We start from the raw sequence: 52,738 nt of genomic DNA on the forward strand, positions 1-52,738 counted from the left end.
CTCTACACTTTGATCCATGATGTCATCGATAGGAATTGCCATCGGCCATCCTTCCTTAGAGCAGTTGACTCCATCATGTATTTCAGAGGGTCTAACTTTGAGATTAACCAAGTCGTATGGTACAACATGTATTGTCTCAATCTCCGAGTAGTCCAAACCAATGCGCAACATAATTTTCAATTGGCGAATATCTCGTTTCGCATTCAGTGAACTTCTTACTGAGATAATAGATCGCTCTTCTTTCGTCCTGACTCATCATGTTGCCGAGCACGCTCCCCATGGAATTCTCAAATACTGCCAAGTATAGTATCAGTGGTTGTCAGGGCAAGGTGGCATCAGTACTGGGGCGTTGGACAAGTAATGTTTAACTCTTTCGAAAGTTTCCTGCACTCCTCATCCCATACACCTGGATTGTGTTTCCTAAGAAGGCGGAATATGGGGTCACATTTCTCAGTTAATTGTGAAATGAATCGAGCGATGTAATTCATCTTCCTAGGAACCCCGAACTTCTTTTTGAGTACTTGGCGGAGGTAATTCTTGTATGGCCTTAACTTTGTCTGGGTCAATTTCAATTCCCTTTTCGCTGACTAAGAATCCTAGCAGTTTTCCTGATCTAGCCCGAAAGTACACTTGGCTGGGTTAAGTTTTAGCTGGAACTTCCTTAACCTCAGAAACAGTTTTCTCAGAACTTGCACGTGTTCCCTTTCTGTTCTGGATTTTGCGATCATGTCATCAACATAAACTTCTATCTCTTTATGCATCATATCATGGAATAATGCTACCATGGCTCTCTGATACGTTGCTCCCGCATTTTTCAATCCAAAAGCATCACTTTATAACAAAACGTCCCCCACATCGTTATGAATGTGGTCTTTTCCTTGTCTTCAGAAAGCATCTTAATTTGGTTGTACCCGGAGAAACCATCCATGAAAGAGAACAGTGAGTATCCGGCGTGTTGTCTACCAAGTATCGATATGAGGCAGTGGGAAATTATCTTTTGGGCTGGCTTTGTTCAAGTCTCTGTAGTCCACACACATTCGCACCTTCCCATCTTTCTTAGGAACAGGGACTATATTGGCTACCCATTCTGAGTATTGACCACCTGTAAGAAACCAGCATCGAATTGCTTCTTGACTTCTTCCTTTATTTTTAGCAAGACATCAGGCCTCATCCTTCGAAGCTTTTGTTGGACTGGTTTGCATTCTTCCTTTATAGGCAATCGGTGCACCACAATATCAGTACTAAACCTGGCATATCTTGGTAGGACCATGCGAAGACATCTTTAACTCTTGAAGCAACTCAACAAGGTCTCGCCTTGTTCCTTGGCAATGCAAGCGCCAACTTTTACCTCTCTGCCCTCTTCTAAGATCACGACTTCTACTGATTCCTTATAGGGTAGAATTTGTTTTTCTTCTTCTTCCATCATTCTTAACAAATCCGGAGATAAAACGCTGTCTTGGTCACCTTCAAAATCTTGAGGATTATCTATACTCATGTCTTGCTCAAATAGAGACTCTGAATTAGTAACAGAGTCGCTCATCTCGTTGATATCTGAAGACCTGTTATTGGAACAAATGGAGGCCCAAATAAAAGAATCTAAGAATACTTGTATGCATACTATGATTATAAAGGGAATGAAAAGAATGAAAGAATATTTGCTCAAGATGAAACTGAATGATAAGTTTTCACTGAAATTAGATTTTGGACATGTGCCTTTTACAAAAGATTCTTATCCCCCCAGGCTTAGGGCACAAGTGTTCTGAATATTACTCTGAATTAGTTCTAAATGTTACAGGGATCTCTTCTGCAGTCCAGTTATTCAAAACACTTCCAGGTTCGAAGGACGAATGCCGATAAATTCCTTTCCACCCTTTCTTCCGCGGATATGGCATTATGTCCAACCTCTCAATCCTTCCTCTGTAACCTCATCCTTCTCTTCAGGGTAGACAATTCCCTTGAAACAAAAGTCTTAGATATATGGGAAAGGTCATCGGTCCCCACTTGACTTCTATCCCGCCAAATGTGCTCTTCTCTTTTCTGCTTTTCTCCATCTCTTTCCTCCTTTCCCTCGCATTAGGCTTATATCCCAAACCATAACGGTCCTGCTTGTTAATAGGATCGGCACTCCGACCCTTCCCTGGAGGTATTTTCCCAATCCTCTTCCAGGCAATGCTCCTTTCCCATCGTTAGCTGTAAGCTCATTACGTAGCTTTGGATATCTTAGGCTCTGGGATTTTGCTTATCTCGATGACAAATGTGGCATTTACGAATTCCAATGATCGGAATGAACATTCTATCGCTTCACTATCGGCCTCTATGTATGGCATATCATCGGTGACTGATGCAATGATGTCTTCTTCTGCATCTATAGTCACCAATCGACCCTCCATCACCAATTTTAACTTTTGGTGAAGTGAGGATGGTACAGCTCCTGCAGAATGGATCCAAGGCCTCCCCAATAGGCAATTGTAAGATGGTTTAATATCCATTACCAAAAAATCCACCTCGTATGTATTTGGACCAATCAATAGAGGTATCTCGATTCTTCCCATCACTTTCCTCTGAGTGCCATCAAATGCTCTCACTATATTTTGGCATGATTTCATGTGAGAACTGTCCACAGGTAACCTGTTTAATGTGGACAGGGGTAAAACATTCAGGGCCGATCCATTGTCCACGAGTACTGCCGGTAGTATACACCCCTTGCAACGGGCAGTGATGTGCAAGGCCTTGGTAGATCCCATACCACCTGGCGGGATCTCATCATCGTTGAAGAAGATGAAATTATCGGCATTTATATTGTTAACCAGGCGATCCAATTTGTTCACTGAGATATCTTTAGCGACATAGGTCTCATTTAGCACTTTTACCAACGCATTACGATGTATCTCTGAACTTAGAAGTAACTCGAGCACTGAGATGCGAGCGGGTTGCTTATGCAATTGTTCCACCACGCTATACTCGCTATGCTTCAAGAATTTTAGGAATTCTCTAGCCTCATTTTCGGTCACCGGTGTGTTAATTTGCGGTTCAATTCCGGTCGTCTTCGTTTTATTTTGTTCAACCGCCAAGGCTTTTCCTTTTATAGGTTCCCTTTTTGTATTTCCCAGGTCGTAACGTTTTCCACTACGCGTATAGAAACCTGCGTCATTACCCTCTTCTGAAGCATTTATCGGGTTCTCCTCTCCCGTGATCATCACATTGCAGTCGTAATTCCAAGGAACCTTTTTGCTATCCTTGTAAGGAAAGGCTACAGGTTTTTGGATTATGACCCTTGGCGCCAGTTGTATTCCAGATCCTGTACTCGTTGGCCTTGAAATAATCACCACTGGGTGATTTGGGGCCTTTCCCTTAGCCCCTCCTCCGAGGCATAAACTTCTCCATTTTCAATCCTTTGATCTCTTCATAAAATTCTAGCTCTTTGTTGTCCATCAGATTTTGCACCAAGGCCTTGAATTCAGTGCAGTTTCGAATGTCATGGTCTTCTTCAGCATGAAACTCGCAGTACGTCTTCGTTCCTTCGGGCCTTTCTTTTGAATCTTGTTTGATGAGACCTCCTTCTATCATTTGTCTCCAGACCCAACTCAATGGGGTTTTTATCTCTGCAATGTCGGTTTTGATTCTCTTTTTCTCACCTTCGATTATTGCGTTTACCCCTTTATCAGCATGATTGGGTAACGGATTCGCTGCTACGTTGGGTCCTAATGGGTCGTCAAACTTCACAATCCCCATCTTAATGAACCTTTCCACCGCCTTTTTAAACCCAGTACAGTTCTCAATTGAGTGTCCTGGTATCCCTGCATGGTATTCACATTGGGCGTTCGTGTCATACCATTTGGGATATGGAGGTTGCATGGGCTCGAGATAAAATGGAGATACTATGTGTGCATCAAATAATTTCTGATACAGTTCCCCGTATGTTATTGGAATGGGCGTGAACTGAAGTCTCTCTGTGTTAGTCCTTGTGTTGGGCCTTGTGTTGGGTTCCTGCCTCGAGGGGGCTTGGTGACTAGTGGTTATCATTTTTGGAGGGCCAACGGTAATCGGTTTTGAATGGCTCTTGCTATATGTGCTTACGTTGTTTACTTCGCCCTCCTTTTTCCTTGGGGCTGGTCTTTTGAAGCTTTCTCCCGTGTCGATTTTACCGCTCCTTACCGCGTTCTCAATCATTTCACCGGACATTACCATATCCGAGAAGCTCTTGGTAGCACTCCCCAACATGTGGTTGATGAACGGGGCTTTCAAAGTGTTGATAAACAACATGGTGACCTCTTTTTCCAAAAGGGGTGGCTGGACTTGTGTTGCCACTTCTCTCCATCGTTGGGCGTACTGCCTGAAATTCTCGCTAGGCTTTTTCTCCATGTTTTGTAACGTAATTCGATCGGGTGTTATATCCGTTACATGACTGTATTGCTTCATAAAAGCTTGCGCCAAGTCTCTCCATGAACTAACTTTAGCACGACTCAGTTGATTGTACCATTTGGCTGCAGATCCGATCAAACTGTCCTGGAAGCAGTGGATTAACAGCTGATCGTTATTGACGTATCCTGTCATTCTTCGACAGAACATAGTTATATGAGCTTCAGGACAACTAGTCCCATTATATTTTTCGAATTCCGGCATTTTGAACTTAGGTGGGAGTACTAAATCAGGGACCAGACTCAGATCCTTGGCGTCAACCCCGCGATGATAGTCGATGTTCTCCATGACTCTAAATTTTTCCTCTAACCATCTACATCGGTCCTCCAGCTGTTTTGGCAGGTTCATTCTTGTTTTTTCTGTTTCTACCACATCATCGAGGTCCGGGACCACAGGATTAGTGGGATTATCCCCGGGATTAGAACCCGAGCCCATTTGAAAATGCACTGGTACCGAGGCACTAGCCAGATATTGAGGTCTAATGGTAACCGGTACCCTCTGTGGGTACACCTCTGGTTGTGCTTGGATGTTAGTTGGGGTAAAACCTGGAGGATAAACAGGGTCATCGTGATCCTCCCCAGCATCAACTACGGGGTCTTTTCCTTTGTTATTCCCTCCAGCCAATAACTGCTTTAATTGGTTCATCACAGTGTTCTGGGATTCTAACATGTCCTGCTGGATTTTTTCCAGTCGTTCATGCATCTGATCTTGCATCTCTCGTTGCAACTGTTCCAATCTTTCCATCCTTTGATCCATTACTTTTGTTTGGCGACGAGTACCGTAGTGATATTTGATTAGATTTTTGTTGGTTTCCAGGGTAACTGTCATAATTTAATTTTATTAGGGTCATTTTATGAAACTCACTGCATATGATGTAATGCAAATGTATGAAATGAATGCAAAAAGAGGCATTGATTCGAATTCAATTTCATTAGAAAACTCAACTAGAAAGCAAATTTCTTTACATAAAATAAATTACATATACGACTTCGCCTTTATACCCAAGGCCTTAACCTTCCTAAGAAGCCAAGCTAAATCTCGACCTCGGCTTGATTCTGACTCATATTTTAAACTCAATACATCGGCCTGAACTGCTAATGTTTGCAGATGATCAGCCACTTCCCGCACTTGAGTCACAGCTTCGCCCATAACGTAATCTCTGTCTCTAATCTGCCTTTGAGAATGATGGAATTGCTCTTGCCATTGATCATTACTCCTCTCAAGAAGCTCCATTCGTAGCTCAGAATTGTGTAATGCGTCCTCAAGCTCCTCTACCTTTTCCTTCAGTTCTTCGATCTTATTTAAGCTTGCTCTTAATTCGACCATGGAGTTGCGACTACGGTACGAGTGAAGTGACTTTTCTAGCTCTGTCACCTTGGCTTTAATCCTGCCTTCTCATTTGGCACTCTAACAAACTCTTTCCAAAGCGTTTTCTCGAGCTCGAGCATCTTGAAATTTCTTTTCCCACTGATCGGCCCTATTCTTTTCCTCATTGATCTCTTGTCGCCACTGCTCTGACGTTTTGCCCAGACCGACAGTTCTCATCGACAATCGCAGCTTCTTGTAATCTGTTTTTAGACTATCCAAATCCTCTTCAGCTTTGTTCTTTCCCTTCCTTAATTTCTCGGCTTCTAGCTTGTGGATATCGATGTCTAATCCCAAATGCACTCTTTCTTCTTCTAACTGTTCTATCCTCTTTCCCAACTCAGAATTCTTTTCTCAAAGTCTCGTTTGATGATCTCTAATTCTGACGGAACTACTTGTAGATGCTCCTCTATAGACTGAACGCAATCTTCCCTCGGCTTAGGGATGTTGTCATTGACTCTTTTACTCCACCACCCATAATATTCTGAAGTTGCCATCGCTCCTATGGTAAATATTTTCATTCGGTGAACCTGTTTCCAAGCGTTAGATATTTCTCGAGTTTTTCTCTTGTAGTTTTCATCCTTATAAGAAAACTCACATTGAGCCAACCCTTGTGTTGCTGGTATGAACTGTCTCGATCTATATTGTCTTAATACGAGTAAAGGGGCATAACCGACAGCTCCCCAAATTCCGAGTAAAGGGACCCAGTCGAAATCACCACATCGATACAGGATCTCGTCGGGTACCATCCAAGGAGCTTTCCATTCAACGTCATCCTCCTGAAGATTTTGGAGAATCGTCATCCACCTCTCTTCCGTGATGTCGTCTCGTCTTGGTGTAGCAACTTGTTCCTTCAACGGGGAATAACCTTCTGAGAAGACTCGATAAGAGACATTCTCCATCTTCCAAAAGTGACTATGGAACCACACCAATAGTAGCTGTGCGCATCCGATGAACCTTCCCTCCCCTGCTCTTCGACATGCGCTTAGAGATCTGAAGGTTTCTGCTAAGATTGCCGGGATGGGCGTGACTCCTTTACTAAGCCGATCGAACAAATCAGAGACGGCCTCATCTACGTGCCCTAAAGCTCTAGGGAAAATTACCAAACCATAGATACCTAGAGCGAAGACATCCACTCTTTTCTTCACATCGGGGTGTGCTAATACTAAATCTCGCAAGCTTTTCCAAGGAACGCATTTACTGTCTCCCTTCTGTTGGATCCGGGCAGCGACCCACTGTTCGCTCATCCCTGTAATGCTCATCAATTTTTTTAATAATGTTGGGACACTAGCAGCTCTAGAATAGGCTTTGTCAATTTGAATCTTTGGACACCGAAGCAAGGTCGTATATTCTTCCACGGTGGGCACCAAGTCCACTTTTCCAAAAGTGAAACAACTGTAAGCAGGATTCCAAAACTGGGCTAGGGCTCGGAATAAATGCTTGTCCACTTTGACACCAAGTAGGTGAGGCAAGTCCCCGTAATCACAGTAAAACATCTGCTTGGTCCCGTCGTCCCATTGATCCCATATTTCCTTCATTTCTCGCAGATCATTTTGGACTACGCTGATACGGGTGAAGTCCCATAACTCTGATACGTACCCTTCTGCAAGACTATCGCCCTTCTCTCTCCACATCGTCTCAGCCCATAATCGTATAGCTGCATTGTCTTCTACTTTATCAAGAAACCTCTTTTCCATGATAAGCTTTCTATCTATACTGAACGTGAATCGACACCTCTTTTGAAATGAAAATGCCATGCAATCACAAACAAAGCAAATTAGATCTAGGATTTAAAATAAACGATAATAAATAAAGCATCTATTCGGTAAGCACTAGGGTCTAGAATAGCTCTATCTCGGTGGGTTCTTATGGCTCGCTATGTGTGGTTTGGTTCTAAAGTGAGGGTACCTGAACCAGCAGATTCCTCGATCCTCACCCATTATAGGCTCATATGGACCGAGTTCAGTTCAGGGGAATACATTTCCCTATGGCCATGCGGAGATGAAAATCTCACGAAGACATAGGTACGGATGTATCCCGGAAGCGATTCACTATCCCATGCGGAGGTGAAAACCTCACGAAGGCGTAGTTTCTCACTCCCACTTAAAAGGTGTGACCAACGGTCATGCAATGGAATGTGCGGAAGTATAAAATAAAATACAGAACACGATAAAAATGTAACTCAAAACAAAAGATGAGAGGATCGTAAATTTAAATCGAATTTTAACTTTCGACAAAAGACAAGAAATAATCAACACGTGGCTTGACTCTCTTATTTCCCCAGCGGAGTCGCCAAGCTGTTGACACCATTTTTTTGAATGAAAACGGGGTCGACTTGGATTTAAAAAAACGAAAACGGGAGTCGCCACCAATCCTTTTTTGATGAGGTGTGATCGGGTCACCTTGAAAAGTGGTTGTTTTTAATAAACGATTTAATTTTTATTAAAACAAAGACTTTGGTCTATGAAATTAAAAAAAAACGGGTTCGGGAGTCGGTTACGCACGAGGAAGGATTAGCACCCTCGATACGCCCAAAATTGGTACCTAGTTGATTAATTAGTGTCTTAGTGTCGAAAATTGAAAATTTGAAGAGTTTTAAAAATACGATCCTTAAAGGAAAACTCTGATAACGTGAATTGAAATATAAGATTCTCTTGTTCCGAAGGAATATCACATCCAGCACGTTAGGACACGATACTCTAAACCATCGAAACCAAGATCGCCTTATAGTTTAATGAAACCATATTTTGAAGCTTTAAGAGGATATTTGGCTATTTAGTCGAACGAGAAATCGAAACCCAGCACGTTAGGGCACGTTTTCTCGATTTTCCAAACGCGAAACATTGCCTTATTTAGAAAAATTTCCTTTTGATGTTTGGTGTTAATGCCTGACGAAACAATAACGAATATGACAAGGTAAGCAAAGTAAAGTGAGTAACAACAATACAATAGGCAAAATGAAATGACGAGGCGATTACATAAACAAAGCATACAAATAAATAAATAGAACTAACGTTTTAGAAAAAGCACAAGTGTACATGGATAAATAAACAAACTCCAAATAACAATGATGACAATGAATACAATTATGTAAAATATATATGTGCATGTATAATTTAAAACCATAAAATAAGAAATATGTATAAATTACAGAACATGAAAACATAGATAAGCATGTACATATATATAAAATCGGTAAATATTATAAGAAAATGTAAATGTGTATTTATATATTTACAAATCGTGATAATATAAAATATATGTATATAAATTATAAAATATGTGAAATATACAAAAAAACATTTTTAAGAGTATAAAATATATAAGTATGTATATGATGTAAAATATGCATAAATACATGTAAATATATAAGAATTATGAAATGTGAAAAATATATTTAAGTAGGTATAAGTACGTATATCTACATATATAAGTAAAAATATAATAATAAAAAGAAGGGTATATATATATGCGTAATATATATAAATACATATATAATGTAATGTTAAAATATTCACATAATATATATAATAATAATGTTGAAAACATCTATTAATAATAAATATATACTTATATGTATTAAAGATATATTCATAAATACGAAAATATAGGTAAATATATACATAAGATGGTATAGAAATATGTACATGGAAATGTATAAGAACTATATCTAACTACTATATGTAAAATATATTAAAATAGAAACATAATATACGTAGATAAATATATATAAAACAAATATGTGTAATATAATTTTAGGATATACGCGTAAATGTATATATATTTAAAGAATGCATTGGTGATATACAAATATACTAACAAAATAATGATATTAAACCCTTAATAATACTACATAACATATACAGGTTAGTATTAAGTAGAATAACAATAATAAAATACTAAAAATATAATAATAGTAACGTTAATAGGATATATTAGTATGAATAATATTGAAATTAAAATAAATAATGATGAGAAGTAAAAGGGATGAAAATCGAAATAAAAAGAAGGTTAGGGGGAATTTTAAAAGAAATATATATAAGAAAAGGACCAATTGGAACACGCTAAAACACGGGAAGGATTAAGAGTGCAAATATCCTGTCCTCTCGAAACGCAGCGTTTAGTGGGGATCGAAATAAAAAATGCGCTTGAATTTTATGCCAATTTAAAAAGAATGAAAACCTGATCGCAAAAGTTTAGAAAAGCGGAAGGGTCATTCGCGCAATTAGACCCTTCCGCAAAAACACGCGGATCCTCCTCGTGGGTCAGGTCGGGTCCGTCCGACCCAGGGCAAAACGACGTCGTTTTATCCCCTGGGTCAATTTCGCAAAACGTCGCCGTTTCATTAACAGTATAAAAGTTAGATTTCCTTTCTTATTTTCATTTCAGCTGAGTCTTAGAAAAAAAAAAGGGAGAAAGGGATTTTTCTCTCTGGAGAAGCCCAGAAACCGGCCAGGAAAGCCGCCGCACGCCGTCACAGCTCCACCGCGCCGGCCACCGCACACGGTGGCCGGAAATCGCCTTAGGTAAAAAAATCCTCTCTTTTTTTGTATTTTATTATATGCATATACAAATGAGTGTAAATCTGAAGATAAAAAGAAACGGGAAAATATCAGAGACCTTGACTTGTCTTGCCGTTGTTCTCTTCCTCTTTCTCTTGTTTGCTAGTAGCGTTTCCGATTTTAGGGCGTTTAAATTTCCCCTTTTTGATGTTTGATCTATGCTACTTATGAGGTTTTAACTTTGGTATATTGGTTGTTGAAATCTTTTTGAGATTTTTCGAATTTTTTACACTGCTCAGTCCAGAGAAAAGAAAAAAAAGAGCCCCCCTCCTCTACATTCGGATCTGGCCTTTATAGCCATTTCTATACAACACATTTTTTTTAAAATTCTGGCCATTGCTCCTTGTCGCCTGCTCTGTCTTGGTGCCTGTTTCATTTGCAGGGTATGGAGGGCCAGACGCGTGCGTGGAGAGCATGGGCTAGTGCGCCGCTATAGTGGAGCAGGGTATGGGCAACGGCGTGGCAGAGGAAAAGGCATGCGGCGGCTGAGGCTGAAGGAGGCTAGGGTTGCTGAAAAATCTTAAGCAAATGGGCTTATTATTTGGGCTAGGGTTTGATGTAAATTGGGTTTGGGTAATTTAGTTTGGGCCAGGCATAATTGGGCTTGTACAATTATGTTCTTTCGAATTAATGAAATTGAGATTATTCATTAACGTTAAGATTGTTTATGTTGCCATTACATTGCTTGGGGACTAAAGAGTTTATAAATATTTGGTTTTCTTCTTAATTTAACTCGAACAAATATATTTTATTCAATTCGAGAAAATTTCAAATCCATTGATAAAATAAGATTCAAAAATTTGATTAACTTAAAATTTTTTTATTCGATTCAATCCGATCATACACTAACCTCTAATTAAATATACAATATTTTCAATATTTTCAAAAATCCACCAATTTTGAGTAATCAATCATTATCATAAATTTTTTTTATAATTTTTCTAAGTAGCTTTTGGAATACGGCAAATTGAGTAGCTTTAAGAAAATTACTATTCCATTTTTAAATATATGCTAATAAATAAGATAAAAAATATACATTTTACAATGACAGTTATAACGACAAACATGAAATCCAAAATAATTTCAACCATTGGATTAGATTAAATTATATTAAAACATAAATTTATAGATATCTTTTTTTTCTTCAAAAGCAAATTTTGAATAATATTTTATAAAAAAATAAATAAAAGTAAAAATAAAAATTATTAATAATTATTAATAATTAACAAACTTACTAATAACTCTGTCTAGTCATAAAGGAGACTTACGAAAGACGCATAGGGAGGCTTACGGAAGGCAATAAGTATGGCCTTGCTCCCAAACGCATTGGGAGAGGTTCACGGAGTGTAACTAAAAAATAAAAATTAAATAATTAATGAATATTTTATAATTTTTTATTATTTACATTGCACATAAAAGGATAATTATTATGGATTTTAAACATACGATAATTTAAAATAATATTTAAATATGATATAATATAGGATTTACTTTCCTAGATTAAGTCACAATCTTAAGGTATGAAACAATGAAAATGGGAATTTTTTAAAAACAACCTCTAGTATAATCCATTTATATTTTATACAACAAAATAGAGTTCAATGGTATAATTCATGAAAATGACCTTTCTCATTAAAACATGAAAAGGAAATTTAACCAAATCACTCCCCCAATCTTTTTCAATGCCTTACTTTAAGTAGCTTGGTTGAAAATTTTGAGATTTAGTTGGTAAAAATAAACTGATAGATTTTATCTTCAGATGCCGTCGAATCTAATAAAAATACATCTCAACCCAGAAATGTCAGTATTCCATCTAAAAAGTCGTCGCAAGTCTGCTAATTTCTTAAGCTTGAAAATTGGTAGCTTCGGTGAATGGAATTTAATAAATTTTACCACATCCATGCATGTATCATTCTCCCTTTCCTCGAATCTTGCATTGGATTGAATCTTGATTTGATTGCTTAGCCTTTTGACATTATTGTTGGGCCTTGAGGTAGTGTGAGCCCATCACATTCATGGGTCTGAAATTAGGCTTTGAGACTCGCATTAAGTTTTTGTATTATCTGTGTAACTTTGGGATTTAGTGTATATACTTCTATTTTTAAGAATTTAGTTTCTCTATTTTTTATATTTAAAAAATTCAAATTCAATTGTTAACATTATTAAAATTTTTCTATTAAAATTAATGATGTGACGTTATAAAATAAAAAAAAATACTCAATTGATAGCCACGTGGCTAAAAAAATAATGTTGCAATAAACCAGAATTTGATCGGAAAATTTTAATAATATTAACAATGCATCCTACCCCATAGCATGCTTTAAAAAAATGCATTTGCAAGTCTTCATTGATTTTGATTTCCATATGGAAAATTAAATAATTGCTAATTATTATAAAATTAGGATTAACATTATAAAAAATTTTATCCAAATATTTAGTCAAAATAAGATATTTTTTATTTTAAATTTAATTATTAACTGTATATTTGTATTAGGTATGGTTTGCTAGTAAGTTTCATGGGATAATGACAATTTTATTTTATTTTATTGATAAAGAAAACTTTACTTTTTTTATCATTAATATATACTTATATTAGGTTTTGTTACTATCTTTTTTTATATAATAAAAGCATAGTGTTAGGTATAATCATTTATGGATTTTAATATAATAATTAATTATTTAAAATTAAACATATAAAAATTCTATAATAATATTTTAAATGCAAGCATAAAAAGTTTAGTTTGTTCAACCCGTGTGTTGGCTTGATGATTAGGGTGTTCACCGCCCTAAGTGTGACATAGGTTCAAGTCGCGCTAATCGCATTGCAGTTAGAGATTCGCTTTCCTATTCTAATTCACAAAAAAAAATTAGTTTGTTAGGTATAAGGGATAAATCTCAAATCTATATATGAACTTTAGTCTAATGTGTAATTTTATACATGTTCTTTGATTTTTTACAATTTTATACATGAAATTTTGATCTGATCAATTTTTTATAAATTATTAACAAAATTATTGATATAATATCATTTTATGCTTATATATTACATACATATAATTATATTTATCTAATATAAAAATAAATGGATGTATTTATTTCTTTAAATGTGCATGATTGAATCAAAATTAAAATTTCATGTATACATTTAAACCACAATCAAAGTTTCATATGTATAATTGCATCAAATTAAAGTTTATGTATCAAATTACAAATTAAATCAAAGTTCATATATAATTTTGAGATTTATCCCTTAGGTACAATTATTATGGATTTCGCTTCCCAAGGTGATAATTTATTATTTTTTTGATACAATGCTTAAAACTACCCATAACTCCATCCCAACTCATTAATAAGAGGATAATACACTTCAGTACACTTAAACTCACGTCCTCCTATATTGACAATAGTGCACATATCAATCTAGTTAAAACTAAATCGAAATTGAAAATTATATTTAAATATGGATAAGTTTGAAACAATGAATAAATAAAATAAAATGGTAATTTTTTTAAAACAACGTTTTTTATAAATCATTTTTATTTTATACAAAGTCAAAATAATTAAAAGTACACGTTTTCTTTTCTCCAAAATCTATCAAAATCATTAACGAAAATGACCTTTATAACTATATTAAACTATGAAAAGGGAATTTTACCAAACCAAGCTTTTTGCTACCCGTTGATCTTAGGCTTCCTTTGATTTAGCATTTAATGCCAAAACTGCTATCAACTTCACTGATGGTCTGTCTGGATCAGTATCAACAGTACGCTCAAATTTATTTTAATTACACTGATAGCCTTAAAATTGACTGGAGGTTTTAGCACCAGTTCAACCCCGCTCAAATTTATTTTAATCACACTGATAGCCTTAAAATTGACAGGAGGTTTTAGCACCAGTTCAACCCAAAAAGCAGTAGGTATTTTTAATAGATAAAAGTACCCATACTTTTATTTATTTTTTTATTATTTTATACTTGAAAGTTAAATTAATTTGTTTCCTAACCTTATTTGTTTTCAGATTTGGGAACAAAATAGTTACTTGTTTTTCAGATTTGAGAACTAAAATAGTAATTATTGCTGGTTTCTCCTCACTTTTTTGCTTTGTTCTTTGTTGTGGCGGCTACTTTTTTCTTTGCCTAAAGTTTAGTTTTTATATATTTGTGTTGAGTGTCATCATGTTCATGTTATGTTCTCGTCTCGTTTCTAAATTTTTCGAGTTTAGATCGGATTATTGATCAGTTGGGGGTATCTGCAAATATGAGTTGTAGTTTCTACTTCTACAATGAATGCAAAAATTTAACTTGTAGTTGGAAATTTTTTAAGAACTTTTTAGTGCAGTGTAGTGCTCAGTTGTAGTTTTTCTTCTTAATACAAGATTGAAATGATGAAACAAACGATAAAATCGAGAAAAATTCTTGAAGAACAAAAAATTAGTAGGCTGAGAACAAAGGGTTTGTTTAAAAACTAATTTATTCCATTTGAATAGGCAATTGAGTTTTGCTCTAATGATATTAGAGATGTAGTCTTTCCATATAGGTACATACGTTCTTATGCTTCTTCAGTTTTCTTTTCAAATGATATAAGCTTTTGAGATCAACAAATCTTAAGAAACACAGCTTTGAAATATCCCCTTTTTGAAATAATTTTAGCCTACTCAATTCCCTACGGATCTTTGTGTTTGAGAGGCTAAATTGTTATACGTCTTTAGAAAATCTAGATATATGAAACTTAGGTGATGTGGAAAACCTAACATGGTTATACAATTATCCAAGAAGTAATGAAATGTTGTATGATTTGGTGTGAATGTTAGACTATGCCACATTGACTCTTCATTTTTTTTTAAGTATTCATATTGGACACCCTTAGTTTTTTCATTTATATTTGGAAATTGGTGTGAAAACACGATATACATGTGTAAATGTCCCATATGAGTGAAAATTAAATATCATAACCAAAATGACCTTTATAACTATGAAAAGGGAAATTTTACCAAACCAAGCTTTTTGCTTCCCATTGATCTTAGTAACATAGTAAGCTAAATCGGAAAATTAAAAGAAAATTAGTCAATATATATATATTAAAACCAAAAATAAAAAAATTCGATTAAAAACTAGAGGTGATCATGGGCCAAGTTGGGCCTTAATAGAATCTAAGCTCGTTTTATAGGCTCGAGCTCAGGCCAAAAAATGAGCTTAAAATTTTGCCCAAGTTTAACCCGGATAAAAATGTTAAAACTCGAGTCCAGCTCCGTCCGCCTGTACTAAAAATTTTTTATTTTATTATTTTTATATACAAAAAATTTAAAAAATACAATACATCAAACACACTAAAAACATTAAAATAAATATTTCCCAACAAATTGAAAATAAATTTTTAAAAATTTATAACGGTGTAATCAAATGAACCTAAATTTTTAAATTTAAAAAGTAAATAAATTAAATTACATATATACGAAAAGTTTAAAAACTTTGAGTTTATTGTAACATTGATATTTTTATTCTATAATTTAACTAAAAAAAATCCAACACAAAACGTGGGTAAAAACTATTCTAATTAAAAAATAACTAAAATCTATAAAAATATGAACAACATTAACATGTTATTAAATTAATGTGTGAGTTTAAATTGATTTGATTTAGGTTTGACTGAATAAATTGGTTCTAATTTCTTTATGGGTCGAATTAGGGTTTAAGATTTCATTTTAATGAATGGGCTTCACACAATAGGTGTGGGCCAAAAAAAATAACACAATAGGGGGGTGTTTCAATGGTCGAGGGTTTTCATATATAAGTCAATATTTTTTTAATAAAAAATTATTACTATTATTTATTGAATAATATTTTTAAGTTCTTTCTAAATTTATTTATTTTGATTTAAGTCCCGATATATTTAAGTTGTGTTTAAATTTATTTTGTTTTATGCTTTTGTAATGGTTGATTCTAATTATAGTTATTCATATCTATTAATCGTGTGTTGATATGCAATACAATCACTAAATTCTTTGGTAATGCATATTAAGAGGCTTCATTGATCGGTTGGACTACCTTAAGAGGCTTTCATACTCTTCCTTGAGCTTTGTACATCACCAATCGAGACACTTTCGACTGTATGAATCAAGCTTACTAGGCAACCTTTTAAGGTATATTGGCTTTCAGCAATGAGAGATAAAACCCTCCCATAAGGGGACAATGCCTTTGGTTGTTGAGGGACTAGTCAACTGTCCAAAAAACAATACTTTAAAAATTTCTCTCGAAAGAGTCAGTTCCTCTCAACAAATAATCACATCATTTTTCTTAAATTCATTAAATAAATATTAAACGTAAATTTTTTAAATATTTATATTTAATACACTGACAATTATATCTGTTCTTTTTAAGACAATGCCTTGAACTACCAATAATCCTTCCCTAACCCATAAATAAGAGAATAATACGCTTCGACGCATTTAAACCCACGTCTTTCTATATTGACAATAATAACCATACTAATTAAACTATGACTCAATCCGCAACCCATAACTAAAAAGTTAACCCATAATTATTCTCTAATCTAGACTTGAATAGGTAACCAAAATAATTGAAATAGAAAAGAAAAAAGCAAACACATTTGGTTGCCCATTCATGCATATTAATTAAGAAACTCAATTATTATCCCTAACAACTTGCCATCAATACTATCTCCCAAATCATTCTTCATGTTCATGCATCATTATTTGCCATCATTAGCTCTCTAATTTTATTTTATTTTCCTACCTTAACCACCACTCTATCTATCCAATCAAAGAAAGCAAGAATATAAGTTGAAGAAGTTGAGGTTTTGAAAATTTTAAAATTTTAAGTGTATGAATTTTTAATCCAAATTTTATTATAGTCTATATTTAGATATATTTTAATAATAATTCGAATATGCTTTGTAATGATTAGTTTCGATAATAATTATTCGAATGTATATTATTTGTAAAAAAAAAAAAAGAAAACCCAAAAATCGTAGTGAAATTGTTAATTGACAGATCAAATTGATTTATGGTCGGATCAATTTAGATTTCAAAAAATTTGAATCATTTCGATCTTGAATTAATCGAGTACTAGTTCAGTTGGGAAAAGATTAATTTACCCTTTCTATTAAATGATTACTATAATTATTTTGATGACGTTTTTTCATACTTCCATATAATTTTTAGATTAAAAAAAACTAAAATTAATGTATCCAATAATTAAACACATGTTCAAGTTCTTTACCGCCACACCAATAATAATTATTGAATAAATATATACATAAAATATTTTCTCCCACCCACATCGTGTACCTATGCTTACTATCAATTAAGTAAAATTTTTGACTTGCTGTAGAAAAATGATAATACTATAATAAACAATTAGGGTGCATTTATTATTATTAGTTTAACGTATTTACCTATTTAATTTCTTTTTACTCGCAATTTAAACTATTTTTTCCTTTTTAATTTTGTACATATTGCATATGAGTTATTATTATTAGTTTGAAACGGTACATTTTATTATTTGTTGCATTTATTTTTAAATACATACCTATATTCTAAATACGTGACTTTTACATGCATGCGAGTGTGATATAAATTTTAATTAAATTATTGATGACTAAAATAAAATCAGATCTTGAATAAATTATTAAAAGAAATCAACCTTATAATTAAGTTATTTAAAGTATTACTTTGTCTAACGTGCACCATATTTTTAATTTAGAATTTTTAAAAAAATCATGAAATCACAAGAAAAATATGAAAGTAAATTTAAATCATTTTAGAGTTATATTTAAATACTCTCAAGAACTAATTTATTAAATACTATTATAATTTTATTTAGAATTAATTAACAAAATTATTTGAAATTTTTAATGTAAATAAAATTAAAAATTTAAGCTAATTTTAAAGGTTAAATTTTTTTTTATATTCTTTTCATTATGAAAGTTTTAAGGTTTCTCATATGACATTTTAATAATTTGCAATGAATTCAGATTCTTTTTTATATTATGAGTTACTTTACTCTTTAAATTTTAATTTTAATTTTAAAATATTTTAATTATATTTCTAAATTATCGTAATTATATTAATAGGTCTTTATATTATTAAAATTACTAATTTAATCATTAATGACATATCAAATTTTATACGACATAATTTAAAATGAAACTTAAAAAAAATAAAATGAAAAATTAAATAAAAAATTGCCGCGTAAATTTAAAAGCTAAAATTTTTAAAAACAAAGTAAATAATAAAATGAATAATAATTTTTTTTATAAAAGTTTCGAGAATCTCAAAACTAAATATTTTTAGAACATCCATATTTATAATATCCAGAATATTTTTACTTTCTTGATATAAGATTTTTACCATATATATATATATAATAATTTCACATACTTTTATAATTTTTTGTACAATTTTTATTATGATTCATTCATGTAAATTTTTGAATTAATCTTATATTTTTATCATGTCAATATTGAATGGTTGAAAATTTTTTGTGTAATAAATAGTTAAATACTTTTAATTTTTATTAAATTTATCACGTATGATTTATATGAATGAAATATAAAATATAATGATTAAATTATTAAAATATTGAACCTTATGTGATGTCCTGATGGTTAAGAGTCTTAATCATCTCAAGTGTAACTTAGATTCGAGTCGTATTAATTATAATAATTATTCGGATTTTGTCAGTGGGGTATATGAAAGATATATCATAACTAATGTGCTTAACTTATTTGCTAAGCTATCAAATCTAGTCAATCATTTTACTCTTTTTTTTCCAATTGTTTATTTGCTCCATAGCCCATGCTTAGACTTTTTTCTCAAGTTGCGTCATTTTTGCATTGGATTAAATAGGTTAAATGTGTAGATTTTTTCAATTGGTTAAATAGATTTTTTTTTCAAGATTTTGGAGAGAGTGTGTAAAAATATATCTATCTGAACAAACTTTCTGTTGACATGTCAGGGAAAGCACACTTAGTTGGAAACATTTTCTAAAAATTCCAAAGAAACGTGTTTAGTTGGGCATGCTTTTCTTAACATGTCAGTAGAAAGCGCGCCCAACTGGATACACTTTCATACTTTCTCTGCAAAATTGGCATATTTCCCTAAATCTTGAAAAAAACAGCCTATTTGACCAATTATATTTTTTTAACAAAAATTTGGGTCACACAACTTCTAACTGAGATTATTGAAACAAATAAGCACACACACACATATAATTTTCTTTTAAAAACAATAGCATATTATCGATTGAGTTTTAACTCGATTGATATTGGCATTATTTACAGGAGGAAGCGGATTTAAATGTGCTTATACGCATTATCTTCCTATTTATGGGTTGAGAATGTGCTATAAATAATTATAAATATTATGTAAAAAAACAAATATAATCAAATCCTGTAAAAAAAATACAATAGCAACTTCTTGTAATACATGTTTCAAAAGGGAATTTTTTTTTCCTCAAATACACAAAATAAAAGACAGGGAAAAGTCATAATCAAGATATACAAGGATGAAGAAAAATAACAAACATTAATCTCTTTGATGTGTGCATCACTCTCTTACTTAAATAACAAAGTTACATTTTTTTTTCATTTTTCAAACCGAAATAAAAATTCAACAATTTAGACTTAATTCATAATTTAACTTCTGAATTATACTCATTTTTTTATTTTGATATTAAAATTTTTTTTCCACCTTCATAATTAAACTATTATTTTCGTCCCAGTTCACTCAAAAATAAAAGTGGCTGAGAAAAAAAGTTTATGTATCGAAACGAGAAAACGAGTATAATTTAAAGCAAAATCATGAATAATGTCAAAACTTTAGGTACCAAAATAAGAAAATGAGTATATTTCAGGGACTAAATCATGAATAAACCCCCCCAAAAAAAATAAAAATGGAGGAGCTAACAAGCAAATTTAACAAAAATCAGGCCTCGGTTTCTTACGAACCGAAATGCAACCCCTTTGATGATCTCTGAAAATCCTAATCTCAGAACAATCCCTGAGATCTTCAAGGCTAATGTACTGCTGCTTAACCATCCTCGAACTATCACCCGCCGTGTCGTTCACCCAAATGTATGGGTGACATGTTTGGTCGTAGTAATAAAGCAAGCTCTTCATCCCTCCACCACCATTGCCATCGCTCATTCCGGGCATGTACGCCTTGTATATGCTCTTACATTTCAGCCTCTTGGAGCACCCTGGTTTCAAGGTGTGAACCTTTTTGAGGATCGATCCTACCCGCACTTGAAGCTCCACAGCTCGGTCGCTGTGGTTCCAGACCCTGGTGCCGAGTCCCGAAGGTTGAGTGTGGTCTCGGCACCCGTCGAAGCAGCCGCCGAAAGGGAAAATGCTTAAGGTTGGCATTTTTCTTTTGAATGAATGTAAGCGTTTGGTCTTTTGGGATTTGGAAACTACGTTCATTTCTGGTGCGGAATGACTGTGTTGGACAAACTTTTTTGTGTGTGGTGAAATATTATATATAAAGAAGACTCCATGGATGAACTTTTTTTGTTCTCTTTCATCAATGGCTGTGATTATTGGTTTGTGACCCTACGGATTGTGATTTTCCAAGTCATACATTATTCTTTGCCCTTGTTTTAAGCTATCTTATCTGATTTTTATCTTTTCGAGAATTTTAAGTAGCTTTTCAATTGGTATAGGTATTATTGCTAACATAGGATGGTATAGATTTGAGTATGCTGAAACATATTATCTTTTTATTTATGAGTTGGAAGAGAGATTATGAGAAGTTTTAGACATTACCTTAAAAAAAATAAATATATCAAAATCTATAATAAGATTATTCAAAAAAAAAACTCCCATATGAAACTTCACTAAATTAATTAAATTTGAATTCAAATTCGATTATTATTTTAAAATAATGCTAAATTTTAAATCATTTTAATTACAATTTAAAATTATTGAAGTTATATTAATTAGATTTTTTATTATTAAAATAATTAATTTAATTATTAAGTGATATGTAATTTTTTTTAAATGAATATTGTAAAAATGAATATTTTAGAGGTTTATTATTCATTTCTTTTTTCAACTTTACTTAATTTTAGTTTTTACTATTAAAAGTTACGACAAACGGTAGTTACATAAGATTTATTGTGTTATTTAATAGTTAAATTAATAAAATGAATTGATTGATATAATATTAATAGTTTGAGGATGTAAGTATAATATTTTTAAATTTGAGAGCTAATTTAGACTAGAGATATTTGATGTAATTAACTCTTATAGATTAAAAATCTAACAATTTTGAATTGTCTAACTTAAACCCGAATCGACCCAATCTCAAAATCATTTGAACCCAAAAGGACCTAAAGAAGTAACCCGAAATGACCTGGACACACAAAGTTACCAAAATTCTAAAATGACTTGGACTCATAATACTTGAACCAAAATGTACAACCCAAAATGACCCTAACCCAAAGTTACCCTAAACTTGAAATGATTCGAACTCATAGTACTCTAATAAAAAAAATACAAACCCGTAATAGCTCTAACTTAAAATGACTTAAATATGAACTTACTCAAATTTAAATTGATCTAACCCAAATTGACTCGACACAAAACCAATTTGGCTTGCTCAATTAAAAAGTCTAACTATATTAGACATATATTTGTATGTATGTATAATAATACAATCTTCTAAATATAAGTTAAAGTACTTAAAAGAGGTTTTTGTATTGTAAGGACTGGATTAAATTAATCTCTCTATTATTAAATGTATCAATTTAGTCCCTATACTATTAAAAAGAACTAAATATATCTAAACTGTGATTGTAACTAAATTGACCCATTTAATAATAAAAGAAATAATTTAATGTAATCTCTATAATACAGCAATCTCTTAAATACTTTCACCTCTAAATATACGACAAATACATATTCGAATTTAACACATTTCCTCAATCCATCTAAAAAATAAATTTTATGCCTTTTTGACTAAAACAACTAATCTGATTATTGGAGGGGTCCCTTAGCACCCCCAAAATTCAACAAAAGTAAGACAATGGGGGAAAGATATATGGTAAGATAGTAAAAAAGAATCACAACTGAAAAGACCTTATGGCATTCCAACAAATACCCTTTTTTTTTTCTCCCTTTGTTTGTTGGGAAGGTGAAACAAAAGAAATTTAATGACACCCAATATGATGATGAAGGTAGATATGATGTTGCTTCATCTTTTATTATGGGTTTTCTTTTTTTCCTGAAAATCAGTTCAACCCCCCAACCAAAGTTCAGTAAAGTGTAGGGAACTGTACAATAGAGAAAAGAAAAAGTGGTAAACTTTGGACCATATAGATTTGGATAAATATGGATAATGTCTCCAAAGTGAGGGTTTGAGCATTCTTGGGGATATCTTTAACATTCTTCCTTTCAATCATGAAACGCGGTAATCACTCACCAATCTGAACATGTTGATGGGGGCATGTCATGCTAGTTTCGAGTCGGGTTCGATTTCGATTTAAGATATTTTAGTTTGTTTCGAGTTTACGTAGATTTTTTTTTTGAATAATATAGGATTTTATGTTATTTTTAGTTTGAATTATTTTTGAGTTTAAATTAGGTGAATTTAAATGATTAATTTTTTATGATTAAATCGAATTTAATTGTGTTTAGATTCAAGTTAATCGAGTCTATTTTTAAGTTGAATGTCTATACCCACTACTATTTAATCAAATTATTAGGTGTTATGTTTAATTAATATATGAATTTAATGCACCATTAATAAAAAAATACCTCATCATCGAATAAAAAATAAATAAACTTATAAATAAATATTAATAATTTAATTTAAATATAATTAAATAATTATAAATAAATAAATATTAAAACCCCTCAAAATTTATATACTTATAATAGTTCAAATAAAATTATTAGTATTTATTTATAAAATCAACATATTTTATGTTTTATTTAATAATTAATGTGTATAAGGAAAAAGCTTGCTTTATAAAAATTGTTTTATCATATACCCTTCAACTTTTGACATTTCTGTGGTAAGAAGCTTGATGCCTCTTGATTTCGGATTCACTCGAATGCAACTATTGGATAACAAAAACTCTCAGGATAAAAAAAAAAATTCTCCATCAACGAAAGATTCAAATCTTAGGACAATTCAGATGGTCCACAAGCAAAATGTGACCCACATCATCATTCATTCATTGCCTACTTTAATGTCATGATAAGATTCTACGAATTCAGTTTATCTCAAACCATAACGTGCCCCGCAAGAAAGGGTGTAAAAAAAACAATAATTTCATTAATTTTCAATCACTTCGTTTATCTGTAAATCAGCTATTTCTATGGGAGATCTAACCTTGTCAATAAGGCTCTATCTATACACAAAACACATATGCAACAAAGCACCAAATGACATGCTAGCACTGATTATGTCATATATTTACAGCTGATTTCAGTTTTCACTATTCATGAGTGCTGTTGTCACCAGATTCTACCTTTATTATAAGAGGCTGCTGAAGATCCACTGGTGCTTCACTATCAACCGGCAATTCCGGCGATGATCCTACGGTGCTATCTACGTCCTCGCTTTCAGCCAATGCTTTGTCCAGTGCCGTTTTCGCGACTTTAGTCACACAAATCATTAGAACCACTGCATATGTAAAATCAACAATACAAATGTCAAAATGTTGTCAAATCATAAAACAAGGATTATAATTCAATAATGAAGTGTTTCCTTCAACTACCATATAATATAATCACATAAGATACCAATCTAGTCCCTTTAATTGTTTGCCCCATTTGATTACGCCGATGACATGACATTATATTTTAATCCCTAAATTATTAGGTTAAACCCAACTCTACTCAAAAGTCAAAAACATTATATCTATCTAATAAAATAGAAAAGACAAAGCAATTAGCAATGTAGCTCTTGTGTTCAAGGTGATATTATGAGTTTTATTGCATGAATGGCCTCACTGTCAAGGTTGTAATAATTGAACTTTGTTTGCACCCCAATAGGCAAGTAAACATATTGAGTGGAGTCTGTAAGTGTTATGTTCGGGAATACTAAATAGTAGACCTATCCAAAAGTCGGTATACCTACCTGGCCCAATAGGCACGACCTGCCCAACCCGAGCTGTGGACAAGGTCATTCCCATCAGGCCAGGTCAAAAACAACTATTTTGATAAAAGAAAAACAATATTTTTATTTATACTTAATTATAAAATTGGAAAAGCACCATGAAGGCCCTTGTACTAAGAGTTGGATTGCATTTTACCTCATCTACTAAAAAAAAGTGTAAAATACGTTAAATCAATGAATAAACTAGTCCTTTTGTTAAAAGTTTCATCCATTTTTACTGTTAAAAACTGGTCCTTGTACATCAACATAAGGTACATGTGACACATCATGTGTAATTGTCTCATTATTTTATCAGCCATGCCAGTTTTAATAGTATAAATAGATGAAATTTTTAATAAAAAAGACCAGTTTGCTCTTTGATCTAACGTGTAAAGACTAATATGCCCATTTTTTGAGTAAAGAGGGCAAAATGCAATCTAACTCCTATTACAGGGGCCTCCTTGGTACTTTTACCTTATGAAATCATATATAAACATTAACATAAAATATTTTTAATATTTTATTGTCTAGATTAGTTTGTATGGGCTATTCAGGCCGGTTTGAGCCCCACCGAAATAGGCTTGGACAAAGGATTACCAAAAGTTCGGCTGGCTCAACCTGGCCCATGGATTTCAAAATAATCATGAATGTTACATGACTCGTGTTTTATCACACAACTTGCATCCTCTAATGCATGCATTCACAAATGTCAGCAACTTACCAGACACAACAAGGCCCAATATGAGAAATGCCTGCATTCAGAAAGTAAAACATGGATAAGAATTCAAGACATAAATGACATGAAGCAAGTGAAGTGTATCTTTCTTGTCCTAATTGGGACTGCCGAATATAAACACAAAATGTACTGAGGTTCATTTTGGCGCCTGTCACAGGAAAGAGTCCTACATAGAAGTAACTCGAAATACATTTTCCAGGCCTAAAACATATCTCAGTCATTATCATTCTAAATAAAATGACAGTATAGAAAGAATAATATGACTTACCCAACGAGCAGTTGAAAACTCATTCCATCCATGCGTCACATCAGAAAGATCCTTAAGTGTTGTTCCGACATAAACTAAAGCAAGGGTTATTGGCTGTAAGAAACACAAATCTCGAAGTTAAATCCCAAGTATAACGAAACCACCATAAACAGAAACTATTGGGAAGAATGTTAGGAAGGTTATAGTTCAATACCACCATCCCTAACCAGGAGGCCAGCAAGTATTCTCCTAATGAGACAGGAGTCACCGACAACAGATAATTCAACATGCTGAAAGGGAGCAAGGGTGCAAGTCGAAGCAGCAAAATAATCTGTCCACTAAGAGAAGTGAGTTAAGAAGTCCATGAAAGAGATTTTTGAGCAGCAAATAAAACAGTCAATCCAAATAGCTGCACTGCCTAGTTAGGGAATTGTAATGTTAATCATTTGTCTTCTCAATAAAACTTAATAAAAAAGTGTTGTCACAGAAATCATCTGCAAAAATATAAATGTCACCAGATTAGAGGAACTTCGAATTAGGATTACCAAACATACATAGGACATTATCCATAATTCAAATCATATAGAAAGGATTGAATGAACAAAAACACTTGAATGTAGCAAGTGATAGATGCCAATGCTTTATAAGAGAACTATTTTTCCTCCAGGGACACATTAAACATTACATTTCAACAATGTCAAATTAGGATTAGCAAATATGCATAAGATCTTATCAAAACTCAGAGCCATATAGAAAAGAAAAAGCATGCAGAAACTTTTCAAAATAACAATGTGATATGTATCACTAAACAAAATTTGGTTATTCCACCATGTGGCTAATAGCATTTTTCAGTAAGTAATGATACCTTCACATTAATGCTCCGTTTGGTTACTAGTGTAACAACATGAGGAAACAAGCTTATTTATTACATATGTATTACAATAGTTAGACATAAAATAAGAATAGTTAGTACAAATTTAAACTTGGAATTAGAAAGATGAGTAAAAACTCTTATAAAATATACGACCTCTTCAAAATAAGTGAAATTTTTCCTTCCCTTTGCTAAAAGTCATAGGAGTGGCTAAATATTACTAATTGAATTATTTGGTTGCTAACTCATATACTAAAACATGTGGAAAAAATAATACTCCTACCAAACATAGCATAAGTGTTATTTACACCAAATAACATCAAATGATAAGACTTTAGGAAAATTTAGGAAATGTTATATGGTGTTTTAAAACACAGGCCTCATAGATATACAGCTTAAGAACCAATAATCATCCTTTAAAAATTAATACGAAGCATGCAAACCTTAAAGCCAGATCTCTGTATTGCAATTGCTACTAACCGGAACTGAGGATAATCTTTCAACCTAGTTACAACCAATGATCTCCCAAGCTGTACAAGAACATCATAATTCTAATAAGATGAAAATTGAATGAGACACGCCAAAACTAATTAAAAAGGAAAGTAATATAAAGCAAGATATGAAAATTAGTGAAAAATAATATATAACACATCAATACGTTGTTTTTTTGAATGAAAGATAAAGCGGTAAGACATTAAACCAAAAGTTTCATAAGAAATCAATAAGCATACTGTTCTGCCCAGAAGGAATGCTGCTCCCGCACCAACAGTTGCACCAACAGAATCTGAAATGAAGCCCAGAAGTAATCCAAAAAGATAACCGCCACCAAGCTGAAGGATAAAACACAATAACTTGTAATGTTAAAACCTTATTTCTTTCTGATTTAATGTATGTAAGGATATTTCAATATCAACTATTGAACAAGTTTTAGGAAGAAGAATGATTCTCTCTTGTTACTTCTAATCTGAATACAGCCTTTTAAAGAATAGCAGGAAAAATAAAAAAGGAAATAATCTCTAGAAATTAGCCTATCCCTAAAAATTAGTAATTTGATTATGGCTAATAGTACAAGGAAATTCCTAGCACTAACGTAGAAAATCTGCTTAATTTAAGGAATTCCAACACTCCCCCTCAAGCTGGAGTGTAGATGTGAATCAAACCCAGCTTGCCCATAATTTCTTCGAACATTTTTCTTGAAATGCAACCCCTTACCAGGAGTCCCTTTTAAGTATCTCAATATCCTGTAGGCAGCTTCCAAATGTTTCTCCCGTTGATATCTCCCCCTATCTACTTCTTCTCCATCCTTATCAATTCCTAATTTAAGGTTGGATTCCATAGGAGTCTTGTCTATGTTCTTTGGAGTTTCTACAGAGTCAACATTAGAAACAAAGGCATTGTAGGATTTAGACAAGTTTCCATAGGATACAAACCGAGAAATGGGATGTTGAGTGCAGCTCCTAGTGCCCTTTCTTACTGCAATTGGAAGATGGATGGAAGATGAAGGAGGTGAAACTTCTTCCTCAGGACAGTCCTCGGGTAAAGATGGCATAGGCACTGCTGTTTCGGTCTCAGGCAGCTGATGTCTCCAAGAGTATACACGAAGTCCCTGAGTTTTTCCTTGTTGTTTTTCAGAATGAGTGGGCTGTTTTTCTTCATTAGTATGATTAATCACCCTTGTTTCTTGTTGCTGAACAGTGGAGATAGGAAAAACAGGTTCCAAAACAGGAATAACAGTGGCTGTAGGATTTTCAGCAGGTTTTGTAGTTGTGGTAGGGCTGACAGGTTCCAAAACAGGAATAACAGTGGCTGTAGGATTTTCAGCAGGTTTTGTAGTGGTGGTAGGGTTGATAGAGTCTTGAGGTATAATGAGAAGATTGCTCAAGGTCTCATCTTCACTAAGTATCTCCCCCTGAAGATGAGAGGCTGAAAAATATGGCTCGTTTTCGAAGAAAGTAACATCAAGGGACACAAACATCCGGTGTAAGGTTGGAGAGTAGCACTTGTACCCTTTTTGTGCAGGTGAGTAACCAATAAAGACACAAGTGTGAGCTCTAGGATCAAGTTTAGATCGGTTAGGTTAATGTTTGTGGACAAATGCTTTGCAACCAAATGTTTTGGTTGGGAGATTAGGAACATGAAACAAGGGAAAATTTTTTTGAAAAGTATGTAAAGGTGTTTGAAAGTTTAATACCTTTGATGGGAGTCAGTTTATAAGATAACAAGCAGTGAGGACAGCTTCTCCCCATAAATACTTTGGTACACCCATAGTAAACATAAAGGCACGAGCCACGGCTACAAGGTGTCTGTTTTTCCTCTCGGAAACCCCGTTTTGTTGAGGGGTGTCAGGACAAGAACTTTGATATATGATCCCTTGCTCAGAAAGATAAGGACTTAGGATAGAATTAAAGTACTCTCTCCCATTATCAGTTCTAAGGGTGTGAATATTTGAATTGAACTGAGTTCGAATCATTGAATGAAAATTTTTGAAGACTCTAGAGACTTCGGATTTTTCTTTAAGGAGATAGACCCAACAAACTCTAGTGTGGTCATCAATGAAAGTTATGAACCACCTAGCCCCTGTGATGTTTTTTACTCGACTGGCTCCCCATAGATCGCTGTGAATTAAAGAGAAAGGTTGAGATTGAACATAAGGTTTCAAAGGATAAGGGACACAAGTGTGTTTAGACAGTTGGCAAACTTCACAGTTCAATGAACTAATTTTCTTATTTAGAAATAGTAGAGGAAACAGTTTCTTCAAGTACGTGAAATTCGGGTGTCCTAGTCTACGATGCCATAGCATGATAGAATCGTCTTTTGATGTAGATAAGGCCATCCCTTCTTTTGAACTGTTTTTGTTCCAAACATATAAACCATCATTAACTTTAGCAGTGCCAATCATCTTCCCCGATTCCTGTTCCTGAACCACACAACCGAAAGCAGAAAATTCAGCAAGTACTTTTTCATCCTTGGTAAGCTTGCTAATTGAGAGTAAATTACAGAAAAGATTTGGAACATGTAAAACTTTATCAAGGGAAAAATTTTCAGTAAGTCTCACTGTCCCCATTCCAGCCACCGGCGAGTAAGATCCATCAGCTATGCGAATCCGAGAGTGATCATGACAAGGTAAATAGGTGTGAAACAAACTTAGATTACCTGTCATGTGGTCGGATGCACCCGAGTCTAGTATCCAGGAAGTTGTGATAGGTTCGAGTCTAGTATCCAGGAAGTTGTGATAGGTTCGAGTGTAGTATTTAAAGCAGTACCTTGAATAGCTAGTGACCCACTGGCTGTAGGAGTCCCGAGTAGTTTATGAAGAGCCTCAAGTTGAGTTTTGGTTAGCCTAACGTTCTGAGCAACTTCTTCAGTAGTAGATATCATTGCTGCCTTGTTTTCTTTCTGTTTTTTTCTTCAGGATAGCCATGGAGTTTGAAGCATTTCTCCTTGGTATGCCCAACCCGATTACAGTGGCTACACCATGGCCTTTTTGAACCAGAATCAATTCCATCTTTGAACCTTTGAGATTGAGGGCCTCTTGAAATAAGAGCAGAGTTCTCGGAAGGATGATGACCAGCTACGGTCAATGGTTTTAAGTCTCTTGCGTCTCCCAACATAATAAGACGCCGTTTCTCTTCCCTCCTTACTTCAGCAAATGCTTCTCCTATGGTTGGCAGTGTGGTTTTGCCTAGTATTTGTCCTCGGACCTCATCAAGATCACGATTTAGTCCTGCTAGGAACTCATAGAGACGTTCTTTGTTAAGATGATCCATGAACTTGGTGTGTTCCAAGCCCTCGCCCCAATCAACTTCATAATACATGTCTAACTCCTGCCATAAGATCTTTAGGTTGTTGTAATATTGAGTGACTTCAAGTGTTCCTTGTCGAATATCTTTCAACTTTAATTTGATCTCGAATACTTGGGAAGTATTTCCAAGATCCGAGTAATTCTCCTTGATTGCATCCCACATTTCTTTGGCAGTTTTGAAAAAAAGATACGTTCGGCTTATATGACCTTCCATCGAATTTATAAGCCAAGCCATAACCATTGAGTTGTTAAGCTCCCAAGTTGCATAACCAGAGTCTGTTGATGCTGGTCGAGGAATTTGTCCATTAATGTACCCAATTTTTCCTCGGCCACGAAGAACCATAAGGACAAATTGTGACCATTGCAGGAAATTTTTTCCATCTAATCAATGATTTGTGATTATAAGAGAAGAGTTAAGGTCACCTTGTGGGATTCCTTGACTGTGATTTTGAGTTATTTGTGAGATCTCTAGATCAGAGAAATTTTCGGTGTCACCCATGGGAGTAGGGTTTCTAACAGAGAAAAACAGAACAAGAGAAGAGAAGAAAGAGCAGGATCAAATGGATTCCTGAAGCTCTTGATACCATGAACAAGTTTTAGGAAGAAGAATGATTCTCTCTTGTTACTTCTAATCTGAATACAGCCTTTTAAAGAATAGCAGGAAAAATAAAAAAGGAAATAATCTCTAGAAATTAGCCTATCCCTAAAAATTAGTAATTTGATTATGGCTAATAGTACAAGGAAATTCCTAGCACTAATGTAGAAAATCTGCTTAATTTAAGGAATTCCAACAACTATACATTGCAGAGTAACAATACAAGTCAATCATAGATGAATAACTGAGAAACAAAAGTATACAGTAAAAAGTGGTGCTCTCGTAATTTTCCAATAGTTAGAATAGGTTTCAACAAGTGTCAAGGATAGCTTATCAAATTCAGATACTTAGAGATGGCTACGCTCATCACTAAAATCAGGTTTATTAACAAGTAACTACTAATGTGTTTGAAAGAGCCATGCACAATAAGTTGCATGAAGAATGTGTTCTGCATCCAAAATCAGTACAAAAGATAATTTACACTGCTTGGAGCCCTGGACATCATGTCTACTGCACATAAGATCACCACTACGAAGGATTACAAGAATCAGGATCATTGCTCCATATACCACAAAGAGGGAAAAGTCAATCATAAAATTAAAAGGGAAAATGAACAAGAAAATTGCAAGATGTTACAAAACAGTAATAAATTTGGCTATGTTAAAGCATCAGCACAGGAGTCTAAGCTTACAGTAAGCACTGAAGCTGGAACAGCCAAGACTGTCAGAGGAATATAAGCAACAGCCCTGCAAATCAAGTAGGAGAAATGAGTTGGAATGTAAAAAATTTCTAATACTTTGGAGTCAAGTCATTTAGAGCTACTCGATTCGCCATCAAAGTGGCAATTATCCATCCCAAAGCTTCAAATTCAGAGCTAGAACATAACAACAGGCTAAGATTGACATTATTGAGGGGCATTCTATTCATTCAATGCTGAGAACATATACAGTTACACTGTTCTTATGTTTTGCATAAACAAGACAATCCGGTTCCATTTTAGACGTACACAAACATATTACTAGAGAGCGCTAGATTAAACCAAATGACAAACTTTCAACTCAGACCAGGTTTGGCAAAGTCTCAAAGACAATTTAAATTAGACTTCATAGATTGAAATATAACAACAATTAGTACAAAAGAAATTTGCATTGCATAGTAAAGAACTAAGCAAACAAAATATCATATGCTAATTGAAAACCCAAAGATAGGTAGGTAGGGTTCAAGTGACTTACAGCACAAGTGGACCCCAAGGTCCAAGATCCTTTTCAACCCATAACAAGAAATCCTTCAGAATCTGCAAGGAAAAACTTGGTTTTCAACAATGTACAGGTAGTAGCAAAATAACAACCAAGCTTATTTATAACTAACATTTAAATTGTGGAATGTGGGGGGAGGATGGATATGCAATTGCTATGAATTCACAACCCCAGTTAATTTCAGATTCCTCATCAAAACTCTCACCTTTAATTACACCAACTTAGCATTTATAGTAATTTCAGCAATGGAATATAAAATTAGGTACAAATTTTCACTTTTAATCTCATATCCTAAAAGTTAATATATAGGAAGTCATACACAAACAGTTCCCAAAATGCGCCAAGATAATCCATTGAACTGGGGAAAAAGAAACCCATATTTCTAATCTTCAATCATTATAATTAACACCCAAATTCCACAATTAGTCACAAAATAACAACAAAAGACCCGGATTAACAACGCCAAAATAACCATAGAAAAAAGAAACACCATCAATCAACAATAATTTAACAGCTACAAAAAGAAGCAAACCGCTTCAATGGGGAGGGTAAAACAAGCATAAATGATAGCAGCGAGAAGAACAAGAAGAAGAGCGATCCTTAGAACAGAACCCTTGGTGAAAGCCATTAACAACCTACGACGCCAAAGCCTGCACTCTTCGTCGTTGTTGTTAGTATAGAACACCGCTTTGTTTCAACGATGAAAGTTCCCTCAAACCTTCTATAGTTGCCAAATTTTTGAGAAAATGGAAAAAAGAGTTCCAGGAAACAACAAAAAATGCACGACCCTTTTTGCCTTGTATTTGGTCTGTTTCTTCCGTGGTTTTTAGCCTTAAAAAATACAGAAAAGTTCTGGGTTTTTTGTCGGATTGCTTATATATTTCAATTCTTTTTCTGGGTTTTGGGGTATTAACGATTTAAACAGATGAAAATGATATCAATGGATAAGGATTTGCAAGTATGTAGGAAGCATCGTTTTTTAATCTCTGTTTTGTCTGATTGTGAGGAAATTAAATTATTTTTCTTTCTACAAAATTAGGATTTCCACCGCGATTTCGTCTTTGCGGTGCTACTTTTTTTGGGGGTTTATTTTATGTTTTAAATTTGAAAGAAGAACAAAAATTCTTTACAGCAATTTAGGGATCCTTGTAATCTTAATTATTAAATATCTTCTTTTTTAATTAGCGGTTAAGTATACTATTTTTCCAATAATCCAGATTAATTAAAGAAAGAAAAAGCTAGCTTTGGGCCTTATTAGAGCCCAAATACAATAAGTCTACTGAAAGTTTAGGCATAGCTGGTTAAGGAGAAATGATTTTATGGACTTTTTCCACCACATCATCTACAATCTCTTTCTAATTATTTAATGATATTTTAGTAATTTTTTTTGTGTTATTGGTAAATAATTTTAGTATTCTTTTTTACTCTAAACCCCAGATCTGAACTTGGGGTTTAAGTTTAAGGTTTGAGATTTGAGATTCAAAGTTTAAGGTTTAGGATTATAGGTCAAGGTTTAAGGTTTAGTGTTTTCAATTGGGGTCGAGGTTCTGGGTTCTGAGTAAAAAAAATACTAAAATTATGTGTCAATGACATAGAAAATATTATTGAAAAGTCATTAAATAATTAGAAAGAGACTATAGATGATGTGCTAAGAAAGATCTATAAAATAATTTCTCATGATCAAAGGAGCCCAAACAAGAGCCTCCATAGAAAAAGACAAGAAAAAAGTGTAAACTACATGATTAGTCACTAAATTATCGATAAATTTTCGATTTGGTCACTTAACTAAAAAAAATTATAATTTAATCATTAAACTATTCAAAAAATTTCATTTAAGTCAATTAACTATCCAAAATTGTAAGAAACTTGTATGTACGAAACTCTCTCCAACAAACAATAGTTTTAAGCATTGTATAAAAAAAATAGATATGATCAGAACTTATAATAAAATTGTTAAAAAAATAAGAAAATAAGTTGGGGTTTCAATAAACAAAATGTTTATACGAGCATTCATTAAATCATTGTTAAATCATTTTGGCCCAAAAAAATATTTTTGTCCGAAAAACTCTTTTGAAAAGTTGAAAAGCATCTTGCTTAGCAATGCTTTTATCACAAAAATATTTCTGAAAAACAATACTAAACTGACCCTTAGAGCTAGTTTTTCATTAAGGTTGAAAAGTGTTATGAAAAAGTGCATTTGAAAACTTCAATAGTGTTTTCCATTGTTGTCAAGAAGTGCTTACGAGAAGATAAAATGTTTATTTTAGATATTATGGTATAAGATAGAATCTGTAACGAGGGGATAAAAAAGTAATTTTATTTAAAAACATTTTTCCATAAGTTAAAAAAATTTTGACTTTTTTACTTAGACTTAAAATTTCAATTTAAAATCAAAGTTTTGGTTGAAAAGTACTTTTCAACTTAAATAGTAAATAAAGCCTTAAGCATTGAAGAATGTTTTAAAATCATAACTCTAACGACTTTAAACTCATTCTTATTTTACAGATTCATCCGTTATAAAACAAATCTAAATTAAGAATTCACACATAATAATTACGCATGAATTGGTAGTTTGAGATCTCAATGTTCTCCGAACCTCAATATTGCCACTAAACTAAGTCCCTATAAGCATGTATTTATTAATAATTTTAATTAGAGTGAACATCTAATTTAACATAAATATTGTGATTTTGTATTAATCATAAAAAATATAGGTTAAATAAATAAATATTAGAGACAATTATTAAAGGTCAAATTATATATAAAGGCCTTGTGATGTGTGTTTTGAAAATCCACTATAATTTGCTCCATTTGTTACTTTATATTTAATTTACCAAATAATTTCAAATTGTTTTAAACGTGTGATGACATGAACTACAAAAAAGAAAGAGAATAAATTTAACATTTCCACATGTTTTAAAAAATAAGTCACGTCAAATTATTTGAAGCAGTTTACGTAAAAATTTAACATCAATATTAAAAATACATATTTAAGAAAGTACAAAAAAAAAATTTAAAAATGATCAAACTATAGTAAAGAGACTAAATCTGCAAAAAATACATACAACAGAAACATAGCATACAATTTTACCATTATTTTATAATTCCATTATTTCTAAAGGGATTAAATAAAAATATTCATATTTTGAGAGGCAAAGTGCAATTATTATAGGCTAACCTGTACTTCTATTATTTCTAAAGGGACTAATTGAAAATATTCACTAGTGTCGCCTCTAGGAGCCATAAATTTCACATTGGATGTGCATTAGAGTTGTTATTGGAATATAAGCGTTCACACCATTTTTTAACCAATAAAGTATTTTTTATGAACAAACCTGTGAAACCCGATGGGCTGAAGTAGACAATACTTCATAAATTGGTATGGACCATAACATTTGGCATCAGAGTCGATTCTAAAATACTAGAAGACACTAAGCTCTTATTGGAATAGGGTATATGTCATGGTCCTAAAAAGGAGTCACGCATCCTACATTGGTTGTGTACTAGATTTTAACTCATTAGGTATCTTTTTTTGGACAAAATTATCCAAAACAAGCAATACATTGTAAATTGGTGTGGATTGCGACACATTGCATATGAAGTTACGAGCTAATTATCTTATATCTAATTTTATATATTCGTTTCAATACCATTAGTCATATAACATATAATATCACTAATAAGTTGTATTTTATAAATTATTTTACTCTTCAATATTTGGTTGTTCATAATGGTTTGCTAGATCTCGCTTAAAATTCATAAACATAAGTTTTTTAAAGCTAAATTTACTTATATGTATAATCAATATGTTGAGAATTTAAGTCATACACGATAAGATATAATTGTCGAATTAAAGTTAAGATCCGATAATGCAAAGACTTAAAAAAAACATAGGTAAAATTTCAAAGTCCTATTTTAAAAACTTTGAAATAAAATTTGATAAGATCTAAGTATATCTTAAATTGGATACGTGAGCTTAGGTTTTTTGGATAAAATAATGTTTTTAGTTGATATTTGCGAGATGATTAAGACATTAATAAGATAACATCTTAATTAAAAATATGTATAACTAAGATGATTTGATAAAGAAATTAAATGATTAAATTGAAATTTTTTTCATGCTTTTACTAATAATAAAGCATTCTTGGTATTTGGTAACCATAATTCTTCCCTAAAATATGCCCCAACATCGCATTTGTCCTCGCCTCTAGCACCAATGGCCGAAGCCTCGTCCTTAGCATCGACAGGAGCACCACCCTTGATCTCGTGGTCAAGTTCATGTGCCTCATTCAGCACCAATGCTAAAAGCACTTTCACCACCATCACCTCCATATGCAACACCTTTAGACGCACCCACAATTTATTGAGCGAAGGTCGCTTCATCAAGTACATCACAACTCATGTGGAGGTGTTCTAAAGCCTTTAAACTGATGTTGTTTGAATTGAATTAGATCAATTGGTGGGATTGATTGGATCGAAAATCGATCGAGATATTAATCTGGAAAAAGATATTAGACCGACTAATTCAAGATCTGATACGGACCAATTGAACTAACTTTTTTATTTTTAATAGTTTTTAATAATTTATTTAATTAACCCAAACGGACTAATTGAACCAATAACCTGACTAGTTTAACTACCAATCCAATTCTAAAAACTTTGCTACAAATAGGCATGGGCACAATGTCTAAACACACTTCTCCAAACCCCTAAGCCCATTACAACCACATAGAGGTCCAAATAGGCACATAAAATTCATGTCACTCATTGAACAATCGGAGCATTGTCTACTCACATGGCTTAAAATTGTATAAATAGCTTTTTCCTCCAAACTTCAAGTATGCAAAACCGTTCTACTCCCTCGTTCGGAGCATGCTGTGAAGAGCCACCATCACCTCTATATGCAACACCCTTAGACGCACCCACAATCTATTGGGTGAAGATTGCTTTGTCAAGTACATCACAGCCCATGTGGAGGTTTCTTAAAGCCTACAAACCAATATTATTTGAACTGAATTGGATTTATTGATTAGACTGGTTGGATCGAAAATTGATCAATATATCGATCTAGAGAAAGACACTAAATCAATTGATTCAAGATCCAGTACAAACTGATTGAACTAATTTTTTTTATTTTAATATTTTTTAACAATTTATTTAATCAAACCAAACAAATTGAATCAAAACTAACAGTTGAACTACTGATCCGATTCTAAAAAGTTTGCTCCAAACGGACATGAGCACAATGTCTAAGGATGCTTCCTCAAATCCCCAACCACATCACAACCACATAAAGGTCCACATAGGCACATCAAATTCATGTCAATTGACTTGTGACTTAAAAATGTATGAATGGCCTTCTCCAAATTTCAAGTATGCAAAACCATTCTACTCCCTCGTACGGAGCACGCTGTGAAGAACCACCTCCGGCATCTCTCTAACCCACTTTCTTCCCAATGGAAGCCCAAAACCCGATCAACAGTGTCTTCCATCTTGAAAACATCAAATCAAATAGCACTTTTGATGAGGAACATCTGCAACTCTATACTAAACGACAACATTGTAGACAATATGGAATAGCAGAAATGGTGAGCTATACGTAGAGGCTAGAAGAAACCTTTATGAAACCAAGTACTCTATAAGAAGCTTTGTTGTAGCATAACAATGATGGACGGGCAGAGGCTACGGCTTACAAGACTGATATGGGGTTGAAGAAAGCACCGGTGCAATCTCTAGTGTTGTTGAGACCGAATGTAATCATGTTTAATCAATGAATATCCCTATTTTTCATTAAAATATAATAATTATAAAATTAAATTACTATTTGTGGCCTGAACTCTTATTTCCACGTCGGTTTCCATGATCCACTTATTCCCACATTGGAAACATGAACTTTATCATGATCCAAGTAAAGCATTAAATTTGATAATTATTTTTTCGTTAAGACTTAAATTTTTCTTTAGTCCAAGTCTAACTTTATCTCTAAACTTAATAATTGTTATTATATTAGAGCATAAGCTTAACAATTATTCTCACATTGAAGCTTAAACTTTAAGAATTTCAAGAAAATATCAAAAATTAAATTAGATTAAAAATTTTTAAACCCCAATATATGAACAATTATCATGTTCAAGGCCTAACTTAGATAAACATAATTCAAGCCCGAAGGTCACAACATTTGCCGAGTTCAAAGTCTAACTTAGATAAAAAAAAATTCAAGCCATAATTTGAGAACAATTACCAAATTCAGTGCCTACCTTGAAAAAAAAATTTAACCCTAATATGAGAATAGTTGTCATACATAAACCCTAAAATATGATTTAACCCTAATTATAATACTAATAATATCTTAAAGCAAATGTAATGATCTCAAAACAAATGAAAATGTCCTGCAGGGTTGAAGAAATAGTTAAATAGTCAGCAAAGCTGTCGTTGCATGAATGCAAGGAAATTATGAATGAAGTTGAAGGCAGATAGTTTTTCTTGCATTCATCCAAATTTTACAGTCACAATGGGTGAAAAAAAGCCCGAAACAATTATAACTAAAACATGTATCTTCTGTTTGTCTATGGTTTTTTTTTTTTCAATTTTTTCTTTTATATATATACAAGCTTCTTATAGTGGATAGCTTTAATGGTAATTCATGAAGGAGAATTCACTTCTAATTCAATAACGCTACTTGTAAATAAGAAAGACGAAAAAGGATGATGAGTGCTTTCGTCGAATTACGAATCTGAATGTGTTGAATCAGGTAATATTTCCGCAAGTGACTTATCCTGTTGCTTTTTCAGATACCTCTGAGCAGTCGCATTAACAATCTTGACAAAGAAGTTCATAAGCATAAGCCACACAATGGTATTCCAAATCGAAGCAAATGAAAAGTCCCACTTGTCCTGCAGCAGCATTTTGTAGAACGGATTTGTAAAGTTTTCTAGTCAATCAAAAACTCGGGCAAATATAGATAGATTTCTTGTACAGGCTTATGGAAAATACCTTGATATTCGAAGGCACCGGAGGTGTGGCAGCCAAGTACTTCTCTTTGACTGAATGAAGTTTTGCCGTGAGTGTGGGCAAGTAAGAATCAAATCTGGGTATGAAGCTGAGAATCCAGATCAATTCATTCTCTATCCAGTCAAGGAGTTGATTATTACAGACAGAGATGATAAATACCGTCTGCAAAGAAGGAACCAATAGATTCTTCTAAGAATACAAGAAAATCTAGCTTCATTTTGGACAATGCCATTACCAGTGAGGTCAATTGAGGCTCTGCTTGTATGTAAAACATAAAGAGAACATCACTATTTGCAAACCTGTATGTGAGTTTTAATGATTGCCTTCCCAATCAATGTAGCGAGAAAGAACTTCCAGAATGGTATCCCAAATTGTCCACACATGATGCCAGCAAGGTCAAATAGAGGATTTGGGACCTGAAACATGATTCAGTCCATCAGCAGGAGGTTATAAATCAATAAAAAAACGGCACAAATAAATAGCGTTTATAATCCGCTGTCAACTTATATTATCTTCAAAAGAATATAATTAACAAGGGCTAGCGCTCAAACACCATTCAAGTTTCTCTACCTTGCTCTAACAACATAATACAACACTTCATAAATGAAGTAGAAATTTGCACATTAAATTTATCTTAGCAACGCATGTTTCTAGCTTGAAATTTTTACAGGATTGATATAGTTTAAGTCCTAAACAAGGATTTCCTCTGGAGAAAATGCATCAGAACATGCATTTGTTCATGCACATACAAAACAGGGATAACAGTCAGCCAACCAAATGTTTGCTAAAAATAAATCATCTTATGACACATAAATATTTTGCATTATTCAAAATGATAAATAACAGAATGAGAAAAAAAAGAGCATATAACTGACCGAGGCGAGCAGTAAAATGGTGAAGAAGTTCATGTGTTGAGAGTGAGACAACAGCCAGTGCTCGATCTGCTTCAGGTGAGTAGCTATGAATCCATTATCCTCGCTTGAGGAATGATCCAATTCTTCCATTGGTTCAATTTTTCTTCCTGATACACTTGCTGGATACAGCATGAAGATCAACATAAGCTGGTTATTCTAACAGTATGGAGTGCTAGTAGAAAATCTAAATGGAAATAACAGTCTTTAGTAGACAACCAACATTAGGACAAAGAACAACCTAGCGCCTCAACTTCATGGAGAAAATTCAATCATCCACCAAAGCAGAGTCAAAAGTTAAATTAGAAAAAAAGGCAACTACAATGCAACCAAAGCAAATTTGATTAAGACACAAAATTGAAAACCTAGAAGTTATTAATCAAAGAAAAATATGAAACATGAAAACCCCATTTTCACAGAGCACTATAGAAGGGGAAAAAAAGATGGGCTCCATAATTTCTTGGAATAAATGGGATCAAGGAACTCCTTTGCACTGTAAGTACAATATGTTTAAGTTGCAAAGTTAGTATTATATCACTTATCAAACCCAATGCAAAAGTGATTGGATCATCCTCCAGAAATACCCTCACCAGCCTACCATAAACAAATTCTTCTAGCAAACCTTGTTGTAGTTAAAATATATAGTGTAAAGATGAGGCTCACACCTGCCCTCGAGATAAAGTAAGGAGGAAGCTCTCCAAGTGCAGTCCCAAGACCCCATAAAATAGCCTCAATCTGCACCTGCGGCAATATACTGCTAATAGGAACCCTTGACCCATGTGATGATGAAAATAACGGGGGCCCAAACTCTCCGCAGGGTTTATCCAGCCATGAAGGAACTCTCTTCAACTGTATTGTATCATATGGAGCACTTTTCAGGTCTATTCGTCCACATTGCATTGCTTTTATTGTAAACAAGGCAATATGAGGACCCAAATAAAGGACAAAAGTGTGCAGACCAGATCCTGGAATAAGAAAGATGAATTCGAAAAATGAAAGAATCAGATCAAGGCATATCTCTTCGTGCATCCAGAAAATTTTCTTTTTGTTCCAACGCAGCATAAAAGACAATCAGATCAAACTCCAGAAATATTCGTAGGCACAGAAGTGTGAATAGCAGAAACCAGAAAAAAGGGCTTCCTCCCTTGCATCCACATAAAATGTTCAAAATACATGGGTACATCATACACAATAATCTTTGAAACATTCACTGAAGTGCTACTGCTAATACTCAAATTATTCCAGTTTGCCAGTTTTTCAACCACATTTGGTAGAATCGGACTAAACAGCCTAAGCCACTTCAAAATTTCTTTTAAAGGAAGAAACCCATCTAAAAGATTAGAACTGTGCTGCAATGCAGAACAAAACTACATATTTCCAAAAATACCATTTGATATCTGCTTAGTCAGCCAGTGGCAGTAAGAAAGAGTTTAAATACCTAAAAAGCATGCTAGTATAATAGCAATGAATTATTCATCAAGAACACTCCTCCAAACAACACAAATGATCTTCTCAAATCAAAGTTCTTACCAAGACCAATTGAAGATGCAACACCAAGTGCAATCCACCATAATCCAAATCGAACATACTGAGAAACTTCCTCAACATGCTGATGAAAAATGTAATCAAGATATCAACTGTTAATTATTGTTTCCACTAATCTGATTATAATAAATGATGAAAAATAAGAATGAAAAAATAAAATACATCAACTAAATCTTGAGCAAAAACTTACACATAAAACAAAAAAGGTTCAAATTAAAGTCATTAAGGGGCAATAAGACCTAGCACAACCCCACACCCTCCCCTAACCCATACACAAAATAATAAATGAAAAATGACTATGATAGAAGTTGGAACTCTTGAAAATGTATGGTTATAATAAAACTCTAGCTTCTGTTTATTACTTGAGAGAAAATAATAATAATAACAATAATAATAATAGTGTGGCTGTAAATCTATTTTACAGCACAACTATACTAAGGTTAAAGATAAAGTTTTATTCCCAGCCCTAGATTTAAACCCTAAAATTAACTAATAATCCAAGCCATCTATCTTTATATCTAACCATTAATAAACAAGACAAATAATAACATAATAATAAGAAAAAGCTCCTGCATCACTTTGAATTTCTCAATTCATAGTTAAATGAAGCAGATATGCACAGCACTAGCTCTAAACAAATAAGAACCTTCACAACAGCATACCGAGGTATGCTGCACATCAACAGAAAACCATGACAAGAAAAGATGGATATAGTAGGATAACCTACAAATTTTATTACCTTTTCATGAGGGCCCTCAATAGTCACAAGCAAAATTCCAAGAACTGCTATTAGAGTGCTTGAAAGCATAAGCCAACCACCCTTTGCCAAAAGATATGATGCTGATCGCTTGATATATTGAAGGATAGCCAGAAGGAAAAACCTTGATGTTTTGACTGGCTGTGTAGTCAATGTTAAATTTTCCAATTCTAGCCTATATCTCTCACGAAGATCTACAAAATGTAACAAGTCAATCAGCTATGAGTCTAGAACACTCCAAACCAAACATTTTCCTTTTAAGAGGAAATCAAAATAAAGCTAATATTATCCAGCATTTATGCTTAAAAGAAACAGTCATATCCTCCTCTAATCCAATAATGTAAGATGCAGAAGGATTTTCAATGAACTTTGATGCCCCAAAAGTACCCAACAATTGCCTTTTTGCACCTTCAGGCTTCAAGCCCAAAATCTACTTCATTTTTTAACCCTTGTCATTCATTCAGCTCATTTTAAGCAATCTAATAATTAACCAAAACATTTTTTCAGATGAACTCGGTTAACTTAACAATTGATTTATACAATAATTACAATAATAAAAAGACTAATCTAATTAATAAACTAGAACAACTCATAAATACTAAGAGATCTAGGAAAACCCAATCTCATTCGAGTTCTTAAAATAGAATTAAATGAGGGGAAACCAAAATAAGGTGATAAAATTCAAAATTTTAGAAGAAAAAACTTATAAAAACTTGCCTTGGACAGACGATTCCATTTGTTGGGCAGAAGAAGTCGCGCCTTTGCCTGACCCCATCACCAAACAAACATATTACGATTCAGTTTTTTGTTTGTTTGTTTGTTTGTTTCAATTTCTTCAATAAACTTAAAATTTTCGTCAATATCTATCACTTTTGGTGATGAAACGCTTCGATTCTGGGCAAGAATCAAGCGCTATAAAATCGTATTACTTGAAAAGGAATCAACCACTTTTTTCCTTTTAAAATCACTAGTAATAACAACAAAGAATTTTCTTTCTTGAAGCAATATTGTAGATCTAGATAAGAAGAAGAATATATCAAAAGCTGAGGAGAACAATATTTGCGTATCTCCTTCTAACTTTGAGGGTTTTTTTTTTTTCTTTTTAAGCTCTCCTTTAATTTAATAAAAAACCCATTTCGAATATTATAATTTGATACACTTTTATATGCCAAAACTTGAACAAAATTGTTGCGTATGGTATGTAAATGTAGGGTTAATTACATTGAAAGTCCTCAAACTAAATTTTAATTTGCTCCCAATTTTCAAAACATTCTAATTTCAAAGTATAATGTCATATTTAATCTTTTTTTATTAAGAAAAGGAACATCATAAATTGAAGAACAAAAGTGTCTTATTACACAATTTCCCCCAATCACCTCAGCAGGCATAATAGTACGATATAGTACTCGTTTGTATTGTAATAATTTGATTCTATTTTGTGATTAGTCAATTAGTCTATTTGTATTATAATAATTTGATATTTATTGTTTTTCAAACATATATCTATATTTGTACTTATAACACTTGTAAAAATTGCTCCAAAAATCTTGCAAGCATGCCTGCACACTGGTTACCCTTTCGAAATATGGGCTTCAATTGGCACGACGAATGCAATAATGTATAAAAGTACAAAGTAATGTATTAATTGTCTCATTCCTATTAAGCATCGAGTTAATGACAATATAGCATCAAGTTAAATCTGATTATGGGTTGGGCCACTCGCTTCGGTCTGAAGATTCGCTCGAAAAGTAAGAGGGTCTGAAGATCTATCTGGAAAGCGAGTCGTGCCTCAAGTAAACTTTTTTGACCTGAGCTCAGCTTGACCCGAATTTGTAAAAAAAAAATATTGTTGTTTTGCTACTATTTTACTATTATATTGCTACTATTTTGTTGTTATTATTTGAATATTGTATAACTCTAATTTTACTACTACTTTAGAGGTATTTGCTTGTTAAACTGTACATATCTTAGTATTATTTCTTTTTTTTGTGAATTATAATAATAGGGCAAAGCTCGAACAACAAACGCGATTAGCGCGACTCGAACCCAAACCACCACCTGGGGCGATGAACATTCTTGACCATCAGGCCATCACATGGGGCTCATATTAGTGTTATTTAAGTATAAAGACTTTTTTTCATTTATTTTTAATTTGTTAGGAAATATTTATTTTTTAATATTTTTAGTGTATTGATATATTATATTTTAAAAATGTATTTTTATATAAAAAATAATATAAAAAATTAATAAGGATGAGTCAAACTCAATTTTTAACTTTTTTATTTAAATGGGTCTTAGGTAAAATTTTAAGTCTATTTTTCAAGTCGGGCCCAAACTTAAAATTTTGTTATGGTACGAACTGGCCCATATTCACCTTTACTGCACACCGATTGCCCTCTTCAAATGTGTGCTTCAATTGGTACCGCAGAACGCAAAATGTTTAAGAGTATGAAGTAATGTATTTATTAGTCCCATTCCTATTAACCACCGAGCTAATGACAGTAATAGCATCAAGTTCTACTAAAATGTAGCACGGACACTTGTAGCATGTGGTATATGCCTGAAAGCATAAGCAACCCAATTCCCTTGATGATCCCGAACGGTCATGCCTATACTAGCTCTTCCCATATTTGCATGGTTGGACCACATATTAGTCGAAGAGAAGCATTTTGGGATCAAGTTCCTAACATCGCAACCTATGTCATTTTGGATTTGCATGGGTGATTTTTAATGATATTTTGCATGGCTGTGAAAAAATAATATCCATGCTAGGCCAGAAGGGCAAATAAAGTGCTTCAGGATAGTCATATTGAATGATGGTTTGCCGGATTTAGGATTCAATGGACTTGGTATACTTGGTCTAGTAGACGTGACACCAATGAGTTGGTAAAGGCAAGATTAGACCACTTTTTAGCGACTAACAGTTGTTTCGAGAGCTTCCCATTATACAAAGTCCAACATTTATCATGTCCATCCTCATATCATTGCTTGATACTAATGGTAATAATAGAGCAAGGGGGTCATAGATGGAGAGTGTGAGCAAATTATTATCGATACATGGATAGATTTGGTGCATATGAACATTATGAAAAGATTAGAGAAGGTTGGCAGCAAGCTAATGGATTAGCGTAAGGCTAATGTAACATTAATTGAGTAGATTACAAGATATGGTATCGTCTAATGATGTCTTCAGCCAAGAGACAAAAACATGAAAGAGCCAAAGAGAATCATTTAGTACCAACAATCTTGTGTTAAATGGTTGAAAGACAGACAAAAACATGAAAGTTTTTCATGCTCGAGCAAAGATTCAATGTCAAAATAATAAAACGTATGATCTTGAGGATGGCAAAGGTGCATGGGTTGAGGACTAATTGGACATGATGTGAATAGCCACGAATTGCTTCTCTTCCTTATTTGTGTGAGTCTATGGAGTTAAATGTGTTTAATTTCACTTATATTGCTCTCATTCCTAAAAGTTTTAATCTCGATCCAATTTGGTCCAATTTGTCTATGTAATGTAATCTATAAAATCATTGCCAAAGTTTTGCTGAACAATTTCAACATGTCATTCCAAGTTGCATTAGTGACTATTAGAGTACAATCATCCCAAGTCAACAAATCATACATAGGGGAAAACTTAAGAGGGTATGTAGTCTCTTTATGAATAATGAAAATTTTTAAGTTAATATATGGTAAAATTGTACTTTATCCCCCCGAAATGAAAATATCATGTTTAATCCCTTTGAAAATGATGAAATCAAATATTAATAAATGATAAATTATAAATTTTTAAAAAGTCAAAATATAAATTTATCATTTAGTTCTAATTCCCACTAATTTTTTTTTTTTGGATTTGCTCCTATCTTGGATAGTATTTTGGTTGCTTATGAACTCCTCAATAACTTGAAACTAAGAAGATAGGGAAGAAATAATGTTATTTCATTTAAGCTTAATGTTTTTGGATAGTATTTAAAACGACAAAATATATAAATATTAAAGGCTAAATTTGTTATTATACCAATCAAAATTATGTACAAGTAAAGAAAGACATTAATCATAATTAATTGTCCTCAGTTGCTCCAATTGATATGGATTAATTGCTTCAACTTTTTTGAGAGGGACCAATTTGATCAATTTCAAAATTGAGAGGAAATAGAGATATCTTTTTATAATTATTTTTTATAGTTAAGTTGGGTCGGGTTTTGTTTTAATGGGTATTGAATATTTATATATTGGGTATTTATATTATTTTGGTCTTGGGTATATAAATGGTTTTGGGTTTACTAATTACAACTTTATTAAGAAAATATCAAAATCGAAAATCGATAGGAAAATTAATTAAACCGAATTTTGAAATTGATTATATCAATTTTTTTTTCTGTTTATAAATTTTTTTTGCATGTTCAAAATAAGCTCTACTAGAAACTGTGAGCTTCAAGTAGACCTGATCATGGGTCGGATTTATGCAGAATTTTAGGCCTAGGCCTAGGCCCTATCCAGCCCAAAAAATGAGCTTAAAATTTTGTCCAAGTCTAGCCCATATTAAAAATACTAAACTCAAGTCCGATCCAGCCCGACCGTAATAATTTTTTTAAAGATTTTTTTATATAAATACAAATTTAAAATATAATACATCAAATACACTAAAAATATTAAAATAAATGTTTCCCAACAAATTGAAAATATATATATAAAAAAGCATAGGCATGTGATTCGGGCCGGGTTGGGCCATGCTCAGGCAAAAAAATTCTGCGTGAGCTCAATTTATTTAGAAAATAGGATTTATTTTTTGTCTAGACCTATTTTTTAGGTCTATATTTTCTCTCACACTCTCTTACTTTTCGAATAGACCTTCAGACTTGAGCGGGTGACCTGGCCCATGATTAGGTCTAGCTTCAAGTATTGTCTAGAAGAAACTTGCTAGTTGCGAAAGTCGATATTCTCGTTAATTTGGATATGAAGGAATGGAAAGAGGACTTTATTGTAACACCCCAAACCCGGCCCAGACGTTATGGCCGGATCCGACATGTCACATCGAAGCGTTCAAAACATTTTATATTGTTGATCCAGAAAAACCTACTTAGTGTTTTAAAAGATAATTTCATTATAGGTTAAAGTGAATGGAAGTTGTGCACCAGGTAGGAAACCGGAAAAGAGGAGGTGAGTCTATCGGACTACTTAAGTACCAAGCTCCCTTCGGATCCAATCCTAGACATGCACACCGCCATTGCCACACCTTAACGTCGTGTATATTTCTAGGAAACCGATTTGATTAAGTCATTTTTAGGAAAAGTGATTAATTTTGGAAAATACTTTCATTGCGGAAGCTTTGCTTGTTGTCGTGTTATTTTGAAATCAATTGTTGTTGTTTTTTTTTTTGAAAACGCGCCCTAAAGCTATCCAATTTCAAGAGTTAAAATAAGTAATACCTATATTAGTAATACATATTAAAACCATCAAAAATAATTCAGCGGCCTTATTACATTTAAAAACCCAAAACTTCAAACGTAAATAAAAGGATGTCCAGTTCACTAGAAGAAAATCAAACTTTCAGAACGGGTGGCCACTCCGAATTCCCTCACAGCTCCAAGCCCACTATGGTTGGGGATTACCTGCGTGGATAAAAATAAAAAGGGTGAGTTTGGGGAAACTCAGTGTGTAAGGAAAACCCATTCAAAGCCCAAGTCAGCTCAAGCCTATTGGGCCTAAGCCCATTCAGGTAACAGTGGTACTGGACCAGAGCTCTTTTCAGATTACAATAAACTGGGCCTTAGCCCCTTATTCAGATAATAGTATGGCCCATAGGCCCTTTTCAAAATACATGCAACATCAATAACATATGCAAGCCCATTTGGGGAGACTACTCAACCCACCAACCACTACACTCCACCCGTACCAGCCCTACACTCCATGTGGGGAATAGCTCAACCCACCCAGCCCAACACTCCACAGTTGCAGCCTTGTTGCTCAATTAACAGTAAATTGAGGCAAAACCTTCAGTACGTGGACAAGCCACTTTCAGTACTTCCTCCGTCAATATCCCAATCCCATGCATCAGATAATAATAACATGGCATGCAGTAAATAACAACAGTCAAACATGCATTTAGGTCAATTTAACCCTAGGGGTATTTCGGTAATTTATCTATGTGACAGCCCAAAATTGACCCTAGCCGGGAAGTGGTTTCGGGACCGCTAAACCGAGTCACCGAAAGGTTTGAATGTGATGTTTATTGTCTAGAATATGTAATCATGAATGTGTAAAATTTCAAGCTTCGATTTAGTCGATTGCATGTGAATTTAGTCAATAGGACTTATATGAGAAAATTTAAAAATGTGATAGGTCAATGCATGAGGACCTATTAGTGCATGTGGAAGAAAAAGGGACTTGCATGTCAAATTCCCCCTCCCTAATATGTAGTGGCCGGCCATGCTATAGGTGGAAACATGTCTCCAACATGTTATGCTAGTGATGCATGTTAAGAAAAATAAAATAATAAGCATGGTGATTAAAAAAATGAAAGGAAGGGTGATGGAAAAAAAAAATAACATGGTCTCACCCCCCTTGTTGCCGTGAATTGAAGAAAGAAAAAAAAAGAGTTCATTCTTGAACATCCTTGGCCGAATAGAGGAAAGAAAGGAGGGGGAAAAAGGCTTGAGAAAATCGGCTATGGTGGTTGCTAGACTAAGGTATGTTTGATGTTGTCTTTGAGATGCATGCATGTTTTAAATAGCCCATGTTTAAACCTTGAATCTTGTTGATAACATGAGCAATCGGTCATGAGAAAGGGTTCAAGGAATGGTTGTTGTTCATGTTATTTGGATGAGAAATGGTGAGTTTTGTTGTTTCATGTTAAAGTTAGGTGAATGATGATAGAGGAGTGTTTGAACTATAAAAAAAAATAATAAATCGGCTACCTTGTTATGAGCTAGGGCCGAATGTGGGTTTGGTTGTGTTTGAATATTACATGCTTGGTAGAATGGTGGATGAAGGTGCCGAATGTATGTTGGATTGATAGAGTCTCCAAATTGATTTTATGTGTGTATGCATGACCGAATATACGTGGTCACATGAGTAAGGAAATGAGTTATTTGATATGTGGTAAAAGTTAAGTACTAAATCGAAGGTTGCTAAAATTGCCATTTCTTAGCCGAATATGTGCTTGATCAATGAAGGAATTGTTGAAGAACATAGGTGAACTTGGTGAGGGCAATCGGCCTAGTGTATAAATGATATGAAGATTTTAGGAAATTGTTTTGGTTAGGTGTATGTATGATTAAGTATATTCGGCAATATACTTAAAGTGGGTACATGATATTACATTATAATTATTGAGCTTGAGTATATGGATATGTGTATATGTGGTCATATAATGACATCTTGGTTTGAAAATTTAATGATGTGTGATTGCCGAATGTGATAAATAAATTCATGTTATTGAGTTAAATATTGAATACTCTTATTTGTATTATTTAAGCTCAAGAACCTAAAGAAGAGGCGTCCAACAAGGGGGAATCGAAGGTCATCGAGTAGCCGACTCGGAATTATTTTACCCAACATAAAGTAAGTCATTAAGCATGTAGTGGGTAGTATTTCAAATGGTCATAATGTGTATGTATTGATGCTGATTGGAATGAATAAATATACATATATATATGCATGTACGTATGTGATGATGAAATTGTTGAATGAATGAAAAGAGGTAAGATGTACTGAGTTGTTGATCTCGGCACTAAACGTGCGGGATAACCATTTATGACCATGAGATGGGCACTAAGTGCGCGGGATTAAATTGTACAGCACTAAGGGTGCGATTTGACTATGTTGCACTCAGTGTGCGAAATGAATATGATGCACTAAGTGTGCGAATTGACCATGCGGCACTAAGTGTGCGAGTCTAACTATGTAGCACTAAGTGTGCGATTTGATTACGTGGCACTAAGTGTGCGAGTTGATTATATAGCACTGAGTGTGCGGGCTCAATATACATTCGTGAATTATTATGGACACTATGTGTGCGACACTATTGAGTCGATCGCGGACAGCGGGTCGGGTAAGTGTCTTGAGTACGTGGCTAATAGGTGCTATGCTTATACTTGGTGTTGAGCTCGGTAAGTTCGAACCTATGTGACTAATATTCTTGAAGTCACATACATAAGTTTTATCGTAGGATGGGTGAAAGGCCGTATAGTCGTTTGATTGTAACGAAAACAAATCGATTTATGAAATTGCTTCAATGTCCTATTGATGAGTATATAGAATGTGAATGCATGAATTGATATGAAATTGAATTGATAAGTTGGAGGAACTATGGTATGGTTCGGTATGGATGGAGTAAATTGTCTCGTTTCATTTTGTTTCCTCTTGTGATAATGTTGTTGATAGATGGTAGTGCATTGCTTATGACTTACTGAGTTATAAACTCACTCGATGTTTCCTTGTCACCCACTATAGGTTGCTTGGACTCATCTATTTTTGCGGGGTCGGGCCGTCATTGAAGTCATCACACCGGATAGCAAGTTTTGGTACTTTCTTCTTAGTGTGTTTAGAAGATCATTTTGGCATGTATAAGCTAGTACGTTGTGTTTGAATTATGGCATGTAAACTTTAAGCCATGCGAAAATGGCACGAATGTTCGATTGAATTGGATCAAGGGTAGGCATGAAATGGACCTAGTTACTTTCGTAACAGATGCTGGCAGCAGCAGTGTCATGAGATTGAAAAATCACTAAAAATAGTGGGAGTGGAATTAATTGATGAATAAATTATGTAATCGAAGCTCGATGAGTCTGCTTTCATGAGGAAGCAACGAAAAGATCATATGGGCAGTATATTAAGAGATAATCAGATTTTAGTGGGACAGGGCCAGAACGGTTTCTGGATTCCCTGCTCCGACTTTGGAAATTCATTATAAATTAACCAGAGATTATTAGGGGTCGTACCATATATGTGCAGATTCCTCTCTGAGTCTAGATTTCATAGAAACAAACGGCAACAGTATTGAAGCCCCGTGCAGGGAGATATCCCAGTCGTAATGGGAAAAGGTCAGTGTAGTCGACCCCTGCAACTTGGGGGACTTCGACTAATAAACTGTACTAATTGGCCCAACCAAAAATTCTAGAAAAAAATACATAGATGGGCACATGAGTCTAGTTTCTGGGAAAAATTACGAAACTGATTTTCGAGTTACGAAACTCAAGATATGATTTTAAAGCGGCTAGTACACAGATTGGGCAGTGTCTGGAAAATAAATTTTGTAAGGGGTTAAAGCCAGTTAACACCTCGTGTTCGACTCCGGTGTCGGTTTCGGGTTCGGGGTGTTACATTTTATTGGTATCAGAGCTATGGTTTAGTCGGTTCTAGGACTACCATAGCACGTATGAGTCTAGCTATACATGCCATAATGTTAATGTTTAAAAGGGTGATGACTTCTGACGGTTGAAATGTTTTTGTCTTGATTAGTAAATGGATCCCGGTGAAGAAAGAACCCTAGCGGATGACGTTGAGAGCGTAGCGGCTGCTCCTGCACAAGGGACGCCGCCTGTTGAACCTCAGTCATCTGCGAATAATCAAGGTGAGGGGGCTAAACAAGCCTTCTTTACCATGATGAATGAGTGGGTCGCGCAATATGCCCGAGCCAACCCGGCTGTCCAACAATTCCCAAATTTGAATAATCCACCCCAAGAGCCTGTAAGGCCATCAGTCGCTGATCCTGTGAGGCTGAGTAAGCCACCTGTAGACTTGATTAGGAAGCGTGGGGCCGAGGAGTTCAAGGCCATAGTAACTGATGACGCCGAAAGGGCCGAGTTCTGGCTTGATAACACCATTCGGGTGTTCGATGAATTGTCATGCACACCCGATGAATGTCTAAAATGTGCTGTATCTTTGTTGCGAGACTCAGCCTACTATTGGTGGAGGACCTTGATTTCCATAGTCCCGAACGAGCGAGTAACTTGGGACTTCTTTCAAACGGAATTCCGGAAGAAATTTATTAGCCAACGGTTCATTGACCAGAAGCGTAAGGAGTTCTTGGAACTCAAGCAAGGCCGTATGACTGTATCTGAATACGAACATGAATTCGTAAGACTTAGTAGGTATGCCCGGGAGTGTGTAGCTGATGAGGTTGCTATGTGCAAAAGATTCGAGGAAGGATTGAATGAAGATTTAAAGCTACTAACGGGTATTTTGGAAATAAAGGAATTCGTAACACTAGTCGAACGAGCCTGCAAGGCGGAGGAACTTGGAAAGGAGAAGAGGAAGGCTGAATTTGAAGCTAGAGATTATCGTAAAAGATCGACGGGTAAAGTTTCGTTCTCAGCAGTGAAGAAGTTCATGGAGGACATTAATAAGTCGAGGGCGACTGCGGGAATTTCCATCAGGGCAAGACCATCGATGGGCTCCCGAACTACTTCGGTAGCTAGTGTGGGCAATAATCGTCACGAGAAACCTGAATGTCCCCAATGTGGAAGACGACACCTAGTGAATGTTGGGCAAGTCTACTACAGGGCCTGTTACGGATGCGGTTCGAAGACCACTTAAA

At 33.9% G+C, this 52,738-nt stretch overlaps 3 protein-coding genes across 3 annotated transcripts; all 3 read right to left on the bottom strand.

Annotated features, from left to right (window-relative positions):
• Positions 1-19,763: 19,763 nt before the first annotated feature.
• LOC107927642 (uncharacterized) lies at positions 19,764-20,879 on the bottom strand. Its single transcript, XM_016858750.2, has one exon. The coding sequence runs from the start codon at positions 20,783-20,785 to the stop codon at positions 20,279-20,281; it is 507 nt and encodes a 168-aa protein (XP_016714239.2). The 5' UTR covers positions 20,786-20,879; the 3' UTR covers positions 19,764-20,278.
• Positions 20,880-23,622: 2,743 nt separating this feature from the next.
• On the bottom strand, positions 23,623-33,102 carry LOC121214752 (TVP38/TMEM64 family membrane protein slr0305). The gene is made up of 9 exons (XM_041088949.1): positions 32,507-33,102; positions 31,951-32,012; positions 31,410-31,464; positions 27,053-27,151; positions 26,765-26,851; positions 25,665-25,781; positions 25,472-25,564; positions 25,189-25,219; positions 23,623-23,993 (listed from the first exon to the last, which is right to left on the bottom strand). Exons 1-9 carry the CDS (start codon positions 32,600-32,602, stop codon positions 23,806-23,808), a joined length of 828 nt encoding a protein of 275 aa, XP_040944883.1. The 5' UTR covers positions 32,603-33,102; the 3' UTR covers positions 23,623-23,805.
• A 5,330-nt stretch (positions 33,103-38,432) lies between these two features.
• Positions 38,433-43,353, bottom strand: LOC107942896 (vacuole membrane protein KMS1). Its single transcript, XM_016876628.2, has 8 exons — positions 42,916-43,353; positions 42,181-42,392; positions 41,427-41,505; positions 40,562-40,861; positions 39,861-40,018; positions 39,285-39,401; positions 38,968-39,147; positions 38,433-38,867 (listed from the first exon to the last, which is right to left on the bottom strand). Exons 1-8 carry the CDS (start codon positions 42,971-42,973, stop codon positions 38,700-38,702), a joined length of 1,272 nt encoding a protein of 423 aa, XP_016732117.1. The 5' UTR covers positions 42,974-43,353; the 3' UTR covers positions 38,433-38,699.
• Positions 43,354-52,738: the final 9,385 nt, after the last annotated feature.

Source organism: Gossypium hirsutum, chromosome A02 (genome assembly GCF_007990345.1).
Source record: "Gossypium hirsutum isolate 1008001.06 chromosome A02, Gossypium_hirsutum_v2.1, whole genome shotgun sequence".
NCBI lineage: Eukaryota > Viridiplantae > Streptophyta > Magnoliopsida > Malvales > Malvaceae > Gossypium > Gossypium hirsutum.

Excerpts from the sequence above, each read along its gene's own strand:
- LOC107927642 (XM_016858750.2), bottom strand. The coding sequence starts at position 20,785 with ATGAACGTAGTTTCCAAATCCCAAAAGACCAAACGCTTACATTCATTC.
- LOC121214752 (XM_041088949.1), bottom strand. The coding sequence starts at position 32,602 with ATGGCTTTCACCAAGGGTTCTGTTCTAAGGATCGCTCTTCTTCTTGTT. Across the intron at positions 26,852-27,052 it reads CATTCCTTCTGGGCAGAACA|CTTGGGAGATCATTGGTTGT; the intron begins GTATGCTTATTG and ends GTTCTTGTACAG. Across the intron at positions 25,782-26,764 it reads TACAGAGATCTGGCTTTAAG|ATTATTTTGCTGCTTCGACT; the intron begins GTTTGCATGCTT and ends CTTAGTGGACAG.
- LOC107942896 (XM_016876628.2), bottom strand. The coding sequence starts at position 42,973 with ATGGGGTCAGGCAAAGGCGCGACTTCTTCTGCCCAACAAATGGAATCG. Across the intron at positions 39,402-39,860 it reads CCATTTTACTGCTCGCCTCG|GTCCCAAATCCTCTATTTGA; the intron begins GTCAGTTATATG and ends ATCATGTTTCAG. Across the intron at positions 39,148-39,284 it reads TCATTAAAACTCACATACAG|ACGGTATTTATCATCTCTGT; the intron begins GTTTGCAAATAG and ends CCTTCTTTGCAG.